Raw genomic sequence first — 70820 nt, 5'->3', positions numbered from 1 at the left:
ACTGTTCATACCTTTGTCTGATTTCTTGACTCCCAGCCAACCCCTGTATATGGGAGAGAGCAACTTACTAGCCCACTGTTCATAGTTGTAATCCCATACTGTCAGCTAACTCTGCAACATGTAGTTTCTGTCTACACTGTAGTGTACACATGTAGTTTCTGTCGTGCACTGGAGAGGACACCCAGAACACTATTCAGAGCGCGATACCATAGTCTTTTGAGACTGAAGGATGCCAACAAGATGTCTACATGCTTTCATTTGACATATCAGTGCATTGAGACTTCTTTTGAGTAATGCAAGAAACCAAGTTGTGTTGTAAAGCAATTGGCTAAACACATCTGTGTTAATAACCTTGATCTGTGCAAAATCTTGAAAGCCAGCCCTCAATAACAGAGCAAAATAGACCCCAAATAATATAGCTAACTGCTACAGAGTGATTCCCTCTCAGTTCCCTATTTCTAATGCCTTATAAGCACACTGTTTTTTTCTTTAGTAACATGCTCAGAGTGGATTTCTGCATTCACCCACATCCAATGGAGTGTAACTTTCATTCACTGCAGTCATGGAAAAGATTAAAATTGTTTTCGAGTCCTGTGAATAAAAGGTTGGGGAAAAAAATTCAACCCCTGAATCACTAAAAAGCCAGCCCAAATCCATATTCCATGACATTGCAGTCTCCCTTTTTGGGCTAGCACCAAGTTCACTTGAGATGTTATACAAACATGCACTAAGGTAATGTTTTTGCTTCCAAAAATAATGAGGCATGTTAGTACTGGCAAAGTACTACAAAATAGCTCTGTCTGTAACTCCCTTTCATTCTCAACACCAGAACGGTATAGCATCTGTCCATAGATTTAGGGGATTAACACCAACTCCCTGCGTGAAAATGAGAAGTCATGGGTTTGTCAGCTAGGGAACACTTAACTCTGGGAAATCAAAATGTCTTCCCATGGACTAGATCTTGTTTTCTTTCTTTCCGCAGCAACTTAAAAAGTCCATGGCTGGATCAGTAGCAGCAATCTGCCTCTGCAACACTGTGCCAGGAGGTGAGCTCACTTGGCCCCTACCTGTCCCTCAGTTTAGGCAGGGGAAGAAATTCACTCAGCCTGGAAGGGGGTTGGGAGGAAACCATCACATTAACTAGGTTTGCAACTGTGTCAGAATTGGAGTAATTCAAGGTGAGTGCAGTTGGAGTTGAATGCTGCAGCCAGGTGGAGTCTGCAGCCAAGGGACAGAAAAAACTATCATTCCCTTGTAAATGGCCACAGACTGGTGATTTTGTTGTTGATGCTTTGATATGGCAGTGAAACGGGGAGGGAGGCATAATGACTGCAAGGCTTGCTTGTGATGAAGCAGTTTCAGCAGACTGCAATGACAGAAATCATTGTGGTACAAGTATGCCTGAGATACACTTACAGTCCAGTCCTAACCTGTGCTGGAACAGGCGGGCCAACTGGAAGTGACTGTGATGCAGCTGAGGAAGTGACTGTGGTGCTACTCCAAGTGGTGCAACTGATGTGTAGGAACAATGGACTTGAGATTCATTGTGCTGTGTATAGAAGAGTTCTCATCCCACCTTCAGGATCTGTTGTAGATATTGTTTAGGTCAGAGACTGAGTGGGAACTAAGGCCCCATCTCAAATCTCTTACCCAATATGAGTTTAGTGGGTTGCCTTAGCCAAGTCAGTTTTTCACTCTTTCTTCCCTAGCATGAAGACAATACTGACCTACACTATAGAGGAGTTGTGAGGATTATGGAAAGTTTTAAGAAAGATGTTAGACATAATACTAAATCAGGAGTGTCAAACATAAGGCCTGTGGGCCAGAAGCCTTTCCCAGAAACAATTTCTCTCGCCCCCATTATAAATGGCCTCTCCCAGCATGATGATTGGGCTCTCTTGTATCTTGAAATTATGAACAAACTTTGCACATCTTCCATCATTTGCAGCTCATGAGTTTCTATATGAGAACAAAGTGCTTATTTCTCACCACCATCTGCTTAATGACATCACCTCCTGCTTATGATGTCACTTCCGGCCCTCAGCAGGCACCATGAATGTTATTCAGCCCACTATATGAAATGACTTTGACACCCCTGCACTGTGGCCTATTGGCAACCTTCAGTCTCGAAAGACTATGGTATCGCGCTCTGAATCCTGCACTAAATAGTGCACCCCTGCACTAAATCAATGCTAAGTAATATTTCTGCATCTTAACCCCATACTCATATAATTTTCAAATTCATGCTCAGTTGCAAAGCTCTGTGGGTGCTTGTGGGGCAGTCCCTTGCTCAGCAGCCTAACCAATTTCACTGGCTTCTTTTGAAGATAAATGGGGGAGGAACCCTGAGTGCTACCCTGGGCTATTTGGAGGAGGGTAATGCATATGTTTCATACCACCTTCACAAGGTCCACCAGGGCTTGCAACAATTCCTTAGGTGGCTAATGCAATGCACTGCATAGCCCCTGCTGCCACATACAATCAGTTCACATTATCCACTAGAGTTAGGTTCCTGGAAATCCTAGTGCAGTGGTTCCAACATTTTTCACTTGCATACCCTTTGACAGCCTATTTCCATAAACTGTATCCCTCATATTAGCAGGATGTTTGTAATTAATATAGTTACAGTTATTTCAAATTTATATGTTTTCAACTACAGATCCATATCCACTAGTAAACAATTTGATGACCAAAAACTAGTAGTTGGGGTTTTTGCAGCCAGCTAGCTGCCTTCCTTCCTGCTTTGTCAGCCCCACAAGGCATTCTGTTACAGACCTGCCCTTTCTTACTATTATTCAGTTCTTTTTTGAGTACCCCTAAAGGCCCTGGCAAGTACCCCTGGAGGTACACAAACCCAAGATTGGGAACCACTGCCCTAGTGGATAGCTAATTTGCAGATAATGAGTCATTGATCCTATGGGATCTATAGGGTTAGGTGCAAGGGCTACCCTGGGGGAGGAAAAGGGGTACATAACCTGCCATCAGAACAATCAGGTAGAGATCCTCAGGAAGTCTGCAGAGTGCATCAGCAAGTGCCAAAATATCTCTGAATGCTTCAGAGACTTTGCAGGGACCTTAAGAATAGCACCTACAACCAGCCTGTACTCCTTTAACCCATTTCTGCCAGTCCCACAAGTGTACACATTTGATCCCTGTTGCGTGTATGCAACAGAAATGGCTCAAAATGGTCGGTGGAAGTGTTTGTAGGCTATTTTAAAGGGATCTGCATTGGTTGCAGGTGCCATTCTGAAGGTACCTGAAGCCAAGATCACTGCATAGTGGATGAGGGAGGTGTGGATAAGTCGAGAAGGCAGCAATTCTGCCCCTCGCGGATAAGTGAATTCACAGGTAGCAAATGCACATATCAAGAGAACTGACTGCCCCTGCACTCTCGAGTTGTGCCTGTGGATTGGCAGGGATGTATTCAAAAAGGAAGCTTTCCCTTTCTCCCCCAAAGACCCAGAGCGCTTCCCAAGATGCACGACCAACCCAGCCATAAAATCGCGGTGAAGGCTATTCGAGGCGTCCAGCTTGGGGGGGGGGGGGGAGAGCAGCAAGCAGCCTCTGCATTCCAAGGAACTCCCTCCGCGTCCGCACGGCGTCTCTCCGGGAGCCACTGGAGCTGCCCGAGTCGCCTGCGACGAGGCGTCCGCTGTTGCCCAGAGGAAGGCGGGATGGGGGGCGTGTTGGAGGGAGCCGGTTTCTGCTGCGCCAAGAAGTTCCAGGCGAAGACGTGCTTCGCTTCGGTGTCTTACGCCTCTCCAGAGCTCCTTCAGCCACTTGGAGCGCAATCTTATGCGTGTCTACTCAGAAGCAAGTCCCATTATAGTCTATGGGGCTTACTCCCAGGAAAGTGCAAAGGATTGCAGCCACAGAGCCCAATCCTATGCATGTCTACTCAGAAGTAAGTCCCATTATAGTCTATGGGGCTTACTCCTAGGTAATTGTGAATAAAATTGCAGCCTTGGCTTCTTCCTACGCTCCACAAAGTTTTGCCTCACTGCCTGTTTTCAATACAGTACTAGATTGCAGCAGTGACGTGAAGAACAGACTGCCTCTGGGCTTGCGCAGAGGGCGCCTCTTTCCCCACTGCTTTATCTACAGTACCAGTGGTGTAGCGGGGTGGCGGGCAAAGCACTTAAGTTTTGCAGGGAGCCTCGCTACAGCGTGCAAAAGGCCGCTCTCCTTCGAAGCGTTTGCCTCTGTTTTGCTCCCACCAAAAAGGACGGCTCCAAAGGGGAGGGGCCACTTGCAGGCTGCAGTGAGGCTCCCTGCAAAACTTAGTGCTGTGCACTCCCTCTAGCTACTCCACTGCACAGTACAGACACCCCACCTGACATCTGGAACTAGTGTCCCAGGAAGAGACCAGGATTCGGGGGGAGGCTTTTGTTCCTGTACTGATAAGAAGATCAGGCCAAAGGCCCATCTAGTCCAGCTTCCTGTTTCTCACAGTGGCCCACCAGATGCCTCCAGGGGCACACAAGACAACAAGAGACCTCCCCCCCATGTGATGTGATCTTAAGCACTGGGGGGAATCCTACAAGGGGGGGGGGTGAATAAAAATTAAGCATTTTTAAACAACCCCCATCAAAGAAGTAAAATGTGGCATTTCTTCCTTACACAGAGAAACTGGCAGTTCAAAAACAAGGAGGTGAGTTGCCCCACATATTCAATCTATGAAACAAAACACTTCCAAAGTAATCTTGTTTCTCATCCGTTTGCAGCATCAGAAAAATAGGAGTGTAACCCTATTGCTACTTCTGAATCTGAATCCCATTAAATTCAGCGGGATTTACTCCCAGGAAAGTGTATATAAGATTCCAGTCCTATAGTTTCACCTATGAAACTGCCAGACCAGACTGAACAGGGGATTCATATTCTAAAATGAAACCCCGACACTGATTTGTTGTGTGCCCTGCCTTGGATGAAGCCCTGGTTGTTGCAACAGAGCCAGGGTCCTTCCCACCTCCTCTGGTGTTGCACAAGTGCTGATAATGGACAATGAGAGCAAACAATGCTGTCAATGATTCCTTTCCCATATCTCTGTGCCTTATAAAAAAGCCTTTCCCATATCTCTGTGCACAGCTGATATGCTCAGAGATTTGGGGATGCTAACAGCAAAGTTCTCAAGATCAGCTGGGATGCTGCCAAGGATTGGAGCAGCAACAGCAGCAGTCTCCCAACTCTCCTTTAACAGTCATGGAACAGCAAGCACCACACCATATTGTCAGTAATGAGAGTTTACTATCATCCCATTTATTAAATGCACTTATACCTATTAATACTGGTACCAATGTGTACATTAATTTAGTCTTTCTTTTCCAACTGGGAGTGGGGGGACGGGGACCAGTGAAGCCTACCAGCCTGCTCCCTAAGGTAATTTATTTTAAAATTACAGATACCTTCAGTGCTCATAATCAAAAATAGGCTTCAAATGTTCATAACTGTGGCAAGTTTAGAAACCATGGAAACCATGCTGCAAAACTGTAGAAACTAGAAAGCAAAACAACACCCTAACATAATAAACGTCTATCCTACCCAGTCCCAGACTTCTGGCAGGTAACAACATTATTATATACTACTGCTGCAATCTTAAGCTTCCTGTACAGTCTGATTTGAAATACATGCTTATTTAAATAAATAAGTATATTTAAAGTATAACAGCTCAACTGAACTGAGGGCCCAATCCTATCCAACTTTCCGGATTCAAGGTAGCTATAATGCTGCCCTGAGGTCAGGGGACAAATGTTCCCTTACCTTGAGGAGGTCTCAGAGACAGCTCACCTACATACAGGATACAGCACACCCCTTAGCATGGCTGCATCAGTGCTGGAAAGTTGATTGGATCAGAGACAGCTCCCCTACATACAGGATACAGCGCACACCCCTTAGCATGGCTGCGTCAGTGCTGGAAAGTTGATTGGATCAGGCCCTCAGGCTGCAATCCTATCCACACTTACCTCGGAGTAAGCCCCATTGACAACAATGGAAACTGGCATTTTTTTCAGGGCTGCCTTAGGGCCAACCCTATGCAGCTTTCCAGGACCAGTGCTGCCATAATTCAGCCCCATGTTTGAGGAGGCCTCTGTGACTGTCCCTCCACCACAGGATGCAGTGCATGCCCCATTGGCAAGGCTGCACTGGCACTGGAAAACTGGATAGGATTGGGTCCTCAGGCTCAATCCTATGCATGCTTTCCTGATAGTCAGCCCCACTGAACACAATGGCACTTACTTCTCAATAGACACACATAGGATTGGGCTGCTACCCCAAAGGTGTTTTCACTGAGTGTTTTTACCAAGGTTTTTACCAAAGGTGTTTTTACCAAGGTCTCTATCCTGATTAGCCACTGCCAATTCAGACCTCATCAATTTATATCTGATTTCTTTTTCTTTGTCCCAGTGTGCAGTACTCCTATGTTTAATTACACTGTACCTCATTTGCTGTTTTGGTGCCCATTCAACAAGCTTGAAAAGATCCTTGCAGGGCTAGCCCTTTTCAGTGGCAAAGGATGCCTCCAAAGAGAACAGATATTCATCGGAGGCTACAAACCTATCCACACATTCCTGGAAGTAAGCCCCATTCACTTTAATGGGGCTTACTTCTGAGTAGACATGCATAGGCCTGGGCTGCAAATGGCCCAAGCCTATGCATGCCTACTCAGTCCTATTACACTCAGTAGGACATACCCTCAGGTAAGTGTAGGATTGCAGCCCGTGAGCCCAATCCTATGCATGCCTACTCAGAAGTAAATCCTATTACAGTCAGTGGGGCTTACTCTAAGGTAAGTGTGGATAGGACTGTAGCCTGAGAGTCCAAGACTATGCAAGCCTCCTCAGAAGTAAGTCCTATTACAGTCAATGGAGCTTACTCTCAGGTAAGTGTAGGATTGCAGCCCGAGAGCCCGAGCCTATGCATGCCTACTCAGAAGTAAGCCCCATTACAGTCAATGGGGCTTACTTCCAGGTAAGTGTGGCTAGGATTGCAGCCTAACTGAAGCCAACCCCTGCTGCCGCCTACCGCTCCTGTCCTCAGCTAGGCTTCTAAAGGCGGCTGCTGCCCTCTAGCGCCTCCAGCAGCGCGTGGCTCGGCCCGGCCCCGACTCCTCCCCGGCAGCCGGCGATTGGCCGCGGCTCCTCGGCGTGGCTGCCCGCTGTCAGTCACGCGCCCGGGGCTCTTCCTGGGGCTGGCAGCGGGGGCGGGAGCGTCAGCGGCGGGCTGGGCGCAGGTGAGGAGGTGACGGTGTGCGCAGGGGCGTGCCGGGTGCCTGCGGGGAAGAGAAGGGGCTGCTGCAGTGGTGGAGGGAAGATGCCTGGGGAGGTGGAGCCCCGGCTGGCGGGGGACGCGGGGAGGCAGGCGCGGCACCTCACTGCTTCTTGCCCCTTCTGCAGGTGCGGGCCTGTTGGGAGGAAGATGGAGCCGTCCGGGGAGTGACTCTCCAGGGAGCGGCTGCTGCAGTCCCCCGGGGTGCTTGCCTGCCTGCCTGGCCCAAGGGTAAGCTGCTGCGGTGCTGCTCGGAGCAGGAGCCGAGGGGTAGGGTTGGGTGGCCTTCCCTGGGTGCCAGGTGGCGCTGGGAAGCCTCCCCTGAGAATTCCTGCTAAGCCCGCTTCCTCGGGAGGTGAAAGCCACCCCTGCCCGACGCTGCGTATACGCAACTGGGATCAAGTGTGCACACACCTGTGGGCTGGGTAGGAATGGGTTAACTGAAGTGGGGCTTATCCTCGGGTGCATAGGCGGAGAACTGTGTGGCCTTGCCCCGTCTGGTCCATGTTTACCTGGAAGTAAGTCTCACTTTGAGAGTCCCCTGGACTGCAAGCAGATCAAGGGCACAATCCTATGTAGGTCTACTCAGAAGGCCTATTGAGTTCAATTGGACTTACTGTCAGGAAAGTGTGGTTTGGATTGCAGCCCAAATCAGTCAATCCTTCAAGAAATCAACCTTGACTGTTCATTGGAAGGACAGATACTGAAGCTGAAGCTTAAATACAGGTGTGCGCCATGGATATGTTCTGTGATCCCTGTTGTTATGCAATTGGGTCATTAAGTGAACATTCAGTCCAGTCTATTGCCTTTGTTGTGTAAACAGACATTCCCTTCCAGACACTAGCTGGCTGCATGGGCTACTGGAGATAGATTGCCTATTCTTTGCATTAAAAGCCTCTCTGTTGGGTAAACAGACACTCCTCTGCAGGTTATGGAAGATGCCTCATTAAGAGCATCTTTATTGTGCTTTGACCACTGTCATATATGCAATCAGTCATTAAGTGGTGCAGGTTATGGAAGATGCCTCATTAAGAGCATCTTTATTGTGCTTTGACCACTGTCATATATGCAATCAGTCATTAAGTGGTGCAGGTTATGGAAGATGCCTCATTAAGAGCATCTTTATTGTGCTTTGACCACTGTCATATATGCAATCAGTCATTAAGTGGTGCACGCCTATACTTTGATTTTCTCATGAGAAGGGAGTACTCTTTAGAAAAGACCCTGATGCTGGGAAAAATTGAGGGCAGATGGAGAAGGGGACGGCAGAGGATGAGATGGTTAGATGGTGTGACTGAGACAAAGAGCATGAATTTGGGCAAACTCTGGAAGTTATTGGTAGACAGGGAGACCTGGCGTGCTGTGGTCTGTGGGGTCATGAAGAGTCGGACACAACTTAACAATTGAACAACAACAAAAGCCCCACTTCGTTCAGTAGATGTTGCTCACTGCATAGGGTTCTCAGCCTCGGCCTGTCAAGAGTCCTCAGCCCCAATGTGACAGGAAGATTGGCTTCAGGTTCTGGAATGCAGAGGGTTAAAGTTTTGTGAACTGAACTCACAATAGCTTGAAGGAGTTCAGCTGATGCATACAGCATCCAGCTCCCTTTCTGCTATAATTCCAAGTGCAGTTCCTCTCAGATGTAGGTAGGGCCTCACCTGTCTTTTTCCGCACAAGACAAAGGAGGAGGGTGACCTGACTCTTCCAGTTTGTTCAGATTTCATGAACAAATGGTTTCACCATGCTTCCCTTAACTTAGCATTTGTGATTCTGCAGGCTCTGGATGCCATACTTAATGGAAGTAGGAAATGCTGCTAACCAGTTGCTGGAATACTAATTTGGGTCTGGAATATCCAACCCAATATAACTCTTGCACAAATTCCTGAGTGAATCACACCTTGTGACTGTGTAGTGAAGAGTGTGAAGCAAGAACGCTATAAAATTGTAGGAAAACCTTGCTTTGCTCTTTCAATAACTTTTAATTATAGTCACATATCAAATTGCATCCATGTGCTTTCCTCTTTCATCAGATTTCATCCAACTTTCCCTAACATTCATCAACATTCTCGTGTTCATTTTTTTTTCTGTTTATTTAGGTTTGGCTTGCATTTTTATGTTATATAATTATTCACATTTTTCACTGGCCAAAATAAATTTGCAAGGTAAATAAGGTTATGCTTTGATATTCATCTATTTTTAACTTTCATCTGTGCTCTGGTTCCTAACCAGACAAAAGTGCAAGGTGTTGCTGTACCCCAGTAGGCAACAAAAGGAGCAAATATGGATTGTGTGTTTTAAATACAGTAGTGATTGTGTCCGAGCACGTTGTGTTAGGTCAGGGGTGGGCAAATATTTTGGCAGAAGGGCCACATCATTTATCTGATACTGTTGTGAGCTGAAAAAAAAAATTAACTTACATTTCAAATTTGAATATGTTTACCAATACATTAGAGATGGAACTTATATATATGAATGAATTTTACTGAGCTTATTTATAATACACATTTAGAATTATAAATACAGACATTTAGAACCACATGAGAACTATGAACTATTTGCCACACACCTCTTGCACTGTGAAAACATACAGACCAAGCTAGAAACACATGGAAACGTAAATTGTTCAGAGGCAGTTGGGGGTGTGTGTGTAAAAATAATGCAGAAAACACAGGGAGACTATAAAAGGCCTTGTTCTAACTCACCCCGCAACTCACGTCTGGTGGTTGCAACTGGAAGTCGTGGACCAACTCGGGCTCCAACGACTGACAGGCCAGAGGTTCATTAAAGATTGGAGAATCCTGAGGACCATGAATGGTCTCTGGGCTGGGGTTTGCCCACCCCTGTGTTAGGTGAATGCATGCATGTGTTAGGTGAATGCATGTTAGCTGTGCCTGTTGGCTTGGCTTCCTTTACAAGGTGATGGTAATGGGCCAGCCATCAACTTTTATGGTGGATCCTGATGAAGGTGTTTATGATACCTTCTGGGTGTTGAATTCACTGGACCCTCTAACACAGTGATTTTCAACCTTTTTCATCTCACAAGGCACACTGCTGCCAGTGGAGGGCTCACATCTCCCAATGGCTCTACTAATAAATCACCCTTTCCCAAATTCTTGTGGCACACCTGGGGACCATTTGTGGTACACGGCACAGTGGTTGAAAATGGCTGCTCTCACAGTTAGCTCCTTGGTGCCTGCTACTGCTGCAAAAGCTAGGTTCTGAATTTTTTTAATGTGTCTTTAGGCAGCAATAGTGCTTCTGGGTGCAATTCAAGATGCTGCTTATTACCTTTTAAAGACCTTTTAAAGAGAGTGACTAAGATGATGACTGGGCTGGGGCACCTTCCTTATGAGGAAAGACTACGGCATTTGGGCCTCTTCAGCCTAGAAAAGAGGCGCCTGAGGCATGATTGAGGCATAGAAAATTATGCACAGGAAGGACAGAGTGGATAGAGAGATGCTCTTTACACTCTCACATAACACCAGAACCAGGGGACATCCACTAAAATTGAGTGTTGGGAGAGTTAGAACAGACAAAAGAAAATATTTCTTTACTCAGCGTGTGGTTGGTCTGTGGAACTCCTTGCCACAGGATGTGGTGATGGCGTCTGGCCTGGATGCCTTTAAAAGGGGATTGGACAAATTTCTGGAGGAAAAATCCATTACGGGTTACAAGCCATGATGTGTATGTGCAACCTCCTGATATTAGAAATGGGTTATGTCAGAATGCCAGATGCAAGGGAGGGCACCAGAATGAGGTCTCTTGTTATCTGGTGTGCTCCCTGGGGCATTTGGTGGGGCTGCTGTGAGATACAGGAAGCTGGACTAGATGGGCCTATGGCCTGATCCAGTGGGGCTGTTCTTATGTTCTTACCAAAATAGGCCAGTCAAAATACCTAAAGGGCCACCACTCTGTTCCGCTCCTCCCCATAGAAACTGTTTGTGTCAAGTAGCCACTTACAGAAGCTTTGCTGCGTATCCTGCTTTTGTTGGAAATTTGGTTAATGCTGACATGTGATGAAGCCTGACATGTGATGTGGAGTGATCCCCCCCAACTCCTTGTCATAGAGGATTAAGAGCCCAATCCATTGCAACTTTCCAGCACTGGTGCAACCAAAATGCAGCCCTGAGGCAAGGGAACAGATGTTCCTATACCTTGAAGAGGCCTCTATGACTGCCTCCTCACCACAGGATGCAGTGCACACCCCATTGGCACAGTTGCGCCAGCCCTGGAAAATTCGATAGGATTGGACCCTTAGTCTGCTTCTCTGTTGGTGTTCTGCTACCTTTTAAAAACCTTCCTTTTCCAACAGGACTTTTCCCCCTTGTGATTATGCTGTTAATCTTTTTGGGGGTTTCTCCCCTTTTCCTACTAAGGAGTGTGCTGTTTGTTAATTTTAATGACATTATAGTGTTCTTGATATATGGTTTTATTGTGGGGTTTGTGCATTAGTTGCCTTGGGCACCTCTTTGGAAGAGAAAAGCAGGTTACTGATGTCAGGGCAGCGGGGAAGGATAGCCCTTGCTTTCCAGATAGCAGAGTGGCACGGGAGCGTAGGAAGACAGCACAAGAAGCAGGTGATCCCAAACAAAGCCAAAGAAGCAGACACAGGTATTGGTAAAGGAGCAGGCAGAAGAGTAGATAGTCAAACGGTCCAGAAGTCAGGGATACAGAGAGGCAACCCAGCAGCACAGCATGCAGAAACTCTACCACAGCAACCCACATTTGGTGTTGCTCTTGCCCCCATATATACCGGGGCCAGCCAATCAGAGTAGGGCAACCTCATTGTCACAAGACAGTCTTGTGACCCACTCTGATTGGCTGTTCAGTGGTGCATTGCACCACTCCACCATAGCCTACATGACTCTGCACACATCCTCCCAAAGTTATGTGACTCCCACCTGCAACAGGTGCAGCTGATTACTAATCACATACATGTACAGTGCTGCTGTTCCTTTAATTTACATTTCACACCAGGGCTGGACATCAAGACCTGCCCTGCCACATCCTGGCTTACAACAATTCAGAGCCTGGGATGCCAAAGGCCTGACAGCTGATAAATTAGTTTCCTTCTACTATTTTAAGAAAAGCTGAAGTCCTAATATACAAAAATCTTACACTGTGGATTCTTACATAGGGGGACATCTTACACAGGACACGGTAGAGTCCTGCAACAGTATCTTGCTTCCCGCCCTTTACTTCCTCAGAGGACACACAATGAGGACTATTTGCTTAAGTGCATTATTTCACTCCAGCAGTGCACAAACCCTGGCCCTGGGGCCACTTGTGGCCCTTGAGGCCTCTCAATGTGGCCCTCAGGGAGCCCGCAGCCTCCAATGAGCTTCTGGAGATTTGTTGGAGCCCACACTCGCCTTACACAACTGCTCTCAGCGTGAGGGAGACTGTTTGACCTCTTGCGTGACCTGTGGGATGAGGGCTCCCACCACTGCTTGTTTCACGTCTGTGATGCAGTAGCGGCAGCAAAGGAAAGGCCAGCCTTGCTTTGTGCAAGGCCTTTTATAGGCCTTGAGCTATTGCAAGACCTTCATTCATTCATGTAAGTTCATCTTTAATATACTCATTTATGTAAACTTATGTAAATTTATTCAAATTTTAAATGTAAATTCTTTTTTTCTCCCCCCCCCCTCAGTGTCAGAGGATGTGGCCCTCCTGCCAAAAACTTTGGACACCCCTGCTCTAGGCAATAGTTGGTGCTTGTAGCCATTATTTCTCCTATGAAAGGAGTCAGGACTATTTGTTACTGGCATTTTTTAATATGACCTCTACAAGCCACCTTGTGTCAGGTAATATGAGCAAGTTTGTGCATGCACAGTGCAGGATGGGTTCACACAGTCATGTAAGAAGCCCTGTAATTAGCTGTTTTCCTAAATGGTCCAGGATGACTTCATGATTCCTTCTGAGCAGTGAGTCACTTGTTAGACATACTTTTTCAAACTGCCCTGTGATGCAGAGGTGTGTGTGGGTTAAAAAGGTTTTAGTTCTATATCTGGGAGGTTCTATATCTGCAAGATCTTGCTCAGGAGATAGTAACACAGTCTTGATTTTTTTCTTCTCATTGTTGCATAATTGTCACATATTCAGAAGATCACTCATCACATCAGTAGAACTGCAGTTTTCTCATGACAGTGTACTGAGGTACATCATACTTGCTCAAAATATATTTGCTTAAAATGCCTTTCTGCAGACTTTACAATTAAAAAAGCTTTAAGATTGGTGAAGAGGCTAGGGGTGGGGTGGGGCGGGAAATGGTTGGTAAAAACACTCATTCTCAGGGGACAATGTGAGTCTTGTGCTCTAAGCCTTCCTTATCTCATTGCCTAGAATAGATAGTAGTCATATCCCAGGGTTAGGTCTATGTTTCAGTGGCATTGAGGATATCTGGGCCCCTGTACTGCATTTTAAGGTGCCCCTCTAGTGCTAGGTGAGCCCAAATTCTTGTATTGCTGTCTTTGCTCTCAACTCCCTTGTTCTAAAACTGCTTCAGAAGAAAACTGCCTCAAGCAGATTAAATTGCTTATGAAGGGAGTAATCAAGAATCTAATTTCTTCTCTATTTAATCTTCAGTTTTGCTTCAGTCAGCTGTGGATCAGGCCTTGTGGCTAAATACCATTTAAAAAGGGTTTCATTCATCAGAGCTGTAGCACTGAATCCAGTGTGGGGAGTGACATGTGACTGGCTTGTGACTTCATGACTGCCCTACCCTGGGGTCTCTACTGCCTTGTTGTGCTCAGTTCTTTTGGGGGTTGGAGGGAATTATGGTAGCTGAATGAAACAAAGAATATGTGTTTTAATCTGAAACTGTTTCTGTTTGTGATTGTCAGGCGGACTTCCCGATGAAGACAGAAGCTGCTTCTCTGCTTCCCCTTAAGCAAGAGTTTCCTATGCCATGAGTAACAGCACCACGCCCACCTCTGCTGGGCCAACCAACGACTCCTTGGTGGGCTATGTGCTGGTGCCATTTTTCCTTATTACTATTGTTGGGATCATCGTGGCTGTGGTGAGTAGTGTGCTTAAAATCAGTCTGTGCACCTTATTTCTATAAAAGAATATCTGGCACTGGCTTTTTTCTCCCCTGGAAATAACAGATCCCTGCCCTAAGTCTTCTGCTCATATAAAGTAGCTGGTTTAAACAAACCAAAATTCATTTGTCCAACTAGCTCAGTGGTTCTCAAACTCTCTGGGAGAGTTTGAGAGCCACTAAGTTCTTGCGTGGGTGGGAGGGGGGAAGGCTGCAGGGGCGGGGGAAGGCAGCGGCACGATCCCCAGTATCGCGCCGCTCAGGGGGGCTGCAGGGGCTTGGGTGCATGTACCCAAGCCCCTGCAGCCTCCTGGGGGTGCGGGGAGCCCGGTATGACCTGCAGCAGGGCTCCCCGCTCCGCGTCTGCTTTCACTGCTGCGGGAAGCCCTGCTGCAGGTCGTGTCGCAGCCTCCTCCCTGCCTCCAGGCTGCCCCTGCCCCTTAAGGATGCAGGGGCCAGGGCCCGCAGGCTGGGGTGTCGCGATGCCCCAGTTTGAAAAGCCCTGAGCTAGCTGTTTAAAAACTTTCTCCTGTTGTGGTAGTTGGTACTGGCTACAGAATTGTGTCATCTTTCCACCAGTAGCCATGCCAGATTGTTTCAGAGATGAGTGATACATACATACATACATGGATTCAGGCAACACCTGGATGGATTGATTTGCCTGCTGCTTATGTTTTTCTTGTTTTGTGGCATGAGGAATGCTTGGAGTATTGTAAGCTCTGTTTTCCCTGAGGACTGATAATCATACCTCTTTTCTTCCCTTACTTCTACAAAACAAGATAAAAATATACCTTCTTACCAAATCACTTCCTCTTCCTATAGAGTTGGGCTGACACTTGGAACCTAAAGAACACTTCCATCCTGCCTGCAGTATGGGTAGCTTTTATTTGTGCAAGAAGAGCATTTATGTGGAGGAAGTTGACAAAGAAGACGGTGGGGAAATGTGCAGTTATGTCTTCTGAAAGTCTGGCTTGCTATAATCTGTGAAGAGTATTGTGCAAGGACTTGAAGAATTTCATGCACCTGGTTGCCTAGGCACCTGCAACTAGATGCTGTTGTTTAAAGGCTGCATTTGATGAAATACTGGGTATAGATAGCTGGGTGTGGATATCAGAGTAAATTACACAACTGTTAAGTTATGTAGGGTGCACAGTTTAAATGTGATTTTTCCCTGATTGTAAAGTACATAGGAACATTGAGCGGGGGGTGGGGGTGGGAATTAGCCTTTTTGATATTTTAAAGAAGAAAGCTGGCCAGGAGTGTGTCATAATTTACATGTCATGCATGCATTTTGTACTTGGGTATCTCTTGGAGTGCAAATGGTCTCGTGAATGTGGTCCTGAGATTGGTGACCCCCCCAAGGAATTTGAAATATTTTGCTAGTGTGACCTAAATAGTGGGCCACAGGCAAACCCATCATTCTACTGCATTAAATCTGAAGCTTGTTCTAATTGTAATCCTCAAGGTGTCCAGCAGCTGTGAATTTTAAGATGAGCAGTTTATAGCTCTTGCTGGTCTTAACCTTTGAAGTGCTTCATGGCTTGGGGCTGGAGTAACTTAAGGACCTCCTCCTTCCAGTTGGATGTCCCCTGAGGTCATGAAGGGGTGTTTCCTGTTACGTATGCCTCCATTATCCAAGGTTCAGTTGGCAACCACAAAGTGGAGGGTCTTCTCTGTGGTGACACAGATCTCTCTCCCTGGTAAATTAAGAAAACCACTTGTTAACCTTCTTGCAGGGACTCAAGACACTTTTGTTTTATCCTGCTTTTTTGATTTGTGACTTCTTGGTTTGCTGTTTTTTTATCACTCTGTTGTTTAATTTTGTATTCTATAGTTTTTATATTTGTATTTGTTCATTGTTAGCCACCTTGGCTGATTGTAAAGAGGGTATGAATGTTTTAAAATAAAGGAGATGCTGGAAAGGGTCCCTGATTCTGATGAAAGCATTAAGCAGATGGTAGTGCAAGCCATGCTGTTGTCATGGAGCAGCTTCTCTAGAGAGCCTTGTCATCTGACACCAAGAGCCAGAGTTTCTAATGAGCTTAGTGCTCTGCATTACGCCTGATAGGCTAATATCTTGTGACATCCACAATTACTAAGGTTGTGCCTTGTGGATGTAGAAAATGTTCCTTCTGCTACTGCTGCTTTTCCTAGTATTGTTAGTTCTTTTCTTTCTTGTTCCGTGCTTCATTCCCTCTAAAGAGAAATAATCAGTTAGGCTGCATTTGTGCTTCTCTGATTGCTGTTTTCCTGCATTGCAGATGATGTACATCCAGAAGAAGAGGAGGTAAGGGACTGCACTGGGAGTAGTCGGGAGTGCTTGGTTTTGTTTTAAATGGGGAATTTTGGTCACAGGGCTCTTCAGAAGTAACTTTCCTTGCTAGAGAAAATAGCTTTTGACTGAGCACATAAACACAGGAGCTTTTATGCACTATCAACTGTAAACTTAGACTGTTCTAGATATATAGCCATGATATGTCAGCCCTTATTCTTTGTGCCACTCATTGTTGAGGTAGAACAATGCTAATTATTATAATATTTGAGAAGGGTGATAAGTTAATTTGCTAATACCTTTCAGCCCTCTCCAAATTCTTTGTATGTGCGCGCACGCGCGCGCGCACACACACACACACAATGGGAGGGAGGGAGGGAGGGAGAGGCTGTTAATTCTAACATTAATTTGGCTCAAGTTTTTGGAGAGAGGATATATTTAGATCATGCTTGTAAATAAATGCTCACTTAATGAATGAAAAACTCTTCCAGGTATCAAAGCAAGAAGCTTTACAAAAATTGTAGGTCTGTCTTTTAGGCCACTAATGGCTAAAATATGAATCTGAAGGTTGGCTAGTAAATATTCTTGTGGACTAGTAGTCTTTGACTTATTTGCAAGATAATTGGAGTCTTACGCTGCAATCCTAACCACACTTTCCTGAGAGTAAGCCCCACTGAACAAAATAGGACTTACTTCTGAGTAGACCTGGTTAGGATTGTGCCTTTAATTCCTTTCCTTAGACTTCCCTTTTTCTTTTTTTACATACACCAGCTGTTAGAGAGGATAGTTCAGAGCTTTGGCTGTAACAGCAAAGTCCTATCCCCGTTTCTTCACTTGTGTATCTCGCAGCCAGGAGGGTATTTCACTAGGTGTTACTTGCTAGGAACTCTCTTCATACTGAGGGCTGAGTTTTGACTCCAAGTAAAAATACGCACTGGGTCAAAATTCTTTGTTTCAGCTTTGAAAGACAGCTGAGGTGCTTATAGAAATAGTACACATCACATTAAGAATTAATATTGTGAGTTGGCAGGCTTTCAGATATGCAGTAGGCTGACTGGAGCAGATTGGCATCTAGTTCTATGCAAATGACAAAGGAGAAGTCAGGGTTATGTTAAATATTGGGAAGAATTTTAATTCTGAGAAATGGCTTCACTGGTCTCAACCTGTCACTCGTTGGGAGAAGGTTTGTCTGAACACTTGCTTATGATAGTTGAGGTACAGCTAGGCTGCCACACTGAGATGGAGGACAGCCTTAACTTTCCAGGTTTAATTATAATTTAAAGACAAGAGTGTCACCATGAATGAACTCATACATGCAGCTAATACACAATCTGTGAATCTACAGGTATGTATAATAAAAGATGGCTCCAGGGTTTAGGTTTAAAAAGTGTTAGAGTGACTGAATTTGAGAAGTGAAGATGAATCTCTGCTTTTGAATCCTTGCGATTTGGGTAAAAGTGGCATGAAAAATGTGATAGTGAGCCCTATGAGCTGAATCTTGGGGTATCTCCTGTATGGATAACAGCTATTTGCTGCTTCATGGATGAAGTTGAGAAAAAGATTTAATGTACAAGTACCTCTTGTTTTACCCATTGATTTCGATGTTTTTTTGGAATGACATGCTTGTTTAATACTGAAAACTAAGGGCGCAATCCTAACCCCTTATGTCAGTACTTTCCAGCACTGGCATAGCGGTACCAATGGAACATGTGCTGCATCCTGCAGTTGGGTGTCACTCATGGAGGCCTCCTCAAGATAAGGGAATGTTTGTTCCCTTACTTCAGAGCTGCATTGCCCTTATGTCAGTGCTGGAAAGCACTGACATAAGGGGTTAGGATTGCGCCCTTACTCTTGCAAATTTTTGGAATAACTTGGTTAGACTTCCTCCATGCTCACTGCAAGTCCAAGAGAAGGTGTGGCTTAAGGGCAAACAAGAGGAGGAGCCCAAGGAAGGCAGACTATCCAGATGAGTTATGAGAGGAATGAAGTTGAGGGTGAGGGCTTCAGTGGGTCCCCCAAGCTGTGGCTTGGCTGTGCCAGAGGGGGAGATGCTGGAAGACTGGCTCTGCAGGGAAGGGGCAGGAACAAAGCAAAGGGAAGCATGGTAGGCATGTCTGTCTGTTTGCTCACCTTTGGTAGACTCTCTCCAGCACCAGTGAGAGAAGAAAAGCAAGCAGAAGCTGCCTCATCCAAAGAAGAGGAAGTAGGAGAGGCAACTGAGCAGGAGCAGCTAGAGAAGGGAAGGCCTCTTTGCCATCCCGACAGATTAGAGAGCGAGAGTGAGAGCTAGGGAATGGGCCACTTCAAGCCTGCCAGCAGCAAGCCTGCCTCGCTTTCCTTGGTTGGACTCTGAAACAGTGTCCTGTGCAAGTCTTTGTCTCATGTGAGTGGCTGACCAGCACAAGCCTTTGTGCCCAAGGGTGCCTATAACACTTTGTATGAGGCTGCATTCACTTTGCTGTCTCTTGTGCACAGCCTTATGCATGCTTTCCTGTGAGCCCTGTATATGGCACTCTTTATGTCGGCCAGTGTGCTAGCATGCCCCTTTTCCCCTCCACTGATTTAATTCAAGAAGAGCATTGAAGTTCCCCTAAGCCAGGGGCCTCCAAACTATGGCCTGTGGGCTGGATCTGGAGCAGCAGGAAAAGCCTCTTGGGCACAGCATGGTGGTGGTGAAGCCTTACTGTTCTGCCCTGCTGCCTCTCATCATCGTGTCTGATCGGCGTAGGAAGTTGTGCTGGGCAACTGCTTTCCCTGGAAAATTGGGGTGCAGAGCCTTTTGGGGCTATTGGCAGTGGTAGCGGCTGCCTGGCATGAGTTTCTGCAAAGATCAGGCACAATGATGGGAGGCGGCGGGGTGGACCAGTAAGGCTTCACCGCAGCTGTGCCACACTCAAGAGGCTTTTCTTGGTGCACCATGGGGCATACTTTGGAGGCCCCTGCCCTAATTTGTTGAAACAATCCCCTTTCTCATGCTTGCCTTTCATTCCTCCGCTTGGAGCAGTTCTTCCTCGCTCAGTGTGTGGCAGCAGTAAAGAATGCAAATACCATGTTGAGGTTCCTTGGGAAAGAGATCGAGAATAAGACTGCTGATACTCTATAGCCCCTGTATAAATCTGTGTGGTATGGCAGTTTTTTTAACTGTTCTGTCCACTCCTCAAAGATGTTGCAGAGTTCGAACAGGTGCAAAAGATGGAAACCAAAATGATCAGGGACTGGAGCACCTTCCTCATAAGGCAAAGCTGCAGCATTTTGGGCTCTTTAGCTTCGGGGGGGGGGAGTGATTAAGGGAAACATGGTTAAGGTATAAATTTATACACAGTGTGGAGAGTTGAGTACTGTTTCTCCTCTCAGAATCCTAGAATGGGAGGGGGGGGGGTCATCCAATGAAACTGTTCACTGAGGGATTGAAGTTGAACAAAAGAAGGTACTTCAGGCAACACAAGATTTGTTTGTGGAATTTATTACCTCAAGATTCTGTGGCAGCCACCAGTCTGAATGGCTTTCAAGGGGAATGGACAAATTCATAGTTGCTAGTCCTGGTGGCTGTGTGTTACTTCTAGATTCAGCAGCAGTATGCTCTGAATCCCAGCTACAGAGGAGCAGTGCTGGGTGGGATAGAAAAACATTCCTACTTGTGGGTTTACAAGTACTACTTGTGGGTTTACATTCCTACTTGTAGAGGCAGCTGGTTTGCCACTAACGGGCTTCAGAACCAGATGGGCTTTTTTCCTGATCCAGCACGTCTTATCTTGTATGTTTTGTAACCCATCTCTTAGGTATGACCGGCTACGTCATCACTTGCTGCCAATGTACAGCTATGATCCTGCGGAGGAGCTGCATGAGGCTGAGCAGGAACTCCTGGTGGAGGCAGAGGATACTAAGGTGAGCTTCCTTGACATGCTCTAATTGTACAGATTTTATGTTCATGGAGAACATACTTCAACATGAGGCACTGATTTGGTGATTCTTTTGTGTCTCACAACTTTAATGTGGAAGGTTCCAGGAAAATAAGAATTAAGTATTAACTTTTAAGCAATCTTTGGTTGGTTTGCTCACCTTAGCAGTTCTGTATGTCTCGCTGTATTATGCATGAAACGTGTCTCCGAGGAGGCACAAATTTCACACATATGTGTGGTGAGTGAGTTCTTACTGCCTTCTTTTCTGTTGGGGAAACAAGGACAAGGACAAAGAGCAGACTAATCCATACACTGTGTCCCACCTGATAGTTTTGTGCCATATTTTATGGGAATAGAAATTTGAAGCCTAAGCAAATACTCAGCTAGATCAGCCCAGCCAACTTTCTGGCATGTGAGACCAGAACCTTCCCGACCAAACTGCTTGAGTGTTGCACCTTCCTTGGCATTCCAGGCTTGGAGGGAGGCAGATCCAAGAGTAGCAATAGCTTCCTCTTCTGAGTTAATTTCATGGTCAGCCTGGCACCTTGAACTTGACAATTCTTATGCACGCACAAGTGAAATGGAACTCAACTATGGAAAAGGAAGCCAAGGCACTTCGTCTGGCCTAAAGCAGAAATTAAAAGCAGTCTGGAATAGGCACTGACATGCATCTCCTACACTGAGTCTAACACCTTACCTGTGTTCAACTGGTAATAATGGTTAGAGCAAGCAGAGGAGCTTGACTCTGGAACCTACTCCTAAAGTGGTTGGGAAGCATAATACATGCAGCACTTGCCTCAATATTCTTGCACCATTTAAGTGTCTTATTTTGTCTTTGCCCTGTCCCCAGTAGTATTAAGTGTGTTCATGTACATGGACCTTATTAAGCTAGCTATTTGTGGAAGTGTAGCAGCGCTCACCACAGTGGTAGAAAAATGGATTTCCTGGTGGATGTTCCTCATAGGCAGTGATGAACATAGAGAACAGGTCCCATCTGGCTTGTCTGCACCCAAGCTGTAGCTCAAAGACCTCTCAACTATGCAGATCTGCTCAGAAATCCCATTTTAATGGGACTTACTCCCAGGTAAGTGTGAATAGGATTGAGCCCTTATGCAAGGAAGGCAGCAGTTTTGCCTATGTTAAGAATAATTTCATAATCTGCCGCTTATTTACTAAATTTCTACCTTGCTTTATCTGTCCAAAGGGCATTCAAAGCAGCTCACAACATAATATCACAATAAAAACTATAAACATTTGAAATCTTCACAGCACAATAAAGCAGCATTTTAAAAAACCGCATTCAAAACAAAAAAATCAGACTTGCAGCAATCAGTGACAAAGGGGGCAGACCCATAAAACCTAACCAGCATGAAAACCCCCCACAATATCTGATATTAAAAAGACCTGGACTCAGAAGGCTGAACTAAATACAGGTCCAGCCTATTTATACACGGATTTGACTCAACAGGAATGGCCCCTTCAAATGAGAAGGAATGTGCTGATCCCTGGAGAAGGGGAGAATGCATTCCTTTAAAATCAGTTTAAAAAACTGAACAGTCCTTTAACAATAGTCTCCTTAATGAGAGAGAGGGCAGCTGGCTGAGAGAGCCATCCTCTCCAGTGTCTTCCCCCTGAGCAAGTGAAAGAAAGGTGATAATTTTGCATTGGTGAAGGGAGGGGCTGAGTTGAAGTGCCTTTGTAAGCTCTTGGAGGACTACTGATTGATGGATTGTCTTCTTAATGACTCTTATCTTACATCACAAAGGTCAGCAAGGCTGTTTTTAAATCACCAGAGCAAAGAAACTTTGTTTTTTAAATTAATTTGCTATAGTGCGTTTTTTGCCATCCAGTGAGTGCTTGGAACAGAACCCACTAGAATAATTAGTCTCAACCTGTAATGTTTTTAGGCCCTGCTGAAAAGTTGAGCGAGCAGTTTCTAAGCTGAGAGAGAGGGAATTCCATAAAGTTGGTGTCACTACTGAGAAGGCCCTATTCCCTGCTTTCGCCCCTCCCACCTCCATAGGCTATGGCACCTGTAAAAGGGCCTTCTCTGACTGGAGGGGATGAACCGGATTATGCAGAAGTAGGGAGTCCCTCTGATATTCTGGCCTCAGGCTGTATAGGGCTTTAAAGGTCTAAACCAGCACCTTAAATTGGGCCTGGAAACAAATGGGTAGCCAATGCGGCAGTCGGAGAAGCGGCCTGACCTCCGGCAAGCTGCCTACCTCCCGCAAGCACATGGGCTGCTGCATTCTATACTAATTGCAGTTTCTGAACAGTCTTCAAAGGCAGCCCCACACATAGTGCATTACAATAGTCTAACCTTGATGTCACTGTGGCACGGATCACCGTGATCAGGTCTACACTATCCAGGTGCAGCTGGCTCACCAGCTGAAGCTGGTCAAAGGGCCCCTTGGCCATAGCTACCACCTGGAAGTCCAGGAGTAGCTGTTAACTTGCTCCTTCAGAGGGAGTGTAACTCCATCCATTGTGATACTCTAGCATCTGCATTGTGGATTTCCAGACCTGGAAAACCTCTGATTTGTCTGCATTTAATCTTGGTTTATTGGTGCTCACCCATGTCCAAACTGTCTCCAGAGCTTCAACAGCCACCTTAGAATCTGGTGGAAAGGGGAGAGAGAGAGAGAGAGAGAGAGACAGCCAGCCAGCCAGCTAGCTGGATGTTGTCAGTGAATGGTTGGCACCCCACTCCAAATCCCCAGATGACCTCTCCCAGCGGTATCATGTAGATGTTAAATCGCATGGGGGATAGGATTGAGCCCTGTGGCACCCCATACCTCATACCTCAAGTGCTTGAAAATTGGATTCAGAACTTCAGGAGTATATATGTGTGGGAAGTAAAGAAATGTGCATAGCTTTTATGAATGTAATTAATATTCTGCATGCAGTAAGCTTGATTTAGAATGCTCTTGCTGGACATTTAAGCTTTGAAATGTGCAGCACTTTTCTGTCCCTCTTTTAGGTTATGACAGAGGTCTGTTAACAGAAGGTTGAAAATGCTTTAACTATTGCAATGATAAAACTTACTGCTTTTAGGGAAAACACACTCTAAACTGGTAATCTATGAGGACTGGAAAAATATCAGGCCTGGCTACCTGGGTATCTAGAAACTTGATGCTAGAGTGTTCAAATATTTGCTTAGCTATGTTTGGAGTATGTACATATTCAGTCACTCATGCTCTGTTGCGGTTTGCCAGCATCTGTGTTTTAAAAACTGATGCAAAGTAGGCAACTTCAAGATGCGTGCAGGGCACCATCCTGCTAATGTTCTACTCAGGAGATAGCCCAAATAGGAGTGTTATCCATTGACCTGCATCTGCTGATGGAATTTCATGTTGTGCTAACTTCGGTTACAGGAACGTAAATATTCAGCAGTAATTTTGCTGAAAACAGTCACCCAGTATAATGTATTCATTTGGCAAACTTTACTTGGCCAACAGTCTGAGGCTAAGAAGGACAAAGAAGGAAGACCCATAGCCAGGGAGACAGACCAGGGACAGACTGCACTTGCTCCCAGTGTGGAAGGGATTGTCACTCCCGAATTGGCCTTTTCAGCCACACTAGATGCTGTTCCAGAACCACCTTTCAGAGCGCGATACCATAGTCTTTCAAGACTGAAGGTGGCCAACAACAGTTCTGTTGACTTCAGTGTTCACTCAGGTTCAGTGTATCTTTTCTGGCCCTGGCTCGATTCAGGGAATTTCCAGTCAATCAGCTGATTTGACATGTCTGTAGGAGAGCAAGGATCAATTTAAAATTGAAACCATGTGTGTTTTTTTATGCTTACTACTGAGAACAATAATAAAGACTGTCTTCTGTTGGTGGTGGAATCTTTTTCTGATGAAGATATGCCAACTGTACTAACATGATAAATGCAATGAATGTTTCTTGTATATTACAGGTGATGCGAGGGTGGGGAGGATACCAGCCTTATCGTGCTTCGTTTATGGATGTGAAAGCTTAATGCAGCTGAGAAACTGACAGGGTTTGAATGGATGACCTCACCTCCCTGGCTCACAGGTCAACCTGAAGTGCTCCAGAATGTCATGGACTTTTGAATCTGCTGCCTTTCTTTCCACTTCAGTACTGTCCCTTGTCTTGGTTCCCAGCAAGAGAAGGCAAGTGGCTTGTAAGCCCTGGTGCCTGTCAACACAGCTGCCCCTGAGCACTGGGGGGGTTGAAAGCGTGCACTTTATAGATCTGAAGAAACTCTTACTTGGCAAAATAACTGCTCCTCCTGGTTTGCATTTAAGACAGATGTAGGAAGATGCTGCAGCTTCTGAAACTATAGGTGAAATGCCACTACATGACTCTTGTGCTATGTCCTACAGCCCTCAAATGGCACAGCTTCCTAAACATCCGAACTGACCTTAGCTTTGTTTGTGAATAAGCAACAGCTGTGACATTTCAGCGCATTTGCTTGTTGCCTCCTCTTTGACCATATCACTTAGCTGTTGGTTTCTTGCAATGCTCCCCTCTGGATATAGGAAAAGCACACAGTAGTGAAGCTGCAGAGCTAGACGGGTGGAGTGCAACATTTTTGTTTTCTGTTTGACAGATGTGATAATATACACACAAATAGGAGTGGGACCCATGTTTGTGCAAATTTGCTGCAGTGTACATGCAGGATGCATTTAGCAAGTCAGTTGGAAGGGGCCTTTATGTATTTGAGGAGTTTCCTTTAGTGGAGCTCTGAGTTCAGCAAGGTGCTTCTTTCTGTTTTTTGTACTTGGTGGGAGCTCATACGCTTGTAAATAAAATTTACCATGAACAGGAGTGTCTGCCTCTGACAAAAGCTCAAGCTTGTCTTGTAACCTGTATTGCTTTCCTTTTGCTAGTATTGATTGTTTCTAATAGCACACTGAAAGTATTGGTGCAGAGATGTGCCCAGCTGTTAGGTGCAATAGAGCGAGGAGATAATTAATGCGTATCACCTATTGCCATGACTAGAGAACTTGGCAGGGTGGCTCAATCACACCATGTATTAGGAATGTTGTCTTTGGCTGCATTTTGATGGTTCTCCAAATGTTTAAGAGCACCATGCATGAATGCTGTGCTTATGTGCTTCGTCCTCATAGGCAGGGCTTAATCTGTTTCCTGTTTAAATTAAGACATAACTGTAAAATATGGCTTGAGAAATTCATGATTTTGGTTCTGGAGAGATCAGTCAAACCAAGTTTGCTGGTTGCCGTATAATTGTAAACTACTGCTGTATTTAAACAGGGGGCAATTAGTAGCAGCATGTGAGCATAGCATTCTTTTTATATAAAAATTCTCTAAACTATGCTTTGGACAATCATCTGAATTATTTGTCTGTCTGCCCAAGTGTTTCAGGTTTGTCTGCCTCTGAACTACAGTCTTTCTCTTGCACAGACAGTAAGAGAGCTAGGCTGCTGATTTGTCAACCTAATGATGCATTTTTGGTTCTAAATAATTTCTCAGACTTGTGGAGAAAAAACCTCAACCTATCAAAATAAAACAACTAATTTCTGTATCAAATTGACTGCTAGGGAGCTTCTCAAAATACATATTATAGTAGTTGCCTTTTGTCATTAAACACCCACAGCAGGCTAACTGACACTAAACTGCAATGGCAGATAGATGGGCATATCACTGCTATACTTTGCAAGCAGTTCACAATTCATCTCATGTGTATCTAACTTGCTAACTTGTCTAAGTAGGTCTGGCCAAATGCATACATTCTGCTTTGGCCTGGTAAATTGCTGCTTGGACTTGAGAGATAAATATTGCTGTGTAGCACAAAGGAGCTTTCAACTGTGCTTTCAAAAATTAGCAATTTTGGGTCCATGGGGAAGTCATGTGTTCAGCCCTGCCCTTCTCCATTTATTCATCATTCTGACAAATGTAAGGTTTTATCCCTTTTTAATAACATAACCTAAAAACTATAATAATGAACACACTAACTATGCTTTTTCTTTTTTTAATACTTTTTAATTTTATTAAAAGCAAACACACACACACAAAATTTAAAAAGACATTACAAGTTATGTGACAAGTGCGGAGATCTTGAACTACATTTCTTTGTTTTACAAAATCATACAAAAAATTATCAAATCTTAAACAATCTACACCTATTACAGAGTACATTATCCACACAAATAGAAAAATTAAAAAAAAACATGTTAACTCCTATTGGCTCATCAAATTCATAAATCACTTGGCTCACTTTCCCCTCAATGAGCAAGAAGTTCATGAATGGTTTCCAATTGTCCATTAAAAAATTGGACCATAGCTGTGCTATTTTCAGTGGATAATTAAGTTACTGAACCCAATGAGAGATGGAGGGAACAAGTTTGTCATCTTGCCTTCCTTGGTCTTGGCAAAGTCTCCTCTGGCTTCAGAAGATCTTTTGTCCATGCTGAATGACTTGAGCACCAAGGAAGACAGCTTTCAATTGTAGGTTGTCACCTCTAAGTCTCCCTCAGCAGAGATGGAAGCTAGGGTTACCATCCACTGTGGGTTAAAGTTACGTTATAGTCACTGGTTCTATATCTGCCACTAAGTCATCCACCTCTCCAATAGTCCTGTCTATTTAAACTTCCTGGTTTTCAAGGTAGATTACCTCAGAATGCTAGAAACAAGGGAGAGGCAACAGAATACAGGTGTCTTGTGTGCTCTCTGTGGCATCTGGTGGGTCTCTGTGAGATACAGATGGGCCTTTGGCCTGAGTGGGGCTCTTGTTATGTTCTTATGAACGGGAAACCACTGCTTTGAGAAACAATTTGGTAGAGCTGCTGAACTACAGTTCTATGTTACTGTGGTTTGTTCCTAAAGTTTGTTTGTTACTGTTACTGTAGTTTGTTCCTCTCTTGTATGAGGAGGAAAGGATAAGCACACAAGCTTTTTTTTTCTAAATCTCACATCAGAGAAATGGTTTCCAGATTTGTCTAAAACCTGTCATAATGCAGTCTGGTGTCATACATACAAGCTGCCACAGGAGGGCTTCCAGCATCAAAAACCCTATCAGTTAAAAAATTTACTTACACAATCTCCATACTCTTTCCTCCTGCCAAAAGCAACCATGTATGGGGGGGAGGCAGTGAGAGAAACCTATTTCTTCTTGGCTCTATCAGAAAAGAAATACACATGGTTTCAAACAAGATGAGTCATGGCTGAGTGTGTGAGTGAGTCAGCAAGCTCTACTTCCTTGTATAGTTTTATGAATGAAACACACATTTAAGCCACTGTAGACTGTGCCTGCCAAGCCTGTACTGCAAGTTCCAGGGCTACAGACCTCATTTAGCAAAGGAAGGAAGTGGCTGATGCTACTTACTTAGGGCCCAATCCTAACCAACTTTCCAGCACTAATGCAGCCATGCCAGTGGGTTGTACACTGCATTCTGATGGTGGGGCAGTCATGGAGGCCCCCTCAAGGTAAGGGAACATTTATTCCCTTACCTTGGGGTTGCACTGCAGTGCTGCAACATTGTCTTCTTGGTCAACTTTCTCCACATAAATGCTCTTCTTGCAGAAATAAAAGCTACCGATACTGCAGAATATGATTGGGCCTTAGAGACTTCTGCATATGAACCAACCTGCTAGCTCTAGCTCACTTGGACAAGACTGTCTGCAACTACTGGATGCTTCCCATTTCCATGCAAGAGCTTTAACATATGTTACCTAATATATGGTTTTTGTGGATGAACAAGGAAATGTAGATATACGAGAACTCTGCACTTGCCAAACAACTTTTAATACCTGCTTTATTTCTACTTTCTATTATTTCCATTTCTAATTTTCAGAGTTGGTATTTGTTGTTTTAAAATAAATTTTTTTATAAAAAAGTTTACTGCAGAACTTCTTTAGAGAGCTGACAAGCATCTGCAGGTGTTTCAGTATTCAGTATGCAGTATTTCAAAGCCTAACATTTCATAGTCATGGTTGTTCAAAGAAATTCAAAGCTGCAGCGGGGCATCAGCTTCCTCTGATTTTGTTTTGTCAGAGCATCCTGCTATGAAACAGACATGTTTCATTATCTCTGCTAATCCCAAGCCTATTCCTGTCACCATCCAGTCTTCTAAGCAGGGCTTTAAAGAGAAGAACTCAGCATTATATGGATATTTGGCCATCCTCGCAGTGTCACTCTTGGGCAGTGAGGCAGCTGCAAGTTGGATAGCTAGCCACCACAGTTGCCACAGATACCAGAAGAGGCCAAGACTGCTGTTTCTGTGGCCAAACATCTTACTCCAGAGAAGCAAAATGTCAAATGTGTTGTCTTGTCCTATGCTAAGGTTGCAAGCAGGAGGGGGGAGAAATGGCAACAAGAATCTTGGCACCAAATCTGCTTGCATGTTGTGGCAAGCTGCTGCTGCCTATTAGGAGTGCTTCCAGTCAGCTGCTTCTGGCCATGTTGCCCTACATTCAGCTCATATTTTAGTGGCTGTGGACAGATTGGTCAGAGTAAGCAGCAGATTTTGCACTCAAACAATGGAACACCTGCCACTGGATAGTTTTTCTGTTAAAGATTAGGCAACAAAATATTGCATTGCATCCCCAACCCTGCAAGAGGAATTTTCCCTGTTCAGTCAATGTGTGTGTGGGGGGGGGGGGGAGAGGGGGGTTTAGTACAGGTCTTCAGAGGTGCGGCTGTGGGGAGGGGGGAAAGATCACTTTTTTCCTTTCCTGTTCTCAAGGGCTTTCTGCACTGTGATAAATCAAGGTGTCAAACTCATTTCATAGACTGGGCCAAATAGCATTCATGGTGCCTGTTGAGGGCTGGAAGTGACATCATTAAGCAGGAGGTGATGTTCTTAAGCAGATGGTGGCCACAAATAAACATTTTGTTCTCACACACAGAACTCATTAGCTGCAAATGATAAGAGAAAATGTGCTCAGCAGCTGAGAGGTGCTCTGTGAAGTAATGCTGCAGCAGGTGCTGTTAAAATGGAAGCCCACTTTGTAACTGGGCTCTCCCAGAACCTTGGCAGTGTTTCCCTCCTGGCCTGCCTTTACTGCTCCTTGCCTTGTGAAACCTCCTTCCTTCTCTCCCGCCTAGTAGTTGCGGACCTACCATTAGGTCCGATGGGGCAAAAGCCACAGACGCAAGCCACTAGGACCCCGTTGAAGCCTCTCTGAGGCTCCTGATGGGGTCGGAAACTGTGCTTCCAGTTTCCCGGGAGCACTGTTTATACTAGCCCATGCAAGCACTAAAAGCCACTGCAATTCTGAGGCTGAACATCAGATGGTATGGCAACGCTGCATATGAGGCATGATCAGGCCCCCTTGTGCCACTATCTGGAGTTGAGCTACCTCTGAAAGATTGTCAATTGCCGTTTACAGTGCAAACAGCTAATTGAGTACTGCCAACCGCTGTCCTGTTCTATCAAGCATTGGCTGTGTTTTGTTTTTGTTCCCCCCCCCCAAAAGAACAGCAATCTAGTGCTCCCAAAGGGGTTGCAAGCTTGTTTTCAGGGGGTCACATAGAGCTTGGTGCTGCCATCTTGAAAAGTTGGGAACCACAATTGTGGAAGATTCTTTTGAATAACTATCTGCCATCATCTTGAGAGGCAGAGCTTAAGAATGCAGTTAGTGAGAACATGAGGTGGGAGACAAAAACACAGTGGGTTTTTCTCTGAGTCTGGGTGTTCTTGGAGCAATAGTTTGGTTGTATGTTTTCTTCACTTTCTTTATGAAAGATATTGTCCTCATTCCAGAACAGTTACAGCACTCAGTCAAAAGAGGGAGCCCCCACTGCTCATGGCTGCCATGCAGGTTAGCCTAGGCTCCTTTTATATTTGAAGTCCAGATTTCCCCTCTCCTCCAATACAGCAAATGTACCATTACCACCATGGCAACACCACTTTGCTCTGGGTGGCACGGAAGACTTTTGGAACCATGTTCCTGGGAAAAAGAAATGGGTGCAGAAAAAGAAAGAGGGAGTTCTCCTGAGATTACCTGTGTTTTATCTCCCTTGTAGGGCTTTGGGTGTGATTAGATCAAATGGGGAAGGTTAACCCCCCAGTATTATTGTTGCAATAAAAAATTGGCTTTTTTTCAAAAATTCTTTCTTTCACACAGTCTAGTCCTTCAGCACCCTTCTACACCCACCAGAGCAGTAAAATGCTGCTGCTTCATCTTTTGTGGCTGCTGTCTTGTCAGCAGCTAGGATCTGACAGGGAACAGAGACAGGGATGGAGGCAGAAAGATCAACTACCTGCAGAGCTGTTGCCATGGTGAACCCTGGGACCAGGAGGAGTCACTACCCATCAACTTCTGCACAACAAATGCCACTGCATAAGTCTGGAATGCTAGTGGAGGATCATCAGCCCACCTCCAGTTCTAGAAGAAATGCATGACTGATCCTGACCTTCTAGCACATGGCTGATCAATCACAATCCCCAGATGGCTTCTGGGCTATGAAAGTTGAGCACCTGAACATTAAGCTTAAACACAGATTTCTTCTGCAGGCCATTCACGTGAGAAGGTCTCAATACATTTCAACCACCAGGAAAATCTCCCTCTATGTAGGCCTGGAGATGCATTTTCTCCTTGGAATGAAGTGTAGAATGGCTACATCTATCCTCCTGCCAAAAGCAGGTGTAGGGAGTCTGATATGGAGAAGAAAATGCAAATAGGATGAAAGGTTTATGACTAGCAGTTCACAATTCTGCTGACCACAACAAGCATCTCCACTGTCATCTGGCAAAGATTACAAAAAGGAGCCCTGTCCTGGCTTGGAGTTGTGAAGAGGGTATGGCTTTATCTCCACCATTTCAAAGAGCACAACTACAGGAAGATCCCTGGCTTCCTTTTCAGCTGGAACTGACCATTTGGAACTGACCATTTAGGCCAACGCTTTGTAGCTAAGTGCAATCTCCTGGCTCCAGACAAGTCATTTGGACTCTGCCAAGCATTGCTCAAGTGCCCCCATCAAGCCCTAGCTCCTCATTTGGAGCTGGAGAGGGAGACAAGGATGACCCTCCACAGTTGTGGTGGTCTTCCAAGGCTCTCCAAAGACCATCACAACTGCAAGGAATTATCTCACCCTGTTCTCCATCTCTAAACATGAAGCTGGTGGGCAGAAGAGTGTATTCAACATGGCAGTGCAGCAGAAGCCCAGAGACCAATAGCTCAATCCTACATCTGCCTACTCAGAAACATGCTGTGCTGTGATCAGTGGGACTTACAATCGTAGGCATATGTGACATGGAGTATTAGCTTTAACCTTATGCATACCTACTAAGTACAAACCCCACTGAACTTATTGCTGCTGAGTCGATGTGTATGGGATTGTCCTGAATGTAAGGGACAGGGTTCTTGCAACCACAAAGTGGTTTTGTTACCAAGTGAGCCAATATCTGTGGTTATGTTCTGGTTATGTCAAAAGACAGTTATGGTTACAGGAGATAGTGACAGCAGGACAGAGATATCGCCTCCTCTTACTGCAGCAGGGATCTCTAAACTTTTCAGCCAAAGGGCCACATCAAATAACTGGCAGTGTCAAGGGCCGGAAAAATATAAAATTTAAATGAATACATTAGAGATGAAACTTAGATGAATGAATAAATGGGCTCAGATTTCCAGGATTTCTCCAAGCACCAACACACACTACAGAAATAAAGCACACACTTAAATAGACCCCCATTCCCCCACCCCACAAGCACAGCCCCAGTCGTGTTTGATCAACTGTGCCAGAGGCTCTCAGAGGACCAGAGGACCAGAGACTGGCCATGGGCCAGGTAGAGGCTTGCTGCGAGTCACTGCGAGTCGCAGTTGGGGTATGGAGACCCCTGTACTACAGCAAAGATGCCAAGACGAACCTAAATGAGATTCAAGGCATAACACTAAAAACAAGCGTTTTACCATCTCTTTTCCAGTCTAAACATTTAACTAGGTAACTAGCCTGTGACTCTAGCAGGGTGGACATCTCAGGGCTCTCAGCATATGAATAATAGCAGTTTACTAATTACAACTTCCTCAAAGTTAAGATGCTGGTAACATAGCTATTTTCCCACGCAGCTTAAAAGTTGAGAGGATCATTTTTACTTTTAAAATGCACTTAAGCTACAAACAAAAAAAAATTCTCAAGATGGGCCCACTTTAAAAGGTTTTTACAGGACCATTAAATGGGATTTTACAGCTTGAATCAGCAGCCTACAGAACTCAAACGTTTCTAGGAACAATATGTTTAGGAAACAAAAACACTACCTCAGACAGACACACAAACTCTGAACGTAGAGACCTCCTAGTGTTTTTAAAAATATGTAAATTGTCTGTTTTCTGTAGGAAATGAGTTCAGTAGGAAGTGACTCATGGAGTTTAAAAAATCTTGAGGATGTTTTTCTTTTAAAAACCCCACATTGAGTCCTATAAACACTCTTTAAATATTACTCACAACTTTTAAAGGCGCTTTAAGTATTTTCTTTCAGAAACATGAAGATAAGCTTTCAGAGTTATGGATTTTAATGCGTTTAAATATATTTGGTCATCTGCAATTAAATTCACAGCCACAGAAAGTCACATTTTTGGAAGTAACAATACACAGTCTAGGAAGACTGCACAGTTTTTCCAAAAACCTGGCAGATACACAATGGTGGGCTTTAGAAAGTGCAGAATCTCTTTGGTTCTGTAAAACTGTTTTCCTATACAGTGAAAGGCTTGCAACTGAGTAAAGATGTTCATTTTGTTCCAATGGTCAGTGCTGATTAGGGGCAGAGTGATAGAACAATTGCTTTGCACTCAGAAAATCCCAGGTTCAATCCCCAACATCATCAGGTCAAAGAAGAAATAACTTCTATCTGAAACCCTAGAGATCTGCTGTCACTCACCACAGACAATACTGACCCAGATGTAGCAATGGCCTGACCAACCATGAGGAAACTTCAAGTGCTGATATGAAGGTGCACACAAAGTTTCCCTTTCTATAGTCCAGTGAAGGAGACTACTACAGAAGTGAAGTGTGAAAGGCACTTCCTATTCTGAGCATATGCTGAATGGAGAAGAGTCATAAAAAAAACAAAACACAAACACTAAGGTGAACAGGAGGGGTGTGGAAGGAGGACATAGAAGCAATTGTGTGGTCTTCAAGAAGTCTCCAAGGAGACTGCTCTCGCATCTTTCTGTGGGAGTTGCATTGATTGCACATACTCTTTCATCGTATTGCTGCAATGTGCTCATTCACAATCACCATTATCATCTATGCTACAGAAGCCTATTAGCATTAAGCCCAAAGGAAAGTTTCATCTACAGGAAAATGATCAAATTATGGGCACTTCAGGTAGTAGTCACTTAAACAGATCAAGAAATAGGTGTTATCATTGCACCCATCAATTTGCAGATAGGTCTGTCCAGAGTATGTGCAATGTGGAAGTGAAAATATCACAAACCTGGCAATACTGCCAATAAGCTTGCACAAAACACTGCAATTTCCTAGCGTAAGGCTCTAACCTTAGTTTTGTTATTTTTTTTTAAAAGCTTTATACCTACCTTTCCTCTTAATTTTCTAAAGGCACCCAAGGTATACAACAGAGTACACAAAAAAACATGCACATACATGACAGGTGAACACACCATAAGATGATAAGAATGAGGAAGAATCTCAAATCTTGTTGAACTTGTTTGATTGCAGAGAACAGGCCTGGCTGTGGCACAGGAGATCCATTAATGGAGGCATTCCAAGGGGATGCTTTGAAGCCCCAGAGGATGCTATTAAAACAGCCCACCCCCCCCACAACACTAGCATAATAAAAAGGAAGTGATAAAGGGGGTGGGGGCAGTTACACAGGAAGAACAATAACCCAAGACCTTTGAAGAGCTCTGTCCTGCAGGGGATATAAATTCAGCCCCAGGAAGTCTTGATGTCATGAGTGAAGTGCGGTCACCCTCCTCAAGAAGGGGCAGCAAGGAAAGAATTCTTTTCAAGTTTGCATGGGAAGGGGCTTAAACAGAGAAGGTCACCTCTCTTCCTGTCCCCCATCTGCTCGCTAGTTTCTAAACTAAAATCTGCCAAAAAACAAAGGAGTATTGGGAGGAAACATCCACTACAGCCTCTTATGTTGTTGGTATACAACAAAACTTTCTGAATAGGGATGTGTTGAGATTTTTTTTTGGGGGGGGGGGAAATGGTGAATTGTTTGCATCGCCGGGAAAGGGTCACTGTGAGGGAAGCCTTACTTTGTCCTAACTTCAGCAATCCAGTTGAACCTATAGAGCAGAGGTGGCCAACCTGCAGCACGTGTGCCACTAGTGGCACGCGGACACTTCCTAAGTGGCACACACAAACTTGCTTGTCACAGCTGTGCCGGCTGACACAGGGCTGCATGGCTCCGCGGACATGGCGATTCTTCCAGCACAAAGCCCTGAAAGGGAGCAACAAGGCATGGGGTGGGGTGGGGTGAAGATAGCTAAGCAGAGACATGGCAGATCACGTGGGCCAGCAAAACCACCCAAGCATATCCATCTGAAATAAGTTGAGAGTGGCACTTTCAAGATTCTGTATATAAAAAGTGGCATGTGGCATGCTGTGGGTTGGCCACCCCTGCTCTAGAGGGAGGAAAGTCTCAGGCAAGATCTTGTGGGAGCTGTGTGCGTTTGTGGTGGTTAAATTGGGTTTGTTCCACAGTGTCCACTATGGCAGCAGGGGACAGTGGGGAAGAGCAAGGATTGTGTAACAGGAAACAGGAAGGGATGAAAGAAGCAAAGAGACGTTCTAGGAAAGAGAATTTAGTGTGGAATGCAAAGCAGTTGCGAAAGAGCCGTTAAAAGGGCAGTTGGAAAAAAATGGGGAGAGAAGCAGTTTCCTTAAGGCAATCTGCTGGTCAGATGCTTTGATAGAAGCCAAGGTACATCAGAGATCATTCTGTAAAGACCGACTGGAAAGTACCAAGGAGTGGATCTGCAGATTTGGCCCAACCCTCTGAATGCCTTCAAAGACCTTTGGGAGGCCTTTAAGCATCTCTTCAGGTTTAGACACAAAACTAGAAGCGGGTCCTGCATTGAGCCAAATCTGCAGATGTAGGCTCACTCTGTATCTTGCAAAAGCAGGGGCTAGACAAGTGTCTCCCCCCCATTCTGTTTCTAGCTTCAGAAATAGGAGGGCAGGGAATTATCTACATTGTAACTGGGAAGGAGAGCTCTGTACTCTGCCGTTCTTCCCCTTGCCCCGTTAGAAGAACATGGTAACCACTAGTAGCCTATTGACACCAAGACTTATTGACCACCGTATCCCCATCTATTACGGATATGAGATATACCAGTGGCAGAGTCTCAGAATACTTCTTCATGAATGGGTATAGATCCACAACTAAAAGCACAGAAATTATTCAGCCTGATATCAACTCATTGTTAAAGTCTTTAATGGTAACTTGCATGGAAGGAAACTGCTCAGCTGCATCCTCTATGCCTCTTGCTGCATGGCATGAACAGAAATGGGAAGCTTATACCTTGCTGGGGGAGGGGGGAAGCACTGTATTTTATAACCTTCCTAACTCCCATGATGACTATTGAAAAAATAAGGTATTAGATCTAAGTTGTGCCTTTGTCACTTTTGAAGAAAAAAGTTGAGTAGGAAAACATCTAATACAAATTCAGTGAATGAGTATCAAGTTCCTACATGTTAATCCTTCCTTTCTAAGGAAATTGTAAATAAATGAATGGGCCAGTACCCCTCCCGTTTCAGATTTGAAATGGAAGGGAAAACGTTTCAAGTGCAGCACAGGCTACCAATTCCTCCTCCACGATTTCTTGTCAGTAGCTTGCTTTCCTGCGTGGATGCTAACAGAGCAGTGGTTAAAGAGACAGTCACAGGAGAAAAGCATATGCAGAAAGCTCTGAAGCACTGCACTCTGCACTAGCCTTCCTAGATTTTTTGTTCCATAGTCTTCATTCTTCCATCACAGAACTTAAGGTTGCTTACACAGACTTTACAAGCACCCATCCAGGCACTGATCAGACCTAGAGTTGTTTAGCTTCAAGGTGGTTGTATCACATGCCCTCAGTCCATGCACTTGAATCCATGGTCTAGGCCAGGGTGCTGGGAACCCATGTTGCTAGCTGGCCTGTCCCACACGTCTTTAGTATAATGCTGTAAAAGTTGAACTGACCCTTGCAAGCAGTGCTGTAAGAAGATGGTCACTTTTTGATGTGGTGTAGACAAATGAGTACCTCTTGGAATATGTGAATTAACTTGGCCTGCTGTGGTCACTCCCCCTGTTGCTTGAGTGATGGCTTAGAAACCCTGCTACCAGTGGCTGTTTAAACAAGACTCAAGAGGAAAGTTTGAAACATCAATTCAGTGTTTTATTCAAGTAAACTGCAAAATAGGAAATCAAGAAATCTTTAGCAATTGACCAGAGATTCATACCACGACAGCCTACAAACCACTGGTTACCCCCATCTTCTCCCCTGTGCTGCCTGGTCTGGTGCAGCTGCTTTCAAGTGTCAGCCCAAAACTCAGACTGCTTTCAGATCCCTTGCTTCAGCTATCTGAAAAACTCAGGCAACATAAGAAGACTATTCAATTCTTTACAGTATTGAGGCAGAAATGAAAGCTGTACCTTTCTTGCAAATTCCCTGATATAAACAGTAACATCTTAAGAGGACTGGTGGCAAGTTAACGGCAAAAGCTGACATTCATCTCCCTTTCAACTTCATGCTGACGTACCACTGAACCACCATGTTAATTCTCAACCTGGACATTAAAATAATTTGTTAGGTACTATGCAATCAGACTAGCCTGCTTTAGGAAGATGTCAGACCAACCAGAGCAGTGCCTCTGCTTTTCCGAAGTACTCTAGAAAACACACAGTGGTGTCCGTTTTCCCTGGCCTGACAGCTTCCTTTTGTTTGTTCTATTTATTGCTCTGGGCACAGAGTGGACCCCTCTTGCTCCAGCAATAACAAAAGTAAACAGCAGTCCAGAAGGCATGTTTTTCCTTAATTTGCTGGTTTCTGTTTTGACATGTACCAGTGGATAGAAGGGCCTAAACTATGATGGCGTATGAGTGAAACAGAAAATACCTGAGCCAGACTTGTAATTGGGACTTTTCTTTACAGTATAAATCCTACTAGCCTCTAGCATGCAAGCTGGACTAGAATCAATCAGCACAGGAATACAGAGCCCACACATGATTTGTGGCTGGCAGGTACATTGATCAATAGCCAACATTTAAAGCCTTCCTGCAAGTGCTCATGAGCATAATGCTTTTTAATGTTGGAATCAGATGCAGCCTCCTCTAACTTGTCCCGCTATCCTTTGAGAGATAAATATTGCTGTGTGGCACAAAGGAGCTCTCCACTTCCAAAAATTAGCAATTTTGGGTTCCATGGGAGAAGTCATCTGTTCAGAGAGCCTGCCTTTCCTGATCATTCAGCAGCCTGACAAACGTAAGCATTTAATAGCACATAGTTTTTAAAAAGTCTAAGTCATCTGTAGTGTGAAACATCAGTATTAGAGAAAGGAACGAGACAGAACCTGGTGGAATAATAAAACTTTGTATCCAGTACAGCAGCAGCATCGTCAGGAGCAGCAACATGTTTAAGAGAATGAAACTCAAATTATCCAGAGGTAGTTGTGGATGGAGGAAAGAGAAAACCTGAAAAGACCACGTATTTTTTATAGAGACTACTATAGCGAACACACTAACTGTGCTATTTCCAATGGAGAATAAGTCACTGAACCCAATGAGAGAGAGGGAACAAATCTGCCGTCTTGATTTCCTTGGTCTTGGCAAAATCTCCTCTGGTTTCAGAAGAAGATCTTGCATTCTTCCATGCCATGTCCATGCTGAATAACTTTAGACCATGGAAGTGAACTTTCAGTTGTAGGTCCTCACCTGTAAGTCTCCCTTAACTAGGAGCTGGAAGCTAGGGTGACCATCTGGGGTGGGTCAAAGTTAAATTGCATCACTGCCATTCATCTGCCATGATCTCATCTGCCACTATGCCATCCCCCTCCCAAACAATTCTAGGTATCTATTTAAAGGATTGATATTCTGCCCTTCCCTCAGGCAACTGGTTTGGGCTAGGCTGCAGTACTGCGCACAGGAATGCATAGGCATATTGCACGGAGCCAAACTATTCATGAACCGTAGGAAATGGAGGGCAAGTGGCAAGATAACATCCTCTGAAACCAGTACCCAGAAAAGTAGCGTACAATAGAAAAATTCTGCAGTTTTCCCCCTTTTCAAAGCTTTGGCTCTACACTCACTTCCCAGAAAAACCCACCCTGAAACCCAAATGTACAGTACTCCCAACTGTACTTGGTTGGAAACCTTTCTGCCAGTCCCATGCATCATCCTTTGGGAGGGCAATACGTTCTCTCTAGAGGGGAGATCAGGGGAAACTAGGCTGTCCACCCTTCAACATGAATAAGTGGCTAACATAAAAAGACGTATAGACCCCTTTTGCTACGAGGAGTGTACGGAAACAACAGGCCAAAAACATGATATATAGAACTATATGAACTGGTAGGCTAAAAGTTTAACCCTGTCAAGTAAGAGGAAAACACAAGATACATGGTTCTCCCTTTAAAACATTACACATCAACAAACGTGATGGCTGATCTGTTTTACACTGTACTCCAGTGTGGTTGTTTTGACTGTAAGAATGTTGGAGGGAGTGGGGTCAGGAAAGGGCTGAGGATTCTTTGTTCCTTCCTCAGTCCCATAATTTGACAAGAGATAGGAGAACTGAGTTATGAGGTAGAATCAGTAGCCTTATTTTCACTGCTCCTCTTCTGATGACTCCTGGGATATGTTGACCTCTTCTTCATCTTTCTCCTGCACAGAAGAAAAAAGCGTTGAGAAGCCCAAGGCATTGAATATAATTTATATATATATATATATATATATATATATATATATATATATATATATATATATAATTTATATTAAACTTGGCATTTATATTAAACTTGGTTTGAGATTTACCCACGCTGTGAGGCATCATCAACTAAAATTTACCAATTGTGAAGTGGAGGGGTTCAGGCCTACCAAAAAGCCAGTTTCACCAATACAGAATGTTTATTCCTAGTCCCAGATATGTGGGAATCAGGCTATACCGCACATACTTAAATGCATTCACATTTTAGAGACAAAAATTACTACTTGCATGACTCTCAACATGAATCTAAGACTAAGTAGTTGCACCCTGGTTCAAACAAAGCCTTGGGATCATGCTCACAAGGAAAACCCACATGTAGATGGCAAAGGGACAATTTTTGTTCCAAGCCTTTAACTACAGAGCTTCCCTCCACACCTCTTGCTTCAAGAGAAGCAAATATGAACCATGTTGGCTTTTCAAATCAATGCTGCAGCTTATTGGTAGAAAATGTTTGCAAGAAACATGGCAGAAGTCCATCATGTTAGCATTGGTAGTCCACTGTCAAAACAAACCTCCTTTAAAAGGAGGCTTTAAAAGGAGGTTACCTCAGAATGCCAGAAGCAAGGGAGAGGCGAGAGGATACATGTGTCTTATGAGCTCTCTGAGGCATCTGGTGGGCCTCTGTGAGATACAGGACTAGATGGGCTTTTAGCCTGATCCAGTGGGGTTATGTTCTTATGAATGAGAAACCACTGCTTTGAGAAACAGTTTTGTAGAGCCGCACAACAGACCTACAGTTCTATGTTACTGCAGCTTGTTCCTAAGGCAGCTTGGAAGCTCCCTCTCATGTATGAGGAGGAAAGGGGAGTACTGAGCACACAAGCCAACAGCTTGAGTATTTTTTCTAAATCTCACACCAGAGAAATCATGGTTTCCAGATGCCTAAAACCCATTATAATGCTGTCTGGTTTCATACACCCAAGCTGCCACCAGAGGGCTTCCAGCATCAAAGCCCTAGCCTTTAAAAATCTACTTGCACAATCTCCACACCCTTTCAGCCCTGCCCTCCTCATGCCAAAAGCAACCATGTATGAGGGAGGGAGGAGAGAGAAACCTATTTCTTCTCTCCTCGGCTCTATCTGAAAATACAAATGCTTTCAGAACAAGATGAGTCATGGCTGAGTGTGCGAGTGAGTCAGCAACCTCCACTTCCTTGTATATTTTTATGAATGAAACACACATTTAAGCCACTGTGGAATGTGCCTGCCAAGTCTGTACTGCAAGTTCCAGGGCTACAGACCTCATTCAGCAAAGGAAGGAAATGACCGATGCTACTTGCTTAGCCTTTCCCCACTTACTGGAGAGACTTCTGCAAGTGAACCAGCCTGCTAGCACAAGCTCACTTGGCAAGGCTGCCTGCAACTACTGGAGGCTACCTGTTTAAGTCAAAGTTGACCGCAGAGTTTCTTCAGAGAGCTGACAAGCATCTGCAGGTGTTATTTCTGACAAGTATGCATTATTTCAAAGCCTAACATTTCATGGTCCAAGTTGCAGAGGTGTCACTAGGGCGAACATCACCCAGCGTGAAAGCTCATCGTGTCCTCCCGTTCCAGGCCATACAGAATAAGTTACAATATCATATATACAATTTAATGCAGTGGCATTACTAGGGTTGGTGTAACCACCATGAACTTAATTTTAATGCAACAGTATAGGTCATCCAAAAAATCAGTAGCTAACAAAGAAAGCAGTGGCCAACCTGATGACACTCATACAACTAACTAAGGGCCCAATTCTATCTAAATTTCCAGTGCTGATGCAGCCGTGCCAATGGGGCGTGCACTGCATCTTATGGTAGTCACGGAGGCCTCCCCAACATAAGGGGATGTTTGTTCATTTACCTCGGGGCTGCATTGCAGCTGCATTGATGCTGGAAAGTTGGATAGGATTGGGCCCTTAGAGTTCTACCATTAGCTCTGATACACTGAAATGAGAGCCAATTCATACTAATACTTTGTTAGTTCCCTGCTGTGTCATAAGAACACCTCATTGCCTCTTATAACATTCAGGGTGCAATCTTAACCAACTTTCCAGCACTAACATAGCTGTGCCAATGTGGTGTGCATTGCATCCTGCAGTGGGGAGGTAGTCAAAGGGGCCTTTTCAAGCTAAGGGCATGTTTGTTGCCTTACTTCGGGGGCTGCACTGCGGCTAAGTCAGTGCTGGAAAGTTGGTTAGGATTGCACCCTCAGTCTCACTGGCCAGTTTTAAGCTATGAAAAACCACTTTTTGTTACATAAGGCAGTTGTGTTTTCTCTCATGATCTGGCTATACCTTTTGATAGAATACAGATATTTCAAAGATGTTTGGTTCATTGCATTTTGCGTGAAATTATGTATTGAATGATATAACACATGATGGTATTATTCAAAAATACCAAGATTTTAAGAATTTCGGCCAGTAGTGATGACACCCCCCGCCCCCGAGTGCGTCACCTGGTGCAGGTCTGCACCGACATAATGATGCCACTACATGGTTGTTTGAAGAAATCCAAAGCTATAGTTGGATATCAGCTTCATCTGATTTTGTTTTGCCAAGGCATCCTGCTATGAAACAGACATGTTTCCGTCTCTGCTAATCCCAAGCCTATTCCTGTTGCCATTCAGTCTTCCAAGTAGGGCTTTAAAGAGAAGCATTATCTGGATCTTTGAGTTGATATGGACACTCAGCCATCCTCATAGTATCACACTTGGGCAGTGAGGCAACTCCAAGTTGGATAGCTAGCCACCACAGTTGCCACAGATACCAGAAGAGACCAAAACTACTGTTCCTGTGGCTGAACAACTTACCCTGGAGAAACTAAACACCAAATGTGCAGTCACGTTTGTACAGTTCTATGCTAAAGTTGAAAGGGGGGGGGGGAGAAATGGCAACAAGAGTCTTAGCAGCAAATCTGCTTGCATGTTCTGGAATCCTGCTGCTGCCTATGAAGAGTGCTTCCAGTCAGCTGCTTCTGATCGTGTTGCCCTATATTCGGCTCATAGTTGGTGGCAAGGAACAGATTTGTGCCATGGCACCATCAACCACTTCGAAAGCTTGGGGTAGAAGGAGGAAAGCAGCAGATTTTGCACTCAACCAATGGCACACCTGCCACTGGATAGTTTTTATTTTTAAGATTAGGCAAAAAATGTTGCATTGCATCCCAAACCCTGCAAAAAGAATTCTCCCTGTTCAGTCAATGGGGGGGGGGGGGAAGAGAAGAATTTTAGTGCTGTCCAGGTCTTGGCAGGTGGGGCTGGCGGGGGGAGGGGGGAAGAGCACTTTTTTCCTTTCCTATTCTCAAGGGCTTTCCATACTGCAGTAGATCAAGGTGTCAAACTCATTTCATAGACTGGACCAAATAGCATTCTTGGTGCCTGCTAAGGGCTAGATGTGACATCATTAAGTGGGAAGCGATGTTCTTAAGCAAATGGCGGCCACAAATAAACACTTTGTTCTCACACAGAACTCATTAGCTGCAAATGATAAGAGAAAATGTGGTCAGCAGCTGAGAGGTGGTCTGTGAAGTGACACTTCACTAGAAGTGGCGCTGTTGAAATGGGCTCTCCCAGCACCTTGGCAGTGTTTCTCTCTCTTACTCCTCCTGGTCTGCCTTTTATCCCATAGTGCTCCTTGCCTTCTGTGGCCTCCTTCCTTCTCTCCCTGCCAGAGCCTCAAAAGACGTGGCATTGCTGAAAGGGTGGCTCTAGAAGAGCCCAGTGATCACAAGTACTGGATACAGACAGAGCTGTGCTACAGGATCAGTTTGGCAACAGGATACAGGTGTTTGCAGGCCCCAAACCTGAGACTTCTATCTTATAGCAAGTGTGTGGGGAGCGGTGAATAGAACAGAAAAATAGGACATGCTGAGAATAGGAATGAAAAATGCAGCCTTTTCCTTTTTCACAGAACATCCGCCTATAATGCAGGGAAAGTGAGTTTACCCTCACACTCTGCACCTCCGCCCTCCAGAGAGCTGGTGTCAGCTGTCAGAACTTCCATTGCCTGTTGTCCAAGCAGGCTGTGAGACCGGATCGCTGGGCAAATGCAGATGCCTGGAACGAAGTTTGGGGTAGATCGGAGCAAGAGATAAGAGGCTGACCGGCAAAATGGTAAGCTCTGTTTGGGCCAGGGAAGGGTCTTCCATTGTGCAGTGGTCCCGAGTTTGGAGACAGCTGTTTTAGATCCTTCTTCTGACCCCATCCTGCCTCAGGAGAGCACAATGGAAAAATCCCAAGTTTTAGTAACATTAAGCAACCTGTCAAAAGGTTGTAGTAATGAAAGGAGTCCCCCTTGCCAGACACATGTTCCCAGGTTTAGCCCGATCATGAATCAGGGAGAAGCAGTCACTTCAGGCTGGTGAGGTACCCCATGAGCATCACTTGCCCAAGCCCCCTATCTTCTCAGCCACCCATCCAAGAACCAGCATAAATGAGGGCAGTTTCTTGGCCAGGTTTCTCTATGGGGCTGGGCCATTTGTCTGGCCTTGCTTCATCCTCTCCTTGGCCAGACCACTTGGCTGGTGCCTTCCTTGACCAGTCAAGCCCAGCTGCTACCCCCAACTCTCTCCCCTTCAGCTCTCAAGACCCATCCAACTCTTCTCCAGACAACTCCTTTCCACTCACTCCCTGAGTTCTGTTGGTATTTTCAAGGTCACAAAGCAGGCCAAGCAGGAAGAGTTGTAGATAGTGGAAGAAGACAGTAAGAGGGTACATTTTTCCTCAGGACACTTCTTCTCTTTGCCATCCTGAGGGCATGTCCCTCTCTGTTAGAAATAAGATTCACACAGTCATTTCCTGGGGTGGGGGAGGACTCAGTGTGCAACAGCTGGGCTAACTCACATGAGTCCATGTTTGTTTCACAGTGGATTATACTGTCTATTATATTGTGATGGTTTCTGCCAGTTTCTCAACTTTGCGGAACAAGCTTATTGCAGGAAGTTGCAGCATCACTTGCATTTGTTACTCTCGAAGCAAGAAGGGGGGGGGGTGTTGGGTTGATTATACCTCACAACAGGACTGCAAGCAGACATCAAATGTCACATCCCAGAGCCAATTCAGCATGTATAGTAGCCAAATGCAAAGGCTGAGAATCAAATACTATAGTTTTGAAGTGACAGTTTTTGTGAAAGTGTCAGACATGTAAGCAACCACAACAGATGGTACTGGAGTTTGAACAGATTTTCGTGAAGTTCAATATATGGTTCTCGTGATCCAATGGTTACTTTCCTCATCACCAACAGTCTTCCAGAAAATACTTAACAGTGCAAGCCTAGCCATCAGTGGTTTCCAACCTTTTTCCAAGGGTACATACCCCTTGGCAGCCTACTTCTATAAATTATACCCCTTATACAGGCATGTGCAGTCTAACAACCTCTTGCTTAAGGGCGGGTCGCATATATGACAGTGATCAAAGCACAATAGAGATGCTCTTAATGAGGCAATCCTGTCCCCAGTAGCCTGAAGCAGAGTGTCTGTTTACACAACAGAGAGGCTCTTAAAGCAACGAAGAGGCAATCTATCTCCAGTAGCCTGTGCTGCCAAGCTAGTGTCTGGCAGGGAGTGTCTGTTTACACAAGGCAATATATTGGACTGAATGTTCACTTAATGACCTAATTGCATAACAATGAGGAGAATGTATCCCCGTCATTAAGTGGTACACACCTGTATTAGCACTGCGTTTGTAATTAATACTACGGCTGATGTTATTTCAAATTTATATGTTGTAACAGTAAAATGGCCCAGTAATGGGATTAAAAAGCAGTGGAATTATTTTTATAAAACACACAAAGATTTTATACGCAAATATTCTTTGTGATCGTTGAGCTGGTTTTGAGGCACATCTTTTTTGAAATCAGGTTCAACTGATATAGGATACAGTCTAGAATCGGGAACTGCATTCAGCTTACTAGGATATTTATTTTTTATAAAGGCATAAGAAGAGCCTTCTCCACCAGCTCTGTACCCTGTTTGTATAGCTGGCATGTTTTGTAAATGCCGTAAGAGTAAAGAAGGCTTCATACAATCATTGGATAACACTTCCTCCCATACTACACACTGGGGTTTAGGATAATCCTTATCTCCTATAAATGAAAACCCATATTTCATGTATTCATCACAGTATTTTCTCTTTTTACCTATCTGAAGAACTGAAAACTGCGCCTTTTCACTTTTTTGCACCAGTGTTTGACATGTCTTAGTGACTGATCACTTTCCACATTATGTATCAGCTTGTTTACTTTGCTGGTTTCCAACCACCAATTGATACATGAATGATGACTGAAAACTAGCAGTTGGTGGGGCTTTTGCACCCAGTTAGCTGCCTTCCTGGCCCTGCAAGGCACTGGGGTGCTGTCTGCCTTTTCTGGCCACTATTCAATTTTTTGAGCACCCAGTTGTAAAGGTCCTGGTGTGTACCCCTGGGGGTACTTGTACCCCAGGTTGGGAACCACTGCTATACAGGCACAGATGTTAGTTCCACTGTGTTCAGTGAGGTCGACTATCAGGTAAGTGTGTACAAGACTGCAGTTTAAGTAAAACACAGAGAGCCTTCAGCTGACTGAAGCGTTGAGCCTCTCCTCCCTCCCCCCAAAAAAGATCAACAGCCGTGAAGAGGAATACTTACCGACTTTTTGGGTCGACCTCGAGGTTTCCTCCCAGACACTACAGCGGTTTTCTAGACAGAAAAGCAAAAGGAAAGCTTTAAAAGTAAAGAAGCCATTACAAGACCTCTGACTGGAAGAGTCAGTGGCTCCGTTTTGTGTAACACACAGAACTTGGCCTCAGGCCTGCTCCTCCTTGCATATGCCTTACCAATTTGGGCTACACTGTTTGCAATTACATCTGAAAACCTGAACCCAAAAACTCTGGTTGGTACCCGCACTCCTAGTCAGAACTGGCAATCATATTCAAATCATGGCTTTCAATTCTGTTTTGGAGAACACACACAAAACATGGTTTACCTGTTCAGATACAATGACAAACTATGGTTACATTGGACAGGAATTACTTGCAGCTGAGTCAAGGCAGCTTAACTCAATTGAGCCACTGTTCCAGTGGCTACACTGGCTGCCCATTTGTTTCTGAACCCAATTCACGGTGCTGGTACTTATCTTTAAAGCCCTATACGGCCTTTAAAGCCCTATACAGCCTGATACCACAGTATCTAAGGGACCGCCTTCTCCCATATAATCCTGTCCGCTCTCTTAGGTCATCTGAAAGGGCCCTGTTGAGAGGGCTGCTGCTGGGAGAAGTGAGGGGTGTGGCAGCAAGAAACAGGGCCTTTTCATGTGTGGACCACTTTTTCAGAACATCTAAAATCTGCCCCTTCAATAGAAAGTTTCTAGCAAGGCCTAAAAACATTTTTATTTACATTAGCTTTTGGGGGTAGGTAGAGGGGGGAATATTCCTGGTTGACTTTTATATGACCTTTTTAAAATTGTGTATTCATGTTTTTTTTAGTTGGCTGTGTATTGTTTTTTACCAGTCACCACCTATGGGTTTTTAGAATTATTATATGACTGCTGTGCTGGTTTTTAACTACCTAGATTTTAATTGCTTTTTTTTTTTAATCATTTAAAAATGATTAAACGTTTTGTACTAAGTTTTGTAAGCTGTCTTGAGCTTTTGGAAAGGTGGGGTATAAATTTTTTAAATAAATTACAGTAGGAATGGAAGAAAGCAACGTAAGCTTGCTTGAGGTTTGCTCCCTGAATGCCTACAGAGTGTAAAGACTGATACAGTGCGGAAACAACCTATATAAAGTTATGTGAATGTGTAACTTTAGATTTTGTATGCAAGCAGGTACATACACACACTTCACAGCTGCCAAGAAAAAAAAAAAGACACAAAGCAGCATCAAATGTACTCCAAAGGAGGGCAAACTACATCTCGTGAATTTTAAGCTAATCAAAGGATGTGACTCATATGCACTTTGAATACTTTGGGTTGGCAATAGTGTCTCTTTCATTTGGCCTTTTCTCTTGCCTTTTGGGGTCAGTGCCACAAGTTCCTCCCTTCCTTGCCATTCCTCACCATCACAGCAATTTCCAACAGGAGCCATCTGGGCTCCAGTCCTATGACTCAGAAATATGCAGGATATGAGTCACGTGTTTTCAAAACAGGTTTGAAACCAGATACACACACCATTCGTAGAGCTTTGTGAAGGTCTCTCCTTCTCTCCCCCCCCCCCCGACCATTTTCCCTAGTGTTTACACACTGTACCTTCAGGGACAAATCACTGAAGATAGGAGATCAAACCTCAATGCTCATTTTGAACTCTCAAGATTTTGAGATAGCTAGTACTCTCAGCTACTGACAGCATCTGAGAACATGCCTGCCCTACAGACAGTCCAATCCAGTTCATTTGCAACAGGGCAAGTTATGGCTAGTACTGCTACAGCAGCACAATTTAAAGGCTTGAGTGCCAAGCATTCCAGGTCCATGTCATCCACACCTCAAATCTCTGAAGGACTGTGCCAATCTCTGCTGGTTCCACACAACAACAATGGACTAGCAGGATCAGTGTGGGTGGCACAGCATGAGAAAGTTTCTGAAAAACTTTATAGGGTAAGTTGTTTTCATGAAACCTCCCTCTTATTCTGGATTTGTGATACAGTCACCACCTACAAGGGAAAATGATCTAAATAGTTCTAAAGCAAGAGCATCAGGATGACCTGCTGCCTTATACTAGACAACTGCCCCAACCTCTGCAACTGCTAAAGATCCAGAAGGCCTCACGAAGATTGCACAAGGTGTTTGTAGGAAGAGCAGATCTTTCCTTGTCCTCAAAGGACCTGCATAAGTGTTCTTTGCAAGGAGCAGTAGGTAGCTATGAAAACCAAGTACTTCTGTGTTGGAAGGAGAGCAAAGACAGGAGAACAGTGGTCACCCAACACCAAGAAGCAGATAGCACAGGGAAAACTTTGTTGAACTTTGCTTTAACAAGCAAAAATGCAAAACATGCCAAATATCTTCTTTAAGTCACAGAAAAGTCTCTGTTCCCAGTTACTGAAGAGCCAAACACAAAACTTTGGTCTCCAGTTTCTACTTAAATATTTCAACCATGGAAGAGTCCCTTTAGAAAGCCGAAGGGACAAAAAATATATATAGCAGCTGTAGGAAACCAGGTGTACAATGGCAGAAGCAATTGTTTCCAGAACATGCTGGATACTCCGTGCCTTTATGCTTATGACTTGAACAGATGGCAAAGGCTTGCGCTAAGCTGAGGTGTCCACTGAAATAACCTTTGTGGCCTGGCTTCCAATTTAGGACTGGGTACCTGCTGCTTAAAGCAGCTGTACACGTTTCCCTTCTTGGTATTTAAGGGAGGAAAAAGCATACAAATATGTTTTTTTGTGAATTGGTTTGGTGTTTTGTATTAACACATACACACACCAACTGCGGAGTCATCAGCTGTGGGGTTGTTTGTTCATTCACTTGGCACCTTCCCATTCTCACCCAGTTTCAGCTACATGTACCCACCAGGTATTAAGGCTTCATGCTCCACTAGCCCAAATGATATGGCCTGGTGGCTGCTATGCAGAAAGAGAGACTGGGAGCAAGAACCACCACCCCCCCAAGTTCTGATGGAAGCTGTGCCATTCTACTCTCCAAAGAATTCCCTCATTCCCCTTCCACTAGTGAGCAGGTCATATCCCATTCTTTCCTTACAGTTGAACAGACTCCAGCTGCCAGGACACACAGTCACAAAGAGCAAATGCCACCAGCTGTCCAGCTAATTCCAATCGCTTCCACCCAACACAGCTTAGATTTGGACATCTGTAAGACTCCTATATTTGTCCTACTTTTCCCTTGAGCTTGAAAAAGCACAACAATTCAGACTTAGCCATTCTCCTGAAATAAGAGTTTTAAGGTTGACACAGGGCCAAAGTAGATGTTCTCAGCAAACATACGATCACCCAGCTCACATTTCCCAAGGTAACAGGGAATCTGGATGTAAGGGGAAGATCTGCAAGGAAAGACTGGGTGTTAAATCCCTCCTGTGTCTACTGATTCTCCCTGGCAAATATCCTCCTGTTGCCAGATAGTTTCCCCCTCACCCCAGCTGGGCTCACTTAATGGGGGGGGGGGGGGGAGGAAGGAAAGAAGAAAATCTATTGAGCTGCAGAGGAGAAGCAGAAAACAAAGGGGGGAAAAGGTTAAGTACTCCAGTCCTGAGCACTACAAATGTTCCCACTCCCCATATTAACATGAACTGGGAACCCTTTATTTCCCTTGTAATGTCAAGCTTTGCCTTTAGGCCTTCTGGACTGGAATTCCATTGCAGATGAACAGAGAAGGATTCAAAACCACAGTAAATACCTTTGGTCCTAATAAAACTCACTGCTTTGTGAGTTTTAGTCGGCCAAAATAAAAAGGTCCAAAGAGCCAATAAAAACGTTTACTGAGAGAATACCTTTGACTCTTCCTACAGATGATTCAAACTTTCATGGGAAAGGGACTTCTGTTCAAGCACCACTCCAGATGTACATTTCTGTGCTGGGCTATAAGGAGGAGATCTCAGATCCATTACCCCACAGAATACCTACCCTTCCCTTTGTTGTGGCTTTGTTTTTGCTCCCCTTTGGTCGGCCACGTGGTCTCTTCGGTGTTGGTGCCTCAGTGGGTTCCTGCTACAGAAAAAGATGAGTGCACTCAACAAGGCAGTACAGAATAGGTATGTTTGTGCTTCCTCCCAGTTGCCCCACCCCATTTTAAGTGCTTCCTGATCCCCAATCCAGAAACCTTAGGGATAAATGAAGAAACCTCACCAAGCTGCAACAGAGGAAGACCATATATAAGCATGGCACCCACAAGACCATTACCACAGACTCGGTCTGTAGTTCATCCCATGAACTACAGTTGGAAACAAAATCTAGCTTGAGATGTTCCCTACCTATTTATCAATCTCCATTTAAAAAATAAAAGAACATCACCATTTCGAGCATGACACCAGCCATGCCACAGTTTGGTGGAGTGTTGGATACAGTTTTTCCTGCACACAACTAGCATTTGCAATACAGAGGAGATAGCGCCAATGTTGTAAAAAAATGCACTTTGTATCCTGCACTCTTCCCAGAAGATAGTGACTCACCAAATGCAAAATAGAAAGCATGGATCCCACTTAGAAATATACCCTTACAGGATATATACAGAAATATATCCACTTACAGGATATACCTACAGCTTCTCAAAATCTTGGATAGGGGTGGCAGTGCTATTCAGATTTTTGGTAGAACTTTCTTGAATACTTTTTTTTTTAGTGCAAAGTTTATTTATTTATTACAGATACAGGTAAGGAAACTGGGTTAAACGTAGGGCTGGGACTACATAGGTTACACATGAGGATATTGGCCATAGATTACAATATCACATAGATTTCTAATATCACATTTAAGAGGAATATTTCTGGTTTGAATTGTACTACACAATTCAATATCTCTTGTAACAATATATATCATTTTCCAATATTTCTTTACTTTCCACATAACCACCAAATACAATAAAGAATTTCCTCAATCTCTTCGCATATCTAACAGTTATTTGATGACCCAGGGTACATTTTTGCTACTTCCTCTGGAATTAAATATCATCTATAAAACAATTTATATATAGAAGATATCGCTTTAATTATCTTAATACCACTTTAATTATCTTAATATTTGTGTTCCAACTTTGTTTTCATTGACATCTGCTTTGATTTGACATAATTAATGGAATACTCCTCACTTCTGAGGAGAATTCATTCCATTAATATCTACAAAAAAATTTCCAATTGTTATTCAGTCATTTTCACTTCCTGTCTTAGTATTTTCTTTGTTCTCTGTCTTGTTGATATTTTCCTTCTTGCTCCCCCCACTGCTCCTTCCACTCCTTCTTCTTCCTCTTAACTCTCTTATATTTCTTGATCCCTCTCTTCTTCTTCCGTTTTCTCCATTTGAGTCTTTTTGAGTTTAATCCAAAGATTCTTCTTCTTCTTGAAAGGACACGCTCTCTTTCTCTGAGAGTTCCCTCTTTTTTCTTCCTGAAAATTCTGAGTTCTAATAAAAGATGCTGCTTTTTCTATCTCCTGTCTCATTACAAAAATCTCCAATTCTTTAGTTTCATCTGACATTTGGTCCATTCTTTTTTCCATCCCCTCCATACTTTTCTTTGTTTGTCTGTCAGGGAGGAGTTTGCCTCATTTGTTCAGATAGTTTTCCAACCGCTTGCTTCATTTCACTTCTGAATTCTTGCAACATATCCATTAATGAGGTCTGGCTTTCGCTAACATCCTTTAAATTTTTTGATGTCATTCTTATCAGTATCAAATCAAGCTGATATAACTCTGGAGTTAAAGGCTTTGTTCGCTTTCATGTTTTATCTAGGTCGTGGGGGAGGGGGGGAGAGTCCTCAGCTGTCCGAATAGTCTCCGAAGATGGCGTCCAGGATACGATGTGATTCAGCACAGAGCAATCAGGAAAAATATCTCTGAAACCACCGTCTCAAGAGACTGCCCCGTTCAAGCTCTCAGCCTTCATTCCTTCTTCTTGGCAAGGAAGAGTATCTCATTGTTGAGGTCCTTGGAAAACACATCTATTTAGCAGTTCCCCCGAGCTCTCCAAGGTTCCCTGCTACTTCACTGAGTGTTAACTCCTCCCCCCAGAACTTTCTTGAATACTTAAGTACTACACAGTTGAAAAGAAAAGAAGAAGCTGCTTCTCCCTAACCCCCACCCCCATGTAAGTTGGTATCAAATCTGAAGTCAACCCTGCTGAATGGATCTTGGGGAAAAGGACCTTACAGGGTTGTTTAATAACATGCAGATAGTTTGGTTTTGTAAAACAATCCTGTACGGAGAGACTTAATTTGCAACTTAACATGAATTCAACCTATTCTGTTAAGTGTCAACTGTTTCTAATTCCCTGCCACATTCCGTTTATAGCCACAACTATTAGCCAATCTGTAATCTAACACTAGCAGCTTTGTTTGCACCACCTCCAGAGCAACTGCCTCACTCCACAGCTTGGGCAGATGGAAGGGGAGGAAAGTGGCAGCTGCTGCTTCAGACCAGCTAGAAGAAGTGCCAGTAGGCCAGATTTTGGTTTTATGTAGCTCCTTGAAAAACTCCACAGTGGAGGCCAGGAATTAGGGCCCAAGACTATGGAAAAAAAATATGACCCCAAAGATTTCTCTTATTTGGGGGGGGGGGGGCGGGCGAAGAGTTAGAATATAGAGAAAAGCAGTAGATGCACACAAGGATCCAGAAGACCGCAATTCAATGTTTAGACAATTGCCAGTCTAAGGGCGCAATCCTATCCTGCGCTGGAACAGGCAAGCCAAAAGGCTTGTGCTCAGAGCCTACGAGAAGAATCTTAGCAGGGTGTACAAAGTTTCTTCTGGGCCGCTTCCCAAAGGGCAAGGAGGGCAGTGGGGCAGGCAAAACAGGGAGCCAAATAGGGCGGGGGGGGGGGTTGCTGACAGCCACAATAGTCTTTGGAGCTCAGGTCTGCTAGGCTTCTTGATGCAGAGTCCAGGTCTGCCTGACCATGCGGCACTGGCAGCTAGATAAAGTAATACAAAAAACCAAACACACTCCTCTCTCTCAAATTCTTGAAATATAGAAATTCAATTGCAGAAAATTAGCATCATTGTAGTTAGGCTCACTCTAGAATAGATCAAAATGAACTTCTGCAGCAGCTATAACCCAACAGCTGGGTCCCTGAGCTTATATACAGTCTGTCACGGTTATGGGATCCACAAGCCCAAGAACTACTGTAGCAGGCCAGTTTCTTCCCAGATTTGACACTGTGTTATGGAGGGTCATGGATGCTTTTCTGGGCCTGGTGTGTATGGCTTGCAGCAGCAGTTAACACTGCATGCACCTGGTTGTCCGTGCACCCCGCATTATGCGCTCACAGCGAGTTCAGGTGAGATAGGAAAATGTCAGGTCCCAGAAACTTTCTGGGCCCCCTTCTTTGGATCCTGGGCCCCCTTTCTGACCCTGGGCCCAGGTACAAATAATCCCCTTTACCCCCCTCCCCTAGGCCCTGCTTGTGCTGTATCCAGTGCAGGATAGTGGCCATAAGCAGCTCAGCCAGAGGTAAGGGGAAACATTTGCCCTTACCTCTGGTTAAGGGCCGCTGGCCCCAATGGGTCTCCTTAGACTTGTGCCACCTCTGAAGGTGGCACAAGTCCAAGGACAGCGGAGCAGCTTGAAGCTGATCTGTTCTTCCCGGGAAAGGGGATTGGGATTTGGATGCCAGATCCCAGCCCCGCCTCCTGCTCCCTGCCCACCCGCCTCTGGGGTTGCCCACCGCCCACCCTCCCCCCTCGCTCAGGGAACACTTGCCTCCTCCTCCCCGCCTCCCCCATGTCTATCTTTCATCCTTGCGTTGGCTCATCTGAGCCAACACAAGGCTCTGGGAGGATGCCGATGCAGAGGCTTCCATCAGCCTCCGCAGGCCAGTGCTTCTTGGAGTGCCGGCCTGGCTTCCTCCCAAGGAGGCGCAAATGTGCCTACCTGTTAGGACTGCGCCCAAAGTCAAACATAGGTACACTTCCTTGGCAGGTGAGTGTGGAAAAAATATATATTTGCTGTTAGGACTGCGCCCAAAGTCAAACATAGGTACACTTCCTTGGCAGGTGAGTGTGGAAAAAATATATATTTGCAATTTGTCCTCCTCCAAGACTTTAATTAACCTCAGCTATATACCTTAAAAAAAGGAAACGATACAGATCACACAGATAGTTCCACTAGGATTTATTCTGTTCTGGCAAGATCCGTCCATTTAATCAACCGAAAGACAGCTTTTCAAACATACTATAGTGAGGCCAGTACACCCTACTGCACCATAGGGAGCCAGGATAGGGAAGTGGTTTGGAGTTGGAGAGGTCAGTCACTCTCTCTCAGTCTCACCTACCTCACAGGGTTGGTGTGAGGATAACAGGAGAGGAGAAACCATGTACACCACCCTGAGCTCCTGAGAGGAAGGATGGTATAAAAATGCGGGGGGAAAAATGCTCCTTTGCTCACTGAATGTACTGAACCTTGAGTCATCAATAGTCTTCAGAGACTTAGGGCACAGCAATGAGAATAGTGCTTGGGCAGATACCAGCTCAAAATCAAAGAGGAAACACAATCTTGCCCACCACTGGAAAAGAGTCAAACGTTTGGTGGGACATTTTGTTCCAACAGCTCAGAGGTAGCATTGAAACCCATCACTAGTAAGTACCAGGAGGGGAAAAAAATTGGAGATGACTAGAGCAGACAGTGGGATCAAAGCAGATGAGAATGACCTAAAGTAGAGGTGTTTGAAAATGGTGTTATTTACCTTACTTAGAAGTAAGCCCATTGTGTTCAGTAGGACTTAGGATGTATACTTATCTTACTCATGGGAAACACACTTCTACCTAAAAGATTTGACAGGGCAACTCCAGCCATGAGAAACTGGTCTTTTCCCAGAACAGCATGATGGTGACATCGTGGAGTCCTGTGACTCATTAGGAAGGCCTTGACAGTCCCAGGAATGAAGTTGCCTCATTGAAAAATAATCTCATTGGGACAAGGGACCACCGCCAAGTGCAGGTAGGCCAAATATATTTTTGTGAATCAGGGATGATGATGTTCCAGCGTCTACCCAGAAACGAGAACCCACATAAATATGCCGTGCACTTTTATGCATGCCTGCAGTCATTAAATGGACAAAACTCAGGCTACCATCATGATGGCCAATGACATCAGTTACGATTTCCTTCCTCTCCAAAAAGGAATTGCTTTCATGAACTATGGCTGCAATCCTAACCACACTTTCCAGAGGGTAAGCCCCATTGAACAAATAGGACTTACTTCTGAATAGACCTGGTTAGCATTGTGCCCTAAGTTAAGTAAACATAGTACTCTGTACCAATAGTAACTTCACTTTCCTTTTACTCCATTGCAGTTGGTTCAGTAATAGCAAACGCTAAGCGATGTCCACAGTACAATGTACAAAAGCTGCCCCCCGGCCACATGAAATGAAAGCTGCCTACAAACCTGAGGCTGTTTCCTGGGTCGTCCTCGTCCTCTCTTCTCAGAGACATCTTTGTCCTGTTTGGAAGCCAGGGGTTGGCTTGATTTTGCACTGGACTCACTCATCTTCTTTCTTTTAGAAGACAGATGGAAAAAAAGTGTTTTCTAACTACAATTCTGACTTGAGGTCAAGATTCTCATTATGTAGACTGAGATGTATTCTTGGTGGTGCTACTCACTGATCAACACCCCCCCCCCCGAGGTAGTTGGGGGATGAGAGAGCAGATCTGTTGGCTGTCATCCCTTCCAGAAGCTACTAACTCAAAAGAAAAAAAATGGAAGTTCTACAGCAGACTTGAACAACAAGAGGCCCATGTGTTACGTGAAAATCCCTTTTTCCTAAGTTGTGATTTTATTCTGGTTACTAAAATATCATGTAGGCCAAACCTCAACATACAGGCCACAGTCAAAGTCAAGCCAGAAGCGCATGGAGTGCACAACCCCCACTTAGCTATATGCAAAAGTGTCTCCTGATCCATTCACCGTGTATGCAAAACAAGTCCAAAACACTGTGTATGGAGGCATGCACCTCCAGAGGAAGAAGTCTATTGTTCTATTATTGTAATTCAATCACTCTTAAGTACCCTATGCAAACTGCCTCCAGGGGTTGGCCGAGTTCCCCCACATATGAAGCCAGCATGGCTGATAGCTGACTTCCGATCAACCTTTTCTTGCATGCTCCACTGTGTGTCCTACTGTGTGTAGTGAGCATGCGCATCCAGGAGACCACATCTGGGTCATTCAGGTCAGCAAAAACCCTTAAAAGAGAAAGGCTGCCACGTGCGCTCTCTCTCTCTGGCTGCCCTCCCAAGGAAGAGGTCCTCCTTAGGACTCTCCACCCCCCCCAACTGCTTCCCAGAACAGGTAACTATATCTTGCATCTGGAATCTTTTCCCTTCTCCCCCCCTTTTTTTCTCCCATTCTCTCCCCATCTTAGTTAGCAACTGGGTTATGCAGATCAGGGACCCCTAAAATCCTTCCCTACAACCTATCCTTTTCTGATTCCTTTTTGGATGCACCAAATACATGGCACACGCAACCACCATGAAGCTAGGTAGACAGGATCCAAGTACTAGGAACCAAGAAACATATACTTACCATTTTCCATGTGCATTATGTTTACCTGTGTGTTTTTCTAATAAAAATATAATTGTTGATTGAAAGTTATCTTTCTCCCAGTCTCTTTTCAAGCTAAAAAGGAATTTCTTTGCATTACGCTGTCTTGTTATCTAGCCTGCGATCCTGAAGTTTCCAAAAAGGTAATATAATAATTCCCCTTAAAACATAACAGCCCTTTTTGGTAACACATGGATAGACTGAAGTTCTTAGGATCCATTTCTCACTCAACTGTGAGATGAGGTGGTGGCCCAGCCAAGTAGGGAATACCGATGTGGTTTCTCTTCTCCTCTGATTCATTGGCATGTGGCACAGTTGGCCAGGTTGTCCACCCTGTTGCAACAGCCACCCATGCTGTGCAACGTGCCTTCATCTAAGACTCCCTCATGACGTGACATTTTTTTAAACATAGTCAGTTCTCTATATATGCGAATTCACTGTCTGCAAATTTGCTTATCTGCAGGGGGCAGAATTGCCACTTACTCTTGCTATCTTCGACTCTGTTCTCATCTGTGAATAGTGTGCAGGTGCACTTGGCTTTGCAGCCACAACTGGCTCTGAAGGTCAGGAGGAGGGGCTGCTTTACACCAGTGGCCAGGCACCTGAAGTGCTTTGCTCCCCCCTCCCCCAGGGATGCCAGGGAATGCAGGGACAAGACAAATGGATCTTGAAATGCATACCAGTTTACTCAAAGAACAAAAGATTGGCTACCATTCCCTACCAGGCACACCAAGCTGCAAGGCTGGGTTTTGTTGCCACATCATATACAGAAATATGTGAACTGCTGGAAGAATGAATGCCTTCTGTGCTACTGTTCAGTGAGGAGGAGAATGAGATCAGAAGGCAGAGGCAAAAATAGACTATAAGAGAGAAACTAAGAAAATACAGGTGCAGAGAGAGACCTATAGTATTTCCAAAAGCATGAAAGGGGGGAAAGAGGGTGACATTAACAGGTGGGATGCAGAAGAGAACAGAAAGTGAACTTATATGGGGCAGAGAGAATGGGCTGAAAAGCAAACATACTGGGTTACTAATGCAACAAACATTCTTTCCTGTGGTTGACCTTAGTGGTACAAGCTCCCATGAGACAAGCATCATGAGAAAGCAGCCATCACAGTAGCAGTAGTCAAAATGACACAGTGGAATTTGATCGTCACAACATTAAATTCACAACTCTCCCCCACAAGTATTTTCCCTATTACTGCCAAGCGTAACTGTCCAAGATCTTCTTACCAAACTTAAAAAAAAAAATCAAAGCATTTGCACACTGCTTTTCTAGGCAACCCAAGGCAGCTTTACAATCAATGTAACACACACACACACACACACACACACACACACACACACACACACACACAGAGTTCATACTTGAAGGCAGCATTCACAAAACCTATGTCATTCACAATTTTATCTGAAGCATGGATCCTCCTCTTGAATCTCCCTTCTTAAGTTATCTTTGTTAGAACGGAAAGAGTCACCAGTTCTACAACGTACCCGACTGTAGAACGATAAAAATGTTCAACCCCATTTTGTAAAAAATCCACAGTCCATAGGACTGTTCCTATGCTGGATTAAAGTAGCAGAATTACACACTGCCCAAGTCCCCAAAGGACTTCATAGTCTAAGGCAGTGGTTCTCATACTTTTAGCATTGGAACCCACTTTTTAGAATGAGAATCTGTCAGGACCCACCAGAAGTGATGTCATGACCGAAAGTGACATAACCAAGCAGGACAATTTTTAGTAATCCTACTCACACTTACCCAGGAGTAAGTCCTATTGACTACCATTGTTAAAAGCATATACATAGTAGCTTGCTAAAAGTACAGGTCTGTAACATTTCCCCAAATGCAGTCACATACCATGGTAGTATCAAGTCTAACAGATTAAAAATAAAACATTGAAATGAATGGGGACCTACTTGAAATTGGCTTGCAACCCACCTAGTTGGTCCCGACCCACAGTTTGAGAAACACTGGTTTAAGGAAAGAAATAACAAAGGGTTGATTCCAAGGAACAGGCACTATTGGGATATTCAACTAGAGTTCTTCAAATTTCTCTGACAATTTGTTACCCCAGCAACAAATAACCTGAACCAGAGGTCAATTTTCATACTTGGTCCTAGAGGTCATGCTTGAAACACGTCACACTGATCAGCTCCGGTTGCTCCCCGATATAATCAGAGAAGAGAATGAGAAGCGCACTGCTACTCCATCAATGTCTACTGCAAATTCTTAATCCAATAAAAACTTTATAGCCAACACAAAGAGACTTTTGTCCCCAACAGAGGAGACTGATGTTACTTGGCAGCCTCTTGAAAAGTTTCCAAATGCAAGGCTATTCTACTTTACTCTGGACATGCAAGTAAAAATTCTGTAGTGCTATCAGCAGCATCTGAAAAGAAGCTGTATATGAGGTTTCAGTCATTTCTGGTCATAACAGATCTCACATGCAGCTGGCAATTGGTCATGGACTCTACCTTGCTGACCCTTCCCTTGTTCTATCCCTAAAAGGCTCTTGTATCCACAGCGCCCGTACTTTTGCACAAGGTAGAAAGATTTTCATGAAGTATTTACGCAGAGCCCACCCAGAACTTCTTGCAGTTGCAGATCCAGCTACAAGGTCTGACCATTACATTATGTATGTTTAATGCTTCATCCAGTTACATCTGTATCATGTCTTGGTGACATTTTCCTAATTCTGCCACAGAAGAAATTCCAAAAAACATAATTTTGTGTATCTCCCTTATTTGGGATCATTTACAAGAACTTCTAAAGAAAGATTCAAGTCATCCTAGGACCTTCAGATACGTATGTGTCAAGCTCAGAAGAATCCACTTGGAAGTGATTAGGACTTTTGCCCCCCCCCCCCCGCTTTAAGATGTCGGCAATAAAGTAAACACAGCCCTGTTGGGTCAGTCCATATCCATCTAGTCCAGCATCCTCTTTCCACAGCAGCCCACAAGCTGGGGAGAGAAGGAAGCCTTTCACCATTGTGCCCCTGCAACTGGGATTCAGAGGAATATTGCCACTCACCCAAAAGTAGCACATAGTCATCATGATGAGTATCCATTAACGGACCTGTCCTTCATGTATCTGTCTAATCCCCTTTTTGCTATCCAAGCTGATGGCCGTCACCATGTCTTGCAACAATAAATTCCACAGCTTAATTATGCACCATATAGTACTCCCATATCTCCTTCCAATCAGCTTCACTGAATGACCCCCTGGCTTTAGTATTCTGAGAGGAAGAAAAACTCCTCTTCAGCCATACCATACATAATATTACAAGTCCCAATCATGTCCTTCCCTAATCACCCACCTTCCCAGCTTAAAAGCCCCAAGTGCTGTAGTCTTTCCTCAGAAAGAAGGTACATATTACAGCGTACCTAATTCACCGCAGAACATGCAGAGTTGTAAGCATATCTCTACAGAGCATCAACGGAAGAGTTGCCAGTGCCACTTTCTCACTCAGCCAAGCACAATAGTTCCAAACTACAGGCGCCCGTCACTTAACAGCTCGCTTAATGACAGACCACATATATGACGGTGGTCAAAGCACAATAAAGATGCCCTTAATGAGGCAATCGCATCTCCCCTAGCCTACAGCAAAGTGTCTGTTTACACAACAAAGAGGCTCTTAATGCAAAGAAGATGCAATCTATCTCCAGTAGCCTATGCAGCCAGCTAGTGTCTGGCAGGAAGTGTCTGTTTACACAACAAGGCAATAGATTGGACTGAATGTTCACTTAATGACCTAATCGCATAACAGTGCATAACAATGGGGATTGGAGAACATATCCTTGTTGTTAAGTGACACACTCTTGTACATGGAAGTCTCGACATGGAATGGAATTTTACTCTGTTAAAATTATGCTAAATGTTCTACCAGCAGAAGTCTGGCTCACTTCTCTTTGATCTTAGCAACCACAAATTGCCTTCGTAATGGCATTTTTAGGGCTCTCATCTAATTAATGAAATCTTAGTTTGTACAAATAACTAATCACTTTTTATATCTTCATAGAAGCAAACAGTTTGGAGAAGAAGCCTATTTTGTTTTAAAAAGATGATTGCATCATCTTAGATGAGGTTCTCCTTGCTGTGAAAGAGAAAAGGGGGAATGCCTAACAAGGTGCTGACCACCACTTTTTCTTTTTTTTAAACATACTTGCATTCCAAGTCTTTTAAGTCTCCTGCTTGCTGCCTTCTGGAACTAGAACCTGCTAACTGGGTAAGAGGCACTTTTTCAAGTGGGTGCTCCTTTTTTTTAGCAGGGGGAGAGTAACTGGCCCACCTCACCCCAGCACTGTCTGTTCTAGTGGCTGTCTGCTGGTATTCATTTGCATTTTTTTAGATTGTGAGCCCTTTTGGGACAGGGAGCCATTTAGTTATTTGATTTTTCTCTGTAAACCGCTTTGTGAACTTTTAGTTGAAAAGCGGTATATAAATACTGTTAATAATAATAATAATAATAATAGAACGATACAGCAGTATACCAACAGGCCACACAGATGGGCAATCTACCCCAGGAGACCTCTCACCTTGGGTAGCTTGATCATTTGCATAATCCTTCCTAGAAGGAAGGTAGATTTTAACCACACAACAGGTGCAGATGTGTGACAAAATTGTGGCACTCGGTTCACTGTTCCCACTTCGAGGGGCTAGCAGAATGCAAGTAAAGTTTTCATGAGGTTTGAATGTCACAGTAAGTGGGTTTTTTCAAAAGATTTCACCATTAAGGAACTAAGCCATGTTGCATTTGAATACAAATAAGTTGAAGTTAGTACTTCTGAAAGTGTTAATTATCCTGTAAAGGGGAGGGGAAAATCAAGCTCATTCCAAAACAGTTTAATCACAGTTTTGACTTTTGACTGAGTCGAGTGTCAAAAGAAGGGCACCCCACTGCTCATGGCTGCCATGCAGGTTAGCCTAGGCTCCTTTTGTATTTGAAGACCAGATTCCCCTCTCCTCCAGTACATCTACTGTGCCATTATCACCATGACAACATCACCTTGCCCTGGGTGGCACAGAAGCCTTTTGGAACCGTGTTCGTGGGAAAGAGAAATGGGTGCAGAAAAGGGAGTTCTGAGATTACCTTTGCTTTTTCTCCCTTGCAGGGCTTTGGGTGTGATTAGATCACATGGGGAAGGTTAACCCCCCAGTATTATTGTTGCAATAAAAAAACTGGCTTTTTTCAAAAAGTAAAGCCAACTTCTCGTTCTTTCACACAGTCTAGTCCTTCAGCACCCTTCTTCACTCACCAGAGCAGTGAACTGCTGCTTCCTCATCTTTTATGGCTGCTGTCTTGTCAGCAGCCAGGATCTGACAGGGAACAGAGACAGGGATGGAGGCAGAAAGATCAACTACCTGCAGAGCCGTTGCCATGGTGAACTCTGGGACCAGGAGGAGTCACTACCCATCAACTCCTGCACAACAAATGCCACTGCATAAGTTTGGAATGCTAGTGGAGGATCATCAGCCCACCTCCAGTTCTAGAAGAAATGCACGACAAAGGAGGGGCGCCTCCATCTGCCTGAAGATAACATCCACAAGGTTGCCAGTTTGAGGCCACCGGCACTGTGCGACCTTGAAGCAGCTGACAAGCTGAAGCCGAGCTATTTCCATCTGCTCTGAGCGTGGGAGGATGGAGGCCAGAATGTAAAGCCAGATCGGAATGAAACACCTTGAACGTAGTGGTTCTTGAAAGAAAGAACCTTCTTTCAAATTGTAAAAATCCCTATTTAATAAGGGATTTAAATAAAAGCCTGCCTATGTAAACCGCCTTGAATAAAGTCTTGAATAAAGACCAAGAAAGGCGGTATATAAATACCCGTTATTATTATTATTATTATTAGTTATTACAAATGCACCTTCTAGCACATGGCTGACCAATCACCAGCCACAGATGGTTTCTGGGTGATGAAAGTTGAGCACCTGAACATTAAGCTTAAACACAGATTTCTTCTCCAGGCCATTCACGAGAGAAGGCCTCAACACATTTCAACCACCAAGAAAATCTCCCTCTATGTAAGCCTGGAGATGCATTTTCTCCTTGGAATGAAGTGTAGAATGGCTACATCCATCCTCCTGCCAAAAGCAGGAGTAGGGAGTCTGATATGGAGAAGAAGATGCAAGTCAGATGAAAGGTTTATGACTAGCAGTTCACAGTTCTGCTCACCACAACAAGCATCTCCACTGTCATCTGGCAAAGCTAACAAAAAGGAACCCTGTCCTCCCTTTTGCCTTGAAGTTGTGAAAAGGGTGTGGATTTATCCCTCCACCACTTCAAAGAGCACAAGTACAGGAAGATCCTTGGCCTCCTTTTCTTTTAGAACTTACCATTTGAAACTGACCACTTAGACCAAAGCTCTGTACCTAAGTGCCAGCCTCTTGGCTCCAGAGGAAAAGGCATTTGGAAACACCTCTTGCCAATCGTTGCTCAAATGCTCCCAACAAGCCTGAGCGCCTATTTGGAACTGGAGAAGGGGACAAGGATGACCCTCTACAGTTGTGATGGTCTTCTAAGGCTTTCTGAAGACCACCACAACTACAAGAATCCCTCTCACCCTGTTCTCCAGCTCTAAACTTGAAGCTAGGGAAGGGGGCAGAAGACTGACTTTTACCCGCACTTCCATGTTGAGGAAGTGGCCAACAGCTCACTCCTACATCTACCTCCTCTGCAGTAGGCAAGTTCTGCTGCAGTCAGTGAGACTTAATCGTAGGCATACTTGAATTGGAGTATTAGCTTTAACCTTATGTATACTTAATGAGCATAAACCCCACTGAACACAGTTGAACTTATTGCTGAGTAGACATATACACGATTGCCCTGAATGTAAGGGACAGTATTCCTTCAACCATGAAGTGGCTTTGTTACCAGGTGAACCAATATTTGTGGAGCCTGTTTACAACAGAGGAGAGTTACAGTTGTAGGTAGGAGGGGCAACTACAGTGTCAGCAGGACAGAGATATCTCCACCTCTTACTACAGGAATGATGCCAAGATGAACCTAAATGAGATTTGAGTCATAACACCATATGCCTTATGTAAAACCAGTGTTTTACAACTGCTTCTTCAGTCTAAAGATTAACTATGTAACTAGTTGCCAACTATAGCAGGGTGGAAATCTCAGAGCTCTCAGTATATGAAGATTTGAAATAATATTGGTTTACTAATTGCAAGTTCCTCAAAGTTGAGATGCTGGTAACCAGGTTATTTGCCTACATAGCTTATAAATAAGGAGTTGACATGATTCTTTTTACTTTAAGGTACACTTAAGTTGCAAAAAAACTCTGGATGGGACCATCGGAAGAGGCATTTACAGGACCATTAAATGGCATTTTATTTATCAGTGGCCTATAGATGTTTCTAGGAAAAATATGTTTTAAGAAACAAAAACACTACCTCAAACACACAAACTGAACATGGAGACCTCCTAGCCTTTTTACAAATATGTAAATTGACTCATGTTCAATTACGGCAGTGATTCATGGAGTTTAAAAAACCTTGAGGATGTTTTTCTTTTAAAAACCCCACATTGAGTCCTATAAACACTCTTTAAATATTACTCACAACTTTTAAAGGCGCTTTAAGTATTTTCTTTCAGAAACTCCCACATGAAGATAAGCTTTCAGAGTTATGGATTTTAATGCGTTTAAATACATTTGCTCATCTGCAATTAAATTCACGCTACAGAAAGCTTACATTTTTGTAAGTAATAATATACAGTCTAGGAATTCTGCACAGCTTTTCTGAAAGCCTGGCAGATACACAATGGTGGGCTTTAGAAAGTACAGAATCTCTTTAGTTCTGTAAAACTGTTTTCCTATACAGTGAAAGACCTGCAACCGAGTAAAGATGTTCATTTTGCTCCAATGGTCAGTGCTGATTAGGGGCAGAGTGACAGAACACTTGCTTTGCACGCAGAAAATCCCAGGTTCAATCCCCAGCATCATCAGGTCTAAAACACTAGAGATCAGCTGTCACTCACCATAGACAATACTGACCCAGATGGAGCAATGGCCTGACCAACCACGAGGAATCTTCATATACTGATATCTTCTACTAGCTGCCTACTAGATTTCCATTTCCAGAAAAGTTGACTTACCACAGTGAGAAGAGCACTTACTATTCCAAGCATCTGCTGAATGGAGAAGAGCCATAAAAAAATAAAAAATAAAAAATCAGAGCATTATGTGTACAGGAGAGATGGGAGGAGGACATAGAAGGAATTGTGTGGCAAAAATCTCTCAAAGAAGACTGCTCTGTAGGGGATCCATAAATTATATGTGTTGGAGATCTTCCATCATATTCCTGCAATGTGCTCATTCACAAAAATTCTTATTCATCATCATCAAGCTAAAACCCTATTAGTGTCTTATGAGTCCAACATAAAACCCAGTTTACAGGAAAATGGATCAGTTCGGAACACTTCAGATACTAGTTACTCAAACAGATAAAGGAATATGCATTTTCATTTCATTATTTGCAGATAGGTCTATCCAAAGTACATGAACTTTGGAAGTGAAAATATAATAACTACCTGACAATACCGCCAATAAGCTTGTAAAAAATACTGCAATTTTCTAGCATAACAGGCTCCAACGCTAGTTAAGTATTTTTAAAAGTTTATACCCTACCTTTCCCCTTAATTTTAAAAAGGTGCTCAAGGCATACAACGGAGTACACACACATACAGAAGTGCACATCATACAAGGATAAAAATGTGAACATCAACAACAGCAGCTAAAGGGAAAAGCTAAACAAAGCAGATAGGTTTCCAGTTCCTTCTGGAAAAACAACAGGGATGGGCTAATTCTTAGCTGTAGAGGGAAGATGTTCAAGGGCTATGGTGCTACCATAAAGACAAGTCTCTTTCTCACTGCCACCAATCTAACATTGGCTAAAGGCAACAGTTCTCTTTATTTGCAAATTCACTTATCCACGAGGATCAGAAATCCCACCTACCTTGTTATCAGAGACTCTGTTCTCATATCCACCATTATTGTGCCAGTGCACTTGTGGCAGGGGGGTGCAGTGTAGCTACGAGAAGGCAGGTGGGGGTGAGAGAGGTTGTGGGGGAGCAGGAGAAGAGACAGTGGCCTCCTCATGACCAGAAGGCAGTGCCATGTATGGGAGAGGAAGATATACATATACAGTAAATAGCAGTTGGATGAGGGGGGTTGCAGTAATCATGTCCAGTCAGTTATATTCTTTGGTTTTTTTGGAAGTTAACTGGATTGGGTCAATTTTCTGCATCAATAGGCATTGGCCCATGGAGAATCTTCAGACACCCTTGTGTCACTTCCAGACTTGCTTGGGGACCTGAATCTTCATAACCTTGGTGATGAGACGTCGATGAGAGGTCTCTGAAAGGCTACATGTGGGCTGCTCTGGGGTTGGGGAAAGCTCAGGGAAGGGGCCAAGAGACAGGTGGAAGAAGGGTAAAGCAACCACTCCGAGGCCTCGTTGTTGGGCCAGCAACCTTCAACAAGTCTAGCGATAGCCTGCATGGAGGAGGATGCATCAGGTGTTGATGAGCCCTCTCTATCACCCAGCATAGACTTCAAGTTAAGATTCAGGTTCCTAAAGTTCACAGAGTGTATGGTGAAGAGGGTATCCGGAACCTGACCTCATTTTCCCCATAGGCTCAATGATTCAGATTCCGGTAATTTGGTATCCACTGGGTTTTCCAGGACCCTAACCCTAGCAGATGGCAAGAACTGACTGTATGTTAAGAACACAAGAGCCCCACTGGATCAAGCCAAAGGCCCATCCATTCCAACTTCCTGTATCTCACAGTGGTACTCCAAATGCTTCAGGGAGCACACAAGACAACCTGCTGAACGGATGGGTTGTTTCATACAGGAGATGTTCGTAAAGGAGGAGAACATGGGTTTCTCAGGTACCCCATTTCCAAGCCGGAAAGAGCTTTAAAAGGTCAAAACCATCATCTTAAAACAAGCTGGCTGGCAGTACAACCATAGGAACAGTGACCTGACAGTCTAACAGCTGTGCCCCATGACTGTATGGGCCCCAGTTGCAATTTCTACATAGGCAGCCCCACCTTAAAGTAATTCTGTCTTTATGCCACCAATACGTGGACCACTGTGGTCAGGCTGCAGTTGGCCCACCAGCCTAAACTGGGCAAATGCCTTCTGGCCACCGCTGCCACCTCATTATGCGGGAGCAGTGAAGAATCCAGGAGGGTACCCAAAACTGCAAACCTGCTCCTGCAGAGGGAGTGAAAGAAGTTGTTGAGCTGGGATGCTACCACTCACTGAATTACCTGCCCAGAAACAAGTTAGAGACTGACCAGAATTTTTCACTCTGATGGGTTCTAAGGAGAGAAGATACTGAAGTTTTGTCTTTGCCTGGGACATGGAAATAGTTTATCAATCCTTCAAGTGATAGTGTCCCCAACATGAACCTATTCAAATTACCTGTTCAACATACATATAGCAATATACACACCTGATTATATTTTCAAAAGGTTCAAATCCGCACATTCGCTTTTTAAATGAATGCATGCACAGCAACTCATACATGTGCCTGTTTGTGTATACAGAATGTATTTGAAGTCCTCATGCTGTCTTATTTTAAATGAGTGTATGTACAATCACATGTACGTGCATAGACAGCTGTACCTTCATACAGTGCAAAATGCATTTAGCCCTTAGGAACTGATGTCATCAGGGTGGATCTCACCATTTGGAATCCCTGCTTTGATAAAAGATATATATTTTTTTGATGCTGGGTTGAACACAAAGATGCAAATGCTAGACCACACCATCCTCTTGTACATTAATCCAAGTACCCCTGGAGGCAAGAGAGCCTCAGTTCCTCCAAAGGATAATAAAAGATAGCAGCCACAACCTGCCACCTTGAGGAACAGCCCCTGCATTCCTTCCAGCAGAAAAATCTACATATTCATCTCTCAGGTACCCACACCCCCAGATGTACCAACAGTTCACTTGTGCCACAACTCCTTGTAATCAAACAACAAAGTTCGGAAAAACAAATGGTCGCTTAAGTCTAGATCTCATAGGTCCAAGATGGCTGGACCTTATTCAAAATTCTGTAGCATGGTGCCCCAGTGACACGGTCCCAGGAGATCTCTCTCTTACAACAGACTGGGAGAAAAGACACAAAACCAAAACAAAACTTGAGGAGCTTGTTTGATGGCAGAGAACAGGCCTGGCTGTGGCACAGGAGACCCATTACCAGAGGCATTCCAAGGGGATGCTTTGAAGCCCCAGAAGATGCTATTAAAACAGCCCACCCCTAACAACACTAGCATAATAAAAAGGAAGTGATAAAGGGGGTGGGGGCAGTTACACAGGAAGAACAATAACCTAAGACCTTTGAAGAGCTCTGTCCTGCAGGGGATATAAATTCAGCCCCAGGAAGCCTTGATGTCATGGGCGAAGTGTAGTCGCCCTTGTCAAGAAGGGGCAGCAAGGGAAGAATTCCCTTAAAGTTTGCACAGGGGAGAGTTAAACTGGGAAGCTTACGTCTCTTCCTGTGTGTCCCCCCCCCACCTGCTAAGGTCACTGAAATCAAACCTGCCTAAAAACAAAGGAGTAGAGGAAGGAAACACCCACCAGATCCCCTCCATCCATTAGATGCCATGCCAGGCTTCTCCCTACCGCCCTCCTGTTTTGTTTTAACCCCACTTGAACTAGGAGCGAACCAAAGCACCAGTATTAAGGTAGCCCACTGCGCCAAGCACACATTTTTTCAAATGTTTCAGTTCTCCGGCACTTCCAGATGAACCATCAGCCTACGAAGAACTACCGATCCTAACCGATCCAGCAAGCCTGAACCAGAACCTGCAACAAACAAAAAAAAAGCAGGAAGAGGAAGGCGATGGGTGCCACTGCTGGAGTCACACACACTTTGCTTCATCCACGGTTGGAAACCTGGAGCCTCGTTGCTCAAGAAGGCAAGGCAGAAGATGCAACATCTTGCAAAAAATAAAATAAAATAAAATAAAAAGAAAGCCAGTGGGCGAGACTGAAACCTACCAGTCTTTCCAACACCTGCCAAATTCTAGCGTGGAGCGATGTTCTGCAAAGGGAAATGAATGCCCTGAGATCTTCCCCTTTAAAAGGAGCGGAAGGGGGTGTTGCTGGAGAGCCCAATGCACTACCTGCTACTGGCATTAAATATCTATCTATCTAGTCCAGCTCTGCGAGTCTATTGGAAGGAATGGATTGCAAAAAAAATTAGAAATTAAAAAAAATTACTCAGTGGAGGAGAGCCTCGTCGCACGATTTGAAAACGAAGCTGCTCCAGCGTGCATGTCTTTGCAAGGGAGAAGGGAGGGCAGGGTCACCTGAAACCCCAGCCGCTACGGCAGCGGAGCCCTGCAGACGCCGGCAAGTGGCACAAGGCAACCGGGAGCCCAGCGCGATCTCGCAGGCGAGCCCTCGCCACGGACCGCTCCTCCTCTCTCTTCCAGTGCGGGGCGGGAGGGGGACGAGTCAAGGAAGAGAGGAATCCCCAGCACCGGCTCGGACCCTGCTGCAGAAAGACGCCTGCTGCCTACTCCCCCTTCCCCAGCTCCTCAAACCGTTTCAAGCACCCTGGAATTCCACGTTGAAGGAGAAGCCCCCCCCCAGAACGATCCCCTCGCCTAGAGACCCCAAGGCCACTTTCCCTCCTCCCCCCAAGCCGGCCAAGGATCCCCCAACCCCTCCTCCTGCCCCTTGCAACGCACGATGAGAATAAAAGCCAGGAGGATGCATTATTCCGCATGCCTTCCTTGCCTCCCACTGCAAAGCCCAAGCAGGCACAGAACCCCCCCTCCCCCCTTTTTTGGCTATTGGAAAATGACTTTGCAAAACCTCTTCTTGCAATTTTGCAAAAAGGCTGATCCGAAAATAAACACAAACTTTTTTTTTTTTTTTGAGAAATCATCAACTTACAATTGCTCTTATTCGCCAACCTGTGTGTGTTTTTCCTTGTGTTGGGGGGGGGGGAATCAAATTAAAATAAAAAAAAAACAAAAACCCTCCCTTCTGGATGCTGGATGGTTGCAGATCTGAAACAGAAGGCAGAGACTGGAGAGAGGAGGAAAAATAAAACCCCAAAGAAGAAGCAGGCAGGCCCCCTCTTATTTATATACATAAAAAAAAATTGCTCCCAAAGGAAGGAAGCTGGGTCAAAATCATTTGCAGAATTTTTTTAAAGGCAGGATAAAAAAATATCCTCCTTTAAGTCTCACTGGAGGGGATCCAGCAGCTAAAAATAGGAAAATCACACTCCAAATTAAATAAGGCTAGGCTGGCTAAGTGGAGCTTAGCTCTTCCAATGGAAGAGTGAACGAGAGAGAGGGTAAAGGGGAGGGGGCGGGGCTCCCCCAGACTGCATCATCACCTGGGGGTGGAGGCAATGCAAAGCAGGCAGCCCAGCAATTTAAAGGACTGCTTCTTTTTCCAGCAGGGATTGCAAAGGCCAGGGGAGGGGGAACTGGCAACATGGAAAGAGACAACGTTACCCTTCACTGGAAAGGGGGGGGCACACACTGTTGCCAAAACTTTTTTACAGCCTGGAGATCTTCCACTTGATTTACAGAGCAATCGTATGCCTGCAGAGCAATCACAGTAAGAAGCGATCCTTATCGAGTTCAGTGAGAGTTACTCTCAGGTAAGAGGCAGGAAAGGAGGACAGTGTGTGAGCTTGATTAGCAAATGACAGGGAATTCAATGGAACTGACAGCACAACTATAGGCATGTTTATTTAGAAGTAAATTTCATAGTGTTTAGTGTGGCTTACTCCCAGGAAAGTATGTATAGCAGTGGTTCTCAAACCCTTAGCACCTGACCCACTTTTTGGAATGAGAATCTGTCAGGGCCCACCAGAAATGATGTCATGAGCGGAAGTGACATCATCAAGCAGGAAAGTTTTTAGGCTGTAATCCTACCCACATTTACCCAGGCTTAAGCCCTATTGTTTACCTTTGTTAAAAACCTTTGTTTTTACCAAAGGTAAAACCTTTTTACCTTTGTTAAAAACATATACACAGTAGCCTGTTCAAAGTACAGTTCTGTAGCACTTCCCCAAATGCAATCACATACCATGGTAGCATCAAGTCTAATATATTAAAAATAAAATATTGGAATGAATGGGGGCGCACCTGAAACTGGCTCCTGACCCACCTAGTGGGTCCTGACCCACAGTTTGAGAAACACTGGTATATAGAATTGTAGCCTTATTCCTTAGTAGCAGTGTGAACTCTTCATTTTGCAGTTCACAGGGGCAGGAGGTCTGGTCTAGAGGGTAGAGCCTCCATTAGCCCAAAGATAAACATCAGAAGGTCGCCAGTTTGAGGACACCAGC

At 44.4% G+C, this 70820-nt stretch overlaps 2 protein-coding genes across 3 annotated transcripts; one reads left to right on the top strand and one right to left on the bottom strand.

The window, feature by feature from the left end:
• Positions 1–7148: 7148 nt before the first annotated feature.
• On the top strand, positions 7149–25270 carry SMIM29 (small integral membrane protein 29). The gene is made up of 6 exons (XM_066625177.1): positions 7149–7228; positions 7392–7494; positions 14106–14281; positions 16564–16589; positions 20354–20459; positions 24396–25270. Exons 3-6 carry the CDS (start codon positions 14171–14173, stop codon positions 24456–24458), a joined length of 306 nt encoding a protein of 101 aa, XP_066481274.1. The 5' UTR covers positions 7149–7228; positions 7392–7494; positions 14106–14170; the 3' UTR covers positions 24459–25270.
• An 11500-nt stretch (positions 25271–36770) lies between these two features.
• HMGA1 (high mobility group AT-hook 1) lies at positions 36771–69456 on the bottom strand. Of its 2 annotated transcripts, none has more exons than XM_066625521.1 (5): positions 69407–69456; positions 55328–55436; positions 49863–49946; positions 45938–45988; positions 36771–39231 (listed from the first exon to the last, which is right to left on the bottom strand). In XM_066625521.1, exons 2-5 carry the CDS (start codon positions 55427–55429, stop codon positions 39175–39177), a joined length of 294 nt encoding a protein of 97 aa, XP_066481618.1. In that variant the 5' UTR covers positions 55430–55436; positions 69407–69456; the 3' UTR covers positions 36771–39174. The 2 variants fall into 2 exon arrangements, with proteins under 2 accessions (XP_066481618.1, XP_066481619.1); XM_066625522.1 differs by having other exon boundaries at positions 49863–49943.
• Positions 69457–70820: the final 1364 nt, after the last annotated feature.

The sequence above is a fragment of the Tiliqua scincoides genome, chromosome 4 (genome assembly GCF_035046505.1).
Source record: "Tiliqua scincoides isolate rTilSci1 chromosome 4, rTilSci1.hap2, whole genome shotgun sequence".
NCBI classification, from domain to species: domain Eukaryota; kingdom Metazoa; phylum Chordata; class Lepidosauria; order Squamata; family Scincidae; genus Tiliqua; species Tiliqua scincoides.
The sequence above is the reverse complement of the archived record's forward strand: the minus strand, read 5'-3'. Positions and strand labels throughout refer to the sequence as shown.

Bases quoted from the DNA above. Each gene is read 5' to 3' on its own strand.
- SMIM29 (XM_066625177.1), top strand. From the start codon at position 14,171: ATGAGTAACAGCACCACGCCCACCTCTGCTGGGCCAACCAACGACTCC. The intron at 14,282-16,563 runs GTGAGTAGTGTG...CCTGCATTGCAG, and splicing joins TTGGGATCATCGTGGCTGTG to ATGATGTACATCCAGAAGAA. The intron at 20,460-24,395 runs GTGAGCTTCCTT...TGTATATTACAG, and splicing joins TGGAGGCAGAGGATACTAAG to GTGATGCGAGGGTGGGGAGG.
- HMGA1 (XM_066625521.1), bottom strand. From the start codon at position 55,429: ATGAGTGAGTCCAGTGCAAAATCAAGCCAACCCCTGGCTTCCAAACAG. The intron at 49,947-55,327 runs GTTTGTAGGCAG...CTTTTTCTGTAG, and splicing joins GACCCAGGAAACAGCCTCAG to CAGGAACCCACTGAGGCACC. The intron at 45,989-49,862 runs GTAGGTATTCTG...TTTTCTGTCTAG, and splicing joins AAGCCACAACAAAGGGAAGG to AAAACCGCTGTAGTGTCTGG.